Source organism: Cryptomeria japonica, chromosome 8 (assembly GCF_030272615.1).
Source record: "Cryptomeria japonica chromosome 8, Sugi_1.0, whole genome shotgun sequence".
NCBI lineage: Eukaryota > Viridiplantae > Streptophyta > Pinopsida > Cupressales > Cupressaceae > Cryptomeria > Cryptomeria japonica.
The window spans coordinates 709,591,400-709,663,488 of record NC_081412.1 but is presented as its reverse complement, the minus strand read 5'-3'; the positions used below and the strand labels follow the sequence as shown (position 1 = coordinate 709,663,488).

Genomic DNA, 72,089 nt, shown 5'->3' with positions numbered 1-72,089 from the left:
TAATGAATGAATTAATAAAATGTTTCAATTAAATTAATTAATAGAAGAATATGAAATGAATTAAATAATTTAATCTTTTCAAATTAACTATTTAATAGAAGAATAATTATTAAATAAATATAAAATATTTTTTTAATTGCTCATAGCCAATTTTCTATGTATACACATTCCATTAAATATCTTTGCCAATGAATGAGTGGAGGGGAGTCCATATTAGCTCTAGTGAGAGATTTTATCGTGGACCAAGACCTCATAAATTTTTAGAAGAATCAATCAACTACAAAACACTTTCAAAGTGTCTCCTTATCTTGTGGATCAAAATTTTACCTACCTGTGTTATAATGTCTTTGGTAGAATGTTTGTCAGCTACCTTTAAACCCCACACACTAAGCAACATATTAAGTCTAGAGAATGTTAGTCAATTTTGAGTGTTTAACACTTTTAAGCCTAGAAGTGTACTTTTAGTGTGACCACATACATTAAGCAACATATTAAGCCTAGAAAATGTCAGTCAACTCCGAGTGTTTAAGACTTTTAAGCCTAGAATTATATGCTTAGTGTGTGCGCTTTAAGTTGTTCCATGTTTGCCCACTCACTATTATGACCTGCACCAAGCCTTTATGGATTGCAATCTCTCATATTTGTCTACAAGAGAAACCTGTAATGAAAACTCATTTATCAACGCTCATTCCTACTCTGCATATATACAAATCTTCAAATCATTCTCGAAGACTGGGAGTGGATAAGCCATGTGGTTATACAAAATAAAAAGATAGGAGAAATCTGGGTATGTGTAGACTTTCATGAACTTAATAAAGCATGTATACATGACCCATTTATTACCCTTTTTATATAAGAAATCCTGAAACTAATTTCCTAGAAGGGAGATCTATTCTTTCACTAATGGGTTCTCTAGATATCATCAAGTAATGATATCATCTATTCTACACTACTTGAAGAAATATAGTAGGATGGGTCAAACCTGACTTCTCTATCCTTTTCTAATTAAGGGTACTCTCAAGATCAAATATCAATGTCTTCATTGCCCTTTGGTCAATATGACCTATTTCAGTATCTATGATCCATCAAACTTTACTCTCGTATTTTGAAAGAGATGCTTGTCCCTAATATAGGTACTTCATGGTAATGGAAGCCTTCTCTAGCTTAACCTCAACTTTGGTTTTCTTCTTGTTAATTTCTACAACTTCAACTTCCTCCTAAGACATCTGGTATACTTACAAGATCGATAAGCAGTGTAATGCCCCTCCCTTGGTTGGACTCAATTTAACCTTGATGGTTTTCATGTTGATTTCTATGATGTGATTATGTAATGTCATTTATACTCAATTAGTCAGATGTTTAATGAGATGAATTATATATGTGATGTTAGGATTCAGTCATTATATTTATCAATGTTTAGTTTCTCTAATATACACTATGTTTTATCTCCGATGTGCTTGGGTGAAAGGGAAAAGTGTCACACTGTTCTTTATGGGCAAGCTATGTCGCTTCCATTCCCTTTTCACAGTATGCGACTATATGATTTATATGTATATGTTTGACGGTTTGATTATGCAACTCCAGGTACTGAGCATCGACTCCACCTGAATCTTCAGGTCTGAGCGTGCTCTTCAACACAATGGTAAAGTGGAAATTGGAGATATCAGTCAGACCCTAAGCCTAACCTTCGTGTCAGATATCCTTGTGGTCGTAGTTAGTTTTGTATTTGTCGGTCATGTCCTTGTGTTTTCGTGTTATGTTAGTTGTAGTTTATCATCTTAGAGTTGCTTAATGTTTGATTAAATATTATTGCGAAAAAAATTGATTTTGTAATCAAATAGTACTTTAGTTTTCTTGATTAATTATTTAATTAATGAAATGCAATATTGTGCTAGATTAAAATTAAATTAATTAAATTAAACATTTAACTTGGTACTTTATTTTGTTTAAAGAAATTTTATTTTTTTTAAATAATTATTTGATATAATATCTGGGCCTCATAGCGAGGCGTTACATTTGGTATCAGAGCCCATCTTCAAACACTAGAATCTTTGGATAAGGTCGTGCCCTTAGTCTGGTTGGTCCTTTTGTCATATGCTTGTCCTTTTGGAGTATCCTTGGGATTTATGTTTAGGACCTTGTAAGTCTTGGGTGTTTTGCGCTCTATGTCTCCTTCCTGTTCTTTCTGAGGATCCTATTTGAGTATAATGTGTGTATTCACTTCTTGCTCTTACCTTCTTGATGATAGTGCTTGTTATTTGAGTGCATGTGGTTAAGATTGCATGGTAATAAAGATATGTAGTTAACTTAATATCCTGAGGTGTCTATGATACATTCTCTAACGCACTCAGGACATGCGATCTTGGGTGTTGTGTATCAATTACTCCCTATAGTGTGGCTGATATTGGTCACCTCATTTTGAGATTTTGTTTTGACTGTTTTTTCTTTGACTTGCTTATGTATTGTGTTTTGTGAAATTTGGGGCTAGTTTTTTTTTCTTTTGAAATTTCTTATGAAGGAATGACCAATAAATTCTCTCTCCTTTCCATTCAATTTGTGGCACTTGTCATGTATTTGGTGTTGTTGGTTGTTGGATTGCCGACATTTTTCTTTATTTAATGTTGAGCTTGACAGATTTGTTTCTTGGATTACTTTTTTGTTTTTGTTTTTGTTTTTGGTGGTCAATCTGAATGTTTGAATTAGTTGGCACTAGTTGTGTGTTAAGTGTTATTTCTATCATGTTCGTTGGAACCTCTAATACTGTGTTAAAGGAGAACACTGCAAAGATTGGATCTAGGCATGTTGGGTAATCAAATAATATTAATAGTAGATTAAGGAAATAAAAGTGTATTCTCTATGATGAAATTCATTTGTAACCATTTAGATCATAAGATATTATAGGAAGAAGTGTGCACTGGAGTAAGTAGATTGGGTTTTATGCTTGTGATAAATGTATGGTCTACAGATCAATTGTTTGACGTGTGTTGTTGGATGCTTGTGGACATGGATTCTATTTGAATTAAAATAGATTGTCGTATGAAATTATTTTTACTACCTCACTTAGATGGAGGTTGTATTGTGCTTTATGATCAATGTTTGGTGTTGATGTGATATGACATATGCACCGTGAACTCTCTTCCTCTTTCATGTGTATGTGTTATGGACCTTAGATGATAAATGATACATTAGTTATGATTGAATTGCAGAACTTAATGTGAAAGTATGTTATGTTTTCCCTTGTGTGTAGAAAGAAGTGTATGTGTAGAAGTTGAATTGGATATATATCTGTCATTTCAATGGTGCATAAAGGTGTTAAGAGAGTGTTCTCATCTTTGAAAACTGTAAGTTTGGATGTTTGAACATTATGATATCTCCACTTTTTGATAAGGAATTCAGAAGAGAATTTATGTTTTGCAAGAATACTTGTGGAATGAAGATTTTAGAATTACTTAAGTGTTATGACTTTAATGTGTTCTTGTGTTCCTATCTTAGCCTTGCGACTTCCAGGAGTAAGTCCAATCCTAGGGGGGGAGGATCTAATGCCCCTCCCTTGGTCAGACTCGATTTAACCTATTTTGTCTCTGGATGACCTTTGCTATAGATATATGCTTTAAGGATGTATGATATTTTTCATGTTGATGTCTATGATGTGATTATGTGATGTCATTTATACTCAGTTAGTCAGATGTTTAATGAGATGAATTATATATGTGATATTAGGATTTAGTCATTATATTTATCAATGTTTAGTTGCTCTGATATACATTGTGTTTTATCTCTGATGTGCTTGGGTGAAAGGGAAAAGCGTTGCACTGCTCTTTATGGGCAAGCTACATCGCTTCCATTCCCTTTTCATGATATGCGATTATATGATTTATATGTATATGTTCGACGGTTTTCTTATGTAGCTGCAGGTACTGAGCATTGACTCCACCTAAATCTTTAGGTCTGAGCGTGCTCTTCAACCTACTGGTAAAGTGGAAACTGGAGATATCAGTCAGACCCTAGGCATAACCTTCCTGTCAGATATCCTTGTGGTCATAGTTAGTTTTGTATTTGTCAGTCATGTCCTTGTGTTTTCATGTTATGTTAGTTGCAGTTTGTCATCTTAGAGTTGGTTAATGTTTGATTAAATATTATTGTGAAAAAGATTAATTTTATAATCAAATAGTACTTGATTTTTCTTGATTAATTATTTAATTAATGAAATGCAATATTGTGCTAGATTAAAATTAAATTAATTAAATTAAACATTTAACTTGGTACTTTATTTTGTTTAAAGAATTTTTTTTTTTTAAAATAATTATTTGATATAATCTTTGGGCCTCATAGCGGGGCGGTACAAGCAGAATTACAATCATCAAAACAATCCTTTAAAATTATCGATTTAATTAGATTTTACCTTCCCTAAGAGTTTGATTGGTTTCAATATTTTGGGTTCTTAAGAACTTTGGGGTTCAAGGTTCAAGGTTTTAGGAATCTAGTGGTCTACAAGGTTTAGTTCTTTCAATCACTCAGTGTCTGAAATATCAAAATGCTAAGTCTATTGTGCAAATCTCGGGGTTCAAGATTCAACACTATACAATTTGTGAGCTTTAGAAGTTTTTAAGTCTTTTTTATCCTTAAGGCTTGGGGTTCTGAAGAAGATCTTCTTTTAATTCATATGCATACCTTGAGAAGTGGGGTTTCAAAAGAGCTCAACTATGGCTTTTGTAGGGTATGACATTAAAAGATAAACCCTAGAAATGAATTCCTAGGTACGACGAGGCTAGGGTGTAACAAGACAATGTAAGGTTCAAATCCTCAATCAAGAATTCATGACCATTGAATTGAGGTCCCAAGATTTGAATCCTAGGAATCAACTTATTCCTAATATAAGAAACATGGGAAAACATACCCTAAGAAAAACAGAACAAGAAAAAAACCTAGAAATAGAAAGGAAATTGAAAGAACGAGAAAGGAAGAAAAGGAGAAAAAACCAACCTCTACAACATTCAAATAACAATGGGAAGAGAACACGAGACAATAAATCCACAAGGAAGAGCATATGAATTGAGCTAGGGTCGCACTAGAAATTGGTCATTAAGTCACTGGGTGACTCTGGATTCACATAGGCTCTCCAAATGCAAGGTAGGTTCAAAATGAGCTGGTGTCAAGATTTTATACCCCACCTTTAAGTGTCATTAATGCAGCTTCAAGAGACAAAGAATGAGGGGTCATAGAGTCTTGGGTTTTGGTGGCTACACAAGCACAATAGGAACCAAGTTTTGAGGAACCAAGTTCCTAGAATTATGAGGATCTTAAAGTCTAGGCATCCAAAAAACAATGCAAAGGCAAAGTGGGACTTTGGGGTTCGGGGAACCAAAAACTTCAGAAACTAAGTTCCTAGAATTCTTGAGATCCTGAAGTTCGAAATCTCGAATCTACACAAATAGAAAGGAAAACCAGGGTCTGATGATCCAAAGGAACCTTAGGGAGAACCTCTTAGATTTCTTTGGAGCTCAAAAGCCCGAAAGGAAACCAAAACAAAGGCAACAAAGGAAAGAAAGAAAAAAATAGGAAAATAAAGAAAAGAAAGAAAGGATTTGAACAAATTGACAATGGATGAATTACATGGATCCCTAGCCACTTTCGAGATGAGATTGGACATTGATTTTTTTTTACAAAAGAGACATATTTCAAGGCATCTAAGAAGGGAGATGAGTTAGATTTTGATGATGAGTCAAATACGAAAATTACTAATTTTTCCAGAATACTGCAAAGAGGTTCTAACAAGTACAAAGGTAAGTTACCTTTCAAAAGTTTTAGTTGTGGGAAAATATGACATTTTATGGTCGTGTCTCTACAAGGATTCCAATAGTGAAAGTGAAAAGAATAGGAGAAAGTATTTCAACAAAAAGAAGTTTAACAATAATCATAATTTTTTCCTTGTGAATGAGGATCTAGTGGATCATTTGATGAAGAAGATCAAAATACTACCCAAAATAGTGTGAGAAAGCCCTATTCATGGTGTTGGAGACATTGGATAACAAAACCTGAATTAAATTAGATGATGAAGAAGATGATGGTTATGTACTAAATGAGCTAGACTTTGCTCTGAGTTAAAATGACTAAAGAAGAGGTTACTTTGTGAAGTGAAAAATTCAAAAATTATCTTAGAAATTGGAAAATTAGAGAGAACAAGCTGAAAATTGAAATAGAAGAAGCAAAAATAATTGAAGATGTATTGACAAAAAAATGTGGAATAAAGAAAAGGACAATGGAAGCTAGAAGCAAAATTATTTGCATTAAGAAAAGATATTAACAAAGCAAATAATTAGTTAAAGATGAAGTTTGAGAAGAGTACAGACATACAAGATCAAATTATTGAATGTCAGAGATCATCACACATCAAAACCAGCATAGGCTTACTAAAAAAGAAAATATGGAATAAATACAACATTATAAAAAGAGTTATCAAAACTTGCATAAAAAAATCACAAGTCATTTGTTTAAAATATATTTAGAATCTACTATTAAAATATAAAAAATTATTAGTTCATATCACCTTCAAATTCTTTGTAGTTTATTTTCTATGGGTGAAATAAGGTAAAATTTTGGTTAAAATGATGATTTCAATATGCCACTTTGGTCAAAAAGTGGTACACTATTGTGGGATCGTCCATCTAATTCTATGTATAAATGTTATTTAATGGATATTATGAATGCTCATCCCTCCTCTATCTCAAGTCATATTTCCCTCTCTCCCTTTTCGCCTCTCCTCCTTTATTTATCATTATCTCTCTCCCATCCTCTCTATCTATATATCTCTTTGTACCCTCTCTATGTCTCATGATCTCCCTCTTCCTCTTGGCTCTCTTTATTATCTAGATATCTCTCTATCCTATCTATATCTCCCTCTATTATTGGGTCGTGTTAAAAATTTCATAGAAAAAGAACTTGATCAAAGATTATTTCTTTCTACTCTTTTTGCTATTGAAGTATTCCCCTTCCTTTGTATCTACTTTAGTCCTCTCTCTATTAAATTCATTTGCTTTTTTCCTCTCTTTCTACTCCCCTTTTGTAATTGCAATAGCTCTTATAACTTGATCTCATTAATATTGATGTGATTTGTCCCCAATCAAGTAAGGTGTTATATTTTGACACTTTTTCTCTTAAATCCATTAAGAAAATTTGTTAAATCCTTATAGCATAGAAGGATTGAGACCCTTTGACATTGACACAAGGGCGCTATTATAATTAGTCTACCCACCATAGCACGTTGACACTATTGGGCCAGTCTCATAATATGCAAAATAAAATATGACTCTTGGCACCCCTGCACTAAATTTAAATGAGGCATTTTGTAGCTCAATGCATTAATTTTTGAGATGGCCAAATAGTTTGAAGTTGAGAAAACTAAAATATGCTATTTTTTCAATGCCATCTAATAAAAGTCTAGGGATACATGGGGTTTCAATGGAATTTTATCAAATTATGTGGAACCATATTAAAGATGACTTTTACCTATTATATTTGGAGGCTTTGGAACAAGGTTCTTTATAGTCCAATATTGATAAAGCTTCTTTAAAAGGTAGAAATGAAGACACTATCTCTAGATGACACCCCTTTATGTTTCTTAACATTTCTTAACAGGTCTCTTATAAAATTATTGCCAAAACCATTATCGATGGGATCAAACCTATGGTGAAAGGGATAGTAAGACATGAACAAACTACTTTCCATGGAGGGATAATTTTGTTGAAATGTGGCGACTGATCAACAAAGTACTGTACACTCAGCACGTATCCTTGTGAGGGTTCGCGGGCGGGAGCCCCCGAGAAATTTTTTTTTTGGGTATTTTTTTTGTTGATGAAAACCGACATTGTAATAAAACCCTAAAAAGGCCGACTTTGTTTTTGCCCTAAAAACGCATGTTATAAGCGGCTGGGATGCTTAAGGCATTGTAAGGTTGATGTACTATTTTTGTTGGATAATAAGAAAGATTGGATGACTGTGTATGGTGGACGTAACCCATTCTGGGTGAACCACGTTAAATCTCTGTGTTATTTGTGTCCTGCTTTATTTCTTTATCTTTTGTATTTAAATCTGCATATAATTGTTAGTTCATATTTGCTTCGGATCTGCTTGAAACCCTAACAAATTTTCCTTAACAACCTTATCTTTACATGGAAAACTTCGGAATGGGCTCAACAATCAGGTCAAAATACTTTTCTAGTTAAGTTGGACTTTGATAAAGAATATTCAATAGAATGTGTTGGAGCTTTATCCTCAAAACCCTCTTCCTTTTGGCACTGGCTATGCAACATGGAATGTGCCCCTCTAGCCTCAGTCTAATATCTCTTCGCGAGAACCTATACATACACCTCGGGAAAGGAGATGCCCTGTGTTGCCCGTTTTCTCCGTCGTTGTGCGGGCTACTACTATGCTGTGAAAAGGAAGAGGGTTTTTTTATGTTTCTTTTTATTTGTTCATTTTTATATGAAGTTTTTTATATGTTTATATTATCATTTTATTTGTTTTATTTTATATGAATTTTTAAATATGTCTATATAATGTATTGTTTAATATTTTTTATAAATATTATATAGATTTTTTTTAATATGTATAATTTATTTATTTATTTATATATAATTTTTATTGTTATAATATTATTTATTTTATAGATTTATTAAATCATAATGCTTAAATTTTAAGCAAATCTAGAAAATAAATAATTTTAATATTTACTTAAACTTATAATATTACTATAATTTGGACTTGTATTTGGATAAAGAAGACATAGGCCATTGAGTTGGTAAAGCTATGAGCAAATTGGTCCGACTCAGAAAAAAATGCAGTCGTAGTAATGCAATAACATGTCGTGTTAGTAGCACATTGTTATAGGGATAGCATAACACATCGTGTTATCGTTATCGCTATCGCTCCTTCGCAATCAACTCTCTGCGTTGATCGAAGGCTTCTGCGAAATTGCGACAAGTGACAGGAGAAGCACATAACACACAGGTTATCGCTATCTCTACTTTGCAATCAACTCCCTGCGTTGACCAAAGGCAACTGTGAAACTGCGATAGGGGATGTAAATAACACGACGAGTTAGTTGCCCCGCCATCCTGTAGCAAAGAAGACTTAAGACAAAAGTCTCCGTAGGGTAATTTCCACTGTGACAGGTTAGTTGCCCCGCCATCCCGTAGCTAAGAAGACTTAAGACAAAAGTCTCTGCAGGGTAGTTTCCATCATGAAAAAACCGTAGCCCTGCCACCCGCAACAAGGACTAGGGAAAAATGATCCCACAGGATAATTAAAATGGAAGATTGGGTGCAATCCCGCCAGCCTGTAGCAAGGAAGTTTCCGTGAAAGCATATAACACGTGTGTTAGTAATATTATTTAGAATTTTAAAATTATTTATTTTAATATTATTTATTTTATAGATTTGTTTAAAATTTAAACATTAAAATTTAATAAATCTATTAAATAAATAATATTATAACAATAAAAAAAAATATAATTAGATAAAAAAAATTATACATATTAATAAAACAATAAAAAAAAACATATAAAAAAATTCTATATAATATTTATAAAATAATATTAAACAATACATTATATAGACATATTTAAAAATTCACATACAATAAAACAAATAAAATGATAATATAAACATATAAAAATAAAAAATAAAAACCCACACAGCGGGCCGATAAAACAGGCAACACGGGGCATCTCTTTTCCCAAGATGTATGTATATATTTAAAATTCAATTATGACAAAACTACCAACAATACAATAATTTTACCATTTACAATTAAAAAAATAAAAATTTACCATTTAGATAAAAACGAATTGCAATAAAAGGCAATCCAACCATTATAGATAGAGAAACCCTAAAATCCTGTCAGCTTCTGAAGAGCTACAATTTAGGGTTTCTGTATCGGCATGCATGTATTTTTCAGGTCGATAAATCCTTTATTAATGATATTGTCAACGCCTGTGTGTTGATCCAGAGCTTACGTTGTCATTTTTTATCAGCCACTACTTATAGAACCCTCTTTTGGTTAACCCTTTTTCCTACTCCTGAAAACAAGTTTTAATTGGCAAACAATATTTTCGTTTAAAAAGGCTTAAACAATCTTGTCTTGAGCTCAAGAATCTGGTAGCCCTAAAACTCGATATTTTAAATCGACTTTTGTTTAGTGTGAATAGATTGAAGCAGCAGCACTTGGGAGATTGGTTTTGGTTCATCCCATTTGGAAAAAAACAAATCCTGCTGCGGTAGGGATTTGTGAATTTTTCCTAAGGGTCCGCCCATTTTTTTCATCGGCGACACAATTTGTGCAGAATCTTGAGGTAAGTGACTTGCCATGGTTTCAGTGAGTTTTATTTGTTGGAATTTGTACGCATCTGGATATTTCTTTTGTTGGTTTTATTTTATTCTAAAACAATTCTGCTGTTATCTTTTAAATGAAGGCATTGCTTTTTCGAAAGGTTGTCGCACACGGTAAAACAATTTTCTAATGATTATTGAAAACAATTTCCTGATAAAGACATCAAATTTTTACAATTTATGAAGTTTCTTATGACTGTTTTTGGATTAGATTATGTGCTAATTTCAATGTTGATGTAAAAACTAGCACACAATCTAATTCAAAAAGAGTCGCAAGCAACTTTCAGGCAGTTGAAAGATTCATCACCTCATGCCTGAAAGCAAATTTTAACATGCAACCAATATATTCATGTTGAGCGTAAGAATCTAGTAGCCCTAATACCCCAATATTTTCATATTGATTTTTTTTGTTTACTGTGAATAGATTTTAAGCAGCCGTAGGGAGATTGGTTTTGATTAGTCTCTTTTTTTTAAAATTCTGCTGCGGTAGGGTTTCCTAATTTTTCCCTATTCTCTATGACACCTTTTTTGTTTTCGGCATTGTTGATAGCATGACACATTCAGTAATTTTTTTTTTTGGAATCTCTACACGATCAGATCATATTTTATTTCAACATCTAACCTGTCACAAACACAAGTAGAAAATATCATCAAATATTTTCTTTTGAACATACAACCTGTAATAAACACAAGTAGAAAATATCGTCAAATATTTTAAGATATGTTAAATGTGTCATCGATTGAAGGCTTGCTGCTTGCAGTCCAGGTAGCTTCAAATCATTCCAATCTACAGTATCAAAAGATAAAATAAAAAACAAGTATGTTTAAATAATGCATAATGTCAATAAAACTGACTTCAAGCTTTCATCTATAACTCTTATTAGCAAGTAACTCAGACAAAAATTGGTTATCTTGGCTACACTTTCCTTACCTTATTCCTAGGACCTGCTGAGGACCTCCATGATGCAGAGAAAAGCATCAAACCTCAAGGGCATAGTAGCGTAAGATGGGCCCCCTCCGTTTTCTCCATAGCTGTGATAGTTGAACAAGGCATCTTTAATGAAGCATGCAAATTACAGAAGCTACTGAAGGCTGACTGTGCAGGGGAGTCATGAGGAGAATCACCATGACCTCCAGCTTCTACTGCCTGGGTGAGGTGAGAGGGAGAATGCAAGCCAGCTATTATTATTGCTATTATTCATGGATTTCACTACCAACTAAATCTTGTAATTAAAGTTTTATCAGAGGCCTACTAAATTCCAACACCTACATATTGGATTATAGCCAAAGTCCGTATAATTGTAAAGGTGTTAATGTTTAACAGTGCCACATAATAACCAATGTGTCTGGTGTTGAAAGTGATTTATAATTGTTTTTTAATATATTATATATAATTATAATATTTGAATTACATAATTTTATCAAATAATGGATATATATATATATCTCTGATCTTTTAGACTCAGCTAAAAAGGAAACAAAAGAAAACACGAGCTAGTATTAGACGTAGGAAGATGCTGTGGAGTAGTGAGTCAATACAGGTTAAGAACCATATTAGAATGCCCAAAAAGGAAAACTAAAGCACATTAGCAGAAAAGTGTCTGTCCGAAGATCAGTGAAATAACAAGCCAGAGGTTAAGAGCAAGTGAAACAGTCAAACCAAAAGTTTGAATAACTGAAAACTACAGTACGAAGTGAGTCAAGTGTAGTTGTGTTGGAGCTGAACAGTTGTGAGAAGTGAGAACAATGGATATCGGAAGAAAAAAGCTTTGGATAAAAAATAGTAACGTCGAAGCAAAATATCACCTTACTTAAAGCATGTAAGTCACAATATCATTCAGAAAAACATGAATGAAGTGGGGAATTTAGAATTTTATGTTGTTATTATATAAAGCTGAGAATATGTACTCATGTGACTACCTGCTATATTCAAAGTCAAGAACAATACCCCCACTAGTCCTTTGGTCAAGATGGTTGATCATTAGGTATTGTGAATTGCATGTTATGTCAGTAAGCACAGTTTTAATAAAGCTGGGAATCAAGTATGAGTGAGCAACAAGAGAATGCATATAAGAAGTTTGAAGGGTGTTTGAGTGCACGAGTTTTGTCTTTCAAAGAAGTCACAGTTTTATACAGTTAGAGTTAAATTAGTTAATGTTTGCGGATATGATAAAAAATGCTTGAAATATCGAAGAACCACAACAACCTATAGATGTGTACAAAGTTATGATTCCCAAAACAGGTCAGATTTTTCAGAAATAAGTGGTAATAATTTAGTGTCCTCAAATGAACAAAGCTGACTTTTGGGACTTTATAAGGTACTTTCAGTTATAATAGAGAAATACTAGGGTATAAAGACCACAGGTTTTAAAAGGTAGCAAGAAGTTATTACATGTTAAGAACCATATTTGACTTTTCCAATAAATGAAACAAAGACACATTCACAGAGAAAACAACGGCTAGGAGATCAGCCAAGGCAGTAATAAAGATGTTAAGACCACGCCAAATGAAAGACACATGTATTACACAAAGAGTCGAGAAAAATCAAAAAGCAATAGCCAAAGAATTCTGGAAAGAGCCACATCAGAAAAAAATTTAGTTAACCGAAACTTGTATTAGATCTGAACGGTAGTGACAAGTGAGAACAATGAACATCAATGGAAACAAAGAAAGCAACATTTATGAATATATTGTGCATTGCACTGCATATATATAGGGTCTCAGAGCATGTGATAGAGAGCAATAATGCTATAATGATTTAGTAACATCACTAGCTGTGGATCCAGGATTACCTTTGGCTGCCTTGTATTAGTTGACTTTGAAAAACATCTGTGGATACAGGATTATCTTTGGCTACCTTGTAGTAGTTATGGAAAAAACCTGAAGTTAGGGTTAGCCATTTGAGATTTTCTGTATTATAACTATTCGTGGCAACCTTGTTATCTGAGGTTCTCAGTACAAGAAGTTTTCCTTGCCTGAAACGGTGTGCTCCAAAATTTTATCAAGTGCCATAGAAATTTTATGTTATCAGCGAAGGCAATAGAGCTTGAAAATGTTTTCATCAGCGTGTATGTTTTTGTTCCTTTCTTTTTAACGTGAACTTCTTGTACATTTTAGTTGATAAAAAAAACTTGAAATCGATTGCATAGTGCTCCACATCAAACATTTAATCCCGATCCTCATTTTGTAAATGTAATTAGTAAGTCTATGTTATAACTTATGATCATATGCTTTGACATTTGATTGTTGTTAAATTTGTTGGTTTTTCAAGCACAGCAATAAGATGGATAAAGCATTGTCAAATGAGCCCGAAGCTATGGCAATTGAACAAACAAATTCCGAGGGTACCTCAGGGAGGGCTAATATTCACAATGGAGCTTCGGACATCCCTCCCACAAAGCCGCAATTTGAACCGTTGACTGCTTATGAAAGATCTGGTGGGCGCCCCGAATTTCGGAAAGTGTCTGTTCCACCTCACCGTTTTACACCTCTGAAGAAAATTTGGATGGAGATTTACACTCCTATTTATGAGCAGATGAAGATTGACATTCGGATGAATATCAAGGTACCTTTCTTTGCCCATTTCCTTAAAAAAGTTCTTTCTACTTTATTGATTGCTTTCATGTAGCATTTCCTTCCATTGATATCCTTGATTCTGACTCAGGCCCGTAGAGTTGAATTAAAGACACGCCCAGACACCCCAGAAATCAGTAACCTGCAGAAATGTGCTGACTTTGTCCATGCTTATATGCTTGGTTTTGATGTACCTGATGCCATTGCACTTTTGAGGTTGGATGACCTTTATGTAGAATCCTTTGAGATTAAAGATGTTAAAACACTCCGTGGAGAGCATCTTTCTCGAGCAATCGGCAGGTTAACTGGGAAAGGTGGAAAGACAAAGTTTGCAATTGAGAATTCAACGAGGACTAGAATTGTGATTGCTGATTCAAGAATTCATATTTTGGGATCTTTCTTGAATATCAAAGTTGCTAGAGATGCTTTGTGCAGCCTTATTTTAGGATCTCCAGCAGGTAAGGTCTATTCAAAATTGAGAACGGTGACGGCAAGAATGGCAGAGAAGTTTTAGTAGCCCCTGCTATTGTCTTCTTCCAGTTTCTTTACCTATTTAACATAATTTTTGTTGAAGAGAGCATGTGCACATCTTCGGTATTTGGATGGTTTCACTGGTTTTATTTTTTGTTCTATGTAATTTTTATAAGCAAAGCATACAATTCAATTTTATTTTTTGGAACTAGTTATGCAATAGTTCCAGTAGATTTTGTCTCGTGAATGGATTTTCTCGGTGAAGGTGGGAAGGTGTTGCCAAGTCAGCTGAATCACTTTTAGAGATTATAGATAACTTGGCATATCAGAAGATAAAACATGCTTTGTATAGCACAGTACTTAAAGAAAATTGATGGTTATTGGAAATCAGTAATAGTATTTGATTAATTAGTAATAGCCATATTAAGATATCGTGGCAATCGAATAATATCATCCAAGTTTTTATGGGCTTAAAATGGGCAGAAGTACCACACTTTATTTTTATGTTTTTTTTTTGTACATAGATTATATTTGCGCTGTTGAATGATGGGATGCTAAAGTAGCCATACATTTTATTATTGTAAGCATTGGTTTGTGTTATATTTAATATAGCAGTGTTTTATCTCTAGAGGATTCTGGAACCTCATTTATTGTACTTGCCTACACATCTTTCAAAACCGCACATTTAAGGCTTAAACTGCTATACATCTATTTACAACTTACCAATTGCAACGAGTCTTTATGTCAACGAGACAAATGTTGTGAAGTTGTTTTTGTAACTATGCTTGCAAAAAACTGAATACAGTTGAAAATATAAATATAAATATTAAATAAATATAACTCCAGTAGGATTTCTCATTATTCCATGAACATGCCATTTTACATGCTGATAATAGGAGCATAATCACGTTGAGACTTAATCTTAATGAATTCGGGACTGAAAGAAGCCAGGAGGTTCAGGGTGCTATGGCTACAGTACACACTTATGTATTAAAGTTTGCTCTTGGTTATTTTTAGTTTCTATTTTTTTCAAGGTGTTTGGGAGTTGAAATGTGGTGTTCATCTTAAATTAAGAGCTGCTTAATGTGACGCACGATTAAAATACCCTTCCACCTTAAGCTTATTAGTGATTGGTGTGGCACTTCATAAGCATTTAAGATTTTTCTAGTGACTGGATTGTTAAACATTTGAATCTTGCAATTTTATGGTAGCAGATTACTTTGAAATCCATGTAGATTATGGGGTTTGGCTAGTATTAGTTCCCGATGGTAGTCAGGTTACTAAAATATTCATTGAATTTCAATATAGTATTTAAATTAATCAATTGAATATTAGAATTTTCCACATTATAAAAGTTCAGTATTATGTTGCTATGTTAATTGACAAAAGGATATTTGGGCTAAAGCACAAGACAGGAAAATGCTGGTCATAGAATATGTGGGTAAGAGGAAGCACGATGGCAGAGGTGAAGGTGAAGAGGAAGGTGAACAATAGATTTAACAAGAAATTTACGCCCCGGTGCAAGGAGAGGTGAATTCAGTTGTTTTCTTTGAAGATAATTTAAGATTGTCACATGCGATATTAATTTGTTCTGCAATCTAAATGATGGTCAAGGTTGAAAATGTTCTTAATCAATTTTTTATTATTATTCTTTACTAGCAAAAACTCTTAACAAATATTATTTTGAAAACATATTATAACATTTGAAACCTTTTCCCTCTTGTTGATAGCCAGCATTACTAATATAACTCTAGGTTTCAATAGGTTCGATATGTTAATCAATGATTTTATAACTAAACTATTTTGACTAAATTCTCAACTGAGAGTATTTGTCAAAATTTTCTGAACATACAAATACTTATTTACCAATTTATTGGCTAATTTATGTTAGCAATTCATTCCTCCTTTCATACAAAATAACTATATGGTAAAAGTAATGAATAAAATTGGAAAATTACTCCTCCACGGGGATAGGATAGGGGGGACTAAGTGGAGCCCTAGGATAGGGGGGACGAAGTGGAGCCCTACTTTTCTATACTAGAAGGGAGTGATGAATTTAAGATTCATCGGTCTCACCGGATGAATTGGGCCCTCTATCGGGGCGGCCCTTATCTTTCCCACATTGAATAGCTATGGCCAACACTTTGAAGGTAGATTAGGACGTTGCTTTGGTTAAGGGTGAACCAAGGAGAATGAGGGAAAGGGTCCATTATATATGAGTGTTGGTTAACAGATTTATCACCTAACTTTATATTTTCATGCTCACAAAGGTGACAAATGTAATCACAATTAAACCAGTCTCAAACAACTATCTACTGACTGATTCTCAACTTATTTTACAAGGTGGTAGCTACCTTCATAATATTTTCAACAAATAATGAACCATTTATAATTGCTTTTAACTAGAAAGCAAACTAAGGAAGTGCTTTAAACCAGAAAGCTTCAGAAAGGCATACATACAACATGAGTCATACTCTTTTTGAATTTTCCAATTCTTAAATAAACCAAAAATCACTACAGAAGTATCATTCATAGATAATACTTATGCAGTAACAAAGATATCTAATCATTCATTTTCTAATATCGATCATTCATCAATAAACCATCCAACACAAATAGAAGAAATTCATACACCACAACTCAAAGATCATAGATATCTGAAACCACCAATGCCTTTCTATATTGAAATTAATTGAAAATCAGAAATATATTTAATAAAATAAAAGTTTTTGCTCTAATGAGAAAATCAAAGTTTGCCCAAAAAGATCCTCAATTAAGTTCAAGTCCAACTATTTAAAGCTGAAATGTCCCCTTCCTAACCATAATCAACATATCAAGATCAGTCTATTAGCAAAGCTCCCATAGATTGACAAGGACGAGCAAAGTACACTGGATTGGTGATTTCTCCTATTTCAGAGGGCACTTTAGAGTAAATATGGGTGGAATTAGTCGACAGTATTGCTATCTCTAAGTCACCAGTCTAAAACAACATTAAACCCTAGAAAATCTCCTTCAAAGGCATACATGAGTCTAGAGAGAGAGTGAGGTGCGTCCTTGTCAAGTGTCCATGAGGAGAGAAAAAAAGCAAATTAAAAGAGATATTAAAGTTGATGCATATTACTTTATAATCTCTCCTTGGGTCACTTAAAACATATTAATAATATTAAGTTTCACCTTTCTTATGTACCTATTCCTATTGAGAGAGTGGATGGGGAAGAGAGATAAAAGGTTAGTATAAGTGTAGAAAACATATAACATAAAGTGTATGTCCTAAGTGGGACAATTATTATGAGGATAAAGTAACTATTATTTAATTCATTAATTCGATTGAGGTTTTAGGGTTCCAGCCCTAAATAGGGCAACTTGAGGAAAGGTTATTTAAAGGTCATTGGAGACTCATTTCTATTCATATTTTTGGATATCATTTCTCTTTCATGTCTCCTATGAGGAGCTTGGCAACCTTAGAGTTTTGAGAACTTTGGAGACGAAAACCTCCATTGTTTGCACATCTATGACTGTGAGAGACTAGCCAAGGGTGTGAGGAGAAGCTTCATTTTTAGAAGTTTCCTTTGGGCATCAAAGTTGGATAAGTTGTAGCAAACCTGAAGCCACCTATTTGCTTGTGTGGCCATATCATTTCAGGGTAGAGGGAGCTTAAGAAATACAATTTTCAGCACCATAGTTGTTGTGCTTGTCACCAACAACACTTTGTCTAAATGCTGAGTACCACACAACAATCTTTAGTGGTATTTGGAACAACAGTTTGAAGTTATTTGTGGATTGGCTGAGTGAGGTGCTTGTGTGCCTAGCCAACACACTCTTCTCCTTGTGCAAGGTCAATACTAATACAAACTTCTTTCTCATCAGTTCCTTATTGTCACACAATCATCCCAATACAACAAACAAGTTTTGGAAGGTTGCAGCAGTCTAAAGGTTATTTAAAGACATAAAAATTAGTCCATTAGCAAGCCATCCCATCCAAGAATTTGGAGCTCACAACTGTTGTTTGTAACTAGTTCAAAAATTAATTATAAAGCAAAAATCAAATTGCCCAAGGCAACATTTGAATTTTTGCTAAATAGGGTTGGGCCCGCCCTTACTTGTATCCACACCCAAAGGTAGCGTGGGCATTCAAACTAACACTGGCGCCAAATTCAATATAGGGCCGACCCTATATGATATAAGGTGGAAGCATTCAAATATATATATATATATATATATAATAGCGTGGGAAATCAAATTTGAAGTTGGCGCCAATTACTTATTGGGCCGACCCAATAAGCCAGAAAGCACCATATATATATGGTGTCATTTGGAGTGCATAAAATAAGTTTTTCAAGCAAATAATTCTGCTCCAAAAGATTGATGCGAACTCTACCTTTGCCCTATGGTGCGAAATTCTCCAGTCGCATAGTGTGAACCTTCTCAGCTATTATGTGCAATCAGTATATGAAGAATCTGAGCCAACTTGGTGTGAACTATCTCTGGTATTAGGAGCAATCCGTGTTTGAAGAATCTGATCCATTGTATGTGAAGAACTGATGTTATATAGACTAAAGGTGAATCCCATCATGGGCATAATCCTAGATGCAAATACCTCCATTAAAGAGTGCATACTTCATCATCAAAAGGTGCAGACCTGTGTACTTCATATTGATATTGAAGACAAGTTATCAAAGCTCTGAGACATCATATCAGACTTGGAGCAGATCTAAAGAAGAAGGTTGTTTATATCTGATTTGGTGCAGTCTTGGTCAAGCTTGTGTGTTGATCTAGTTATCAGATTAGAACAAACAGATTGTTGTTTGTTCATCATCATTAACATTAAAGGGATAAGTATTGTAATCTATCCAATTGGTGACAATCAGATCTGAGGATCATTCCTTGCTGGGTTTTCCTCCAAGAGGGAGGTTTCCCAGGGTAACTCGTGTTTTGTGTTATATTGTTTATGCATTTCATTTAGACTATGTTTGTTTAATTGTTCAACTAACCTTCATGTTAATATAAGTTGTCAAAGATACAATTCTGATTTTTGTTCTTACTGTTAATCTGAGACCTAAAATCCAACAACAACAAACCCCATCTCAAGGGGAAAGTACAGTTTATATATTCCATCATTAATGCCTTCAACAGACCATCATATGTTAGCGATTTGAAGAGGAAATGATTATATTTCTGATCTCTGAGTCTTTTTCTGAGTAAGCACCTCATTTTCTGAGTGTGCACCTTGGTTGTGTGCTACCTTTCAAGAATACTTTATCTATATCAAGCTACTGGGTATGTAGTTAGTGTTTCTAAGACTTCATTGGCTTTGTAAAAGCACTCATATCAAAGTGCTTAATGTACTCATCTTCAATAGAAATTTGATGCAAAGACAAGCTTGAATGCAATTTTCAATTTAGTTTTCAGTTTGCTTCATTGATGTAAAAGAAAGTATTTATCACACTCTTTCAAAACTTCAAAACAAATCATAGAAAACACATCTTTTGCAACTTTTGTCTAGCTCTAAAAGACCACCAAATAACAGGAGAACATAGTTTAATAAATTAAAACTCACAAGTAGGTTACTCAGTTTCAGATTTCAGTGTTCCACTAGGGGTGGGACATTACAAAAGCTTAAAAAGTAACGGTTTCTTGAAGACAACCGATATTTAAAACCAAGTATTTAAAAAGGCATATGGGGCTAATATCAAGAAAAGCAATAAAAACTACAAAATCACAATCGATGCTCCAACTTTAGAATGTTGGCCTCAAATAACCTCCACCTCTTGTCGATCACATGTTGCCTCTTGAGCTTTAATTCTTTGCCTATATTCTCGGTACCTGTTGATGACTATGGTAATGCTTATGTCCCCTGGTGTGGTTGTGACCTGCAACCTTGTCTTCCACTTAGAAAGTGATTTGTCTGTATCAACCAGGTTTATGTGTATGCCATCAATTTCAGCTTCAAAGGCTACTATGTAAGTTTGCAGATGTTCAAAAGAGGGCACGGGCATTTCCCACTACACGATGCAATAAATTTTGAAATCCCATCCCTAAAATGTATTCTTTTTAGTTTGGAGGGCAATTGAGACTTACCTCCTTTTTCGGATTTCAGTTTTTGCACTAGTCTCCATGAGTTCGGAAATATTCGTCACCGACAAGAACATACATTTCTTTGGAGGCTTCTTTCTCAGGGAGGCATAGAGCACAGGAAACACTTTTAGAGTTAATTTGTGTTGTGAGCAAGAAAATACACAAAACCATGTAAAGTCAAGTACATTCACAACAAGGTCATCAAATGAAATAAAATAAACTAGAGCAAATCAAACCAATTTTACTCCATTTGACGAAGGCCTTGTTGCTCCTTCTTTCTTCTCTAATTATGCCGGTATGTAGGTTCAATCCATTATGCATTCAAACGAAGCAAGGGAAAAAGTGTGATAGGAGAGAATACTTGAAGATATGAAAATGAAAGCAAAAGGTGTGAGAATAATCGCATATGTAAAGTGTTCAAAGTTGTTTGATAAGAGGAAAATGACTCGAATTTGTAGAGGAAGAAGATCAGAATGGACGGTTGCGATCGAAAAATAATCGACGACTCATGCTAGTCAGGAAGAAGAGTTCAGTGGAGGTAAATAGGAAACCTTCATTTTCGAACAAAAAGCAAAAAAAGAGAAACTTTCATAAATGAAAAGTGAAGTGAGGTGCTTTTTGGAAGGTGGAAGAGTTAAGTGAAGAAAGGAAATGAGGTGGAAATTAATAATTATAAATTATTTTCTCTCATTTCTAAATTAGCCAATTAAATAAATAAATCATTTAATTGTGAACTTAGGATAAGAGGAGTAAATGAATAAATTCATTTACCTAGGAAGAAATGTTAATAAAGATGACATGAATGAAATGAAGAAATTGATGAAATAATTATAAGATTCTAACCCCAATATTGAATTAGGCCCAAATTATGACTAAAATAAAATGACTGATTGGCAATATTGACAAATTGATGACAGATGACAAGGAAAAATGATAAAAAAGACCATAATCCAAAGGTGTTTTGATAAAACGAGGAAATTGATAATGATAATAACGACAAGATGATTGAACGCAATAGAGGCAAATGAGATGTCAAAATCATTAATTTTGACATTGCAATTGATTTAAATTGATACTGTTGTTTGACAAAAGACTAATGGGAATTAATTAAAGATAATTGAAAAGGATTTGATAAAAAGATTGAAGGGATTGATAATTAATGACTGATGAATTATCAATAAAGGTTGATTTCAGACCAAATGATCAAACGATAAAAGTGCCAATCATGATGATTTAGGGGCAAGTATGATTGAATAGTTTTGTTAGGGTTGGAAAGGAATCATATAGAATAGGAAGAATGACCCAATGTCCACACATGATGAAAATCAAATGTGACATGGAAGACATGTTAAAAAATAAGGTTTAGCGACACATGCATAAACCAATTTTTAGTGTCTACATGTGCAATGACCTTTCCATCCTCTTTTCAAATTTCTTGTGTTGTATCTTTTAGAACACACAACAATTAAATCGACACAGGGCACAACAAGTGGAAAACCAGCTGCATAGGCTAAACCACTTTGAAAGATTTTTTCTCACAACGGGGTTCTTTCTTTCTATTCAAGATATCGCAAGATCTCTCCCAAGTTCAATTGTTCAATCTCCGTGTCCTTCACTCTCTCCCAATGGCTTTGGATCCCACTCTACATGGGCTTGAACTAGATAGCTCACTTCATGAAAGCACAAGTGAACAATGAAAGTTGGTTCGAAAAACTTTTGCCACCTCGTCGATGTACCCATATGATGTGACATGCCTTTAATGTTGTATTTATTTCATTTCTTTGAAAATGGTTCCTTCATTTGCATGTCCCTGCTTACAAGGCAAATCAAGGTTAGTCCATACAACTGACCCAACACGTTGGTAGCGCCTCAAAATCTAAACAAGGCTTCACAAGTCGCTCGGTTGTGGAGAACACAAACTTCGAAACTCATGGTCGGGGTTTTCAGACTTTTGACAACCTCAGCGCAAGTGACCAAAACACAAGACAAAGAGAAAGGTCGAGCAATCAGGGGCTTTTGAAAATCTACAACTTCCACGACCACAATTAGAGAAAGTGAACAATGCACGACTAACTTCGAAATTACACAAGTATCGGGGGATTTTGCATTTTTCTTAGTTTTGGCAATATTTTTTCAACTCTGGTAAGAGATTTCACTTAGAAAACGACCTAATTGAACAAGTTTCAGTACATGAATAGAAAATGCAAAACAACTTTTTTGTTTGAATTTGATTTTTTTCTTTCTTTTTTATTTTTCTCTTTAATATGCAAGCACACACACATAAGAAATAAAAGACACAATTTTCCTATGGCTCATTTGGATATGTGACCCCTTTTGGTTGCAAGTGGGGAAGAGGATCTAAACAATTAAACATGCAAGTCACATTAACAACCATACTAAAGTGAGAGTATCAATCCTTGTAGCCATAAAGTACCATAAGAAAATATAGCCAAAATGGTTCAACTAGGTTCTACAAGCTCAACTAGGGGTATCCTCCATATACCACAAGCGTGCATTGAAGCTTGATTTCGTAGATGAAAGGGAACACTGAGAAATAGTTGGGAGGAAAAGGTAGCCCACTCTCCACTTTCACTTCTTTAAAGTATAAAGTTCTTAAAGGCTTAGCTCAAATTGATATGATTCCACTTTCAAAAGGCATGTCTTTCAATTGAACCACACTCTTTATACTCTATAAAAACACAAGATTTGAGGTCGTCCCCTAGAGTGATTACTTCACTAGGTAGGACCCCTAAAAAAGAAAATAAGATCACTTATTTTTTATCCTCAAGATCACCCTAAGACATGAGAGGACAACATATGCAAGTAGACCTTGGGGATTAAAATACTAGTTTTTTGTTTTTGTTTTTTTCCCCTCAAATCTAAATGTGCAAGGTTGATTTTAAGCCCCATTTTAGTGTGAGGAAGACACACCAATTAATGTAGTCTAAAACAAATAATGATTCTATGATAGGTAGCAAGGATATGATCACTTGAAAATGTAATTGCAAGGGTTTAGAACAAGTGCACTCAGATGCAATGCTTCCAAATATTCCTTCATCTAATTTGAAGAGCTCTTAGCTAGCTTTATTGACATTTAGGTTTTTGAAATTCATCACACACACAAGAGACAAAAAATGACAAAGGTACAAACCCTAGAAAAATGATGCTTAAATGAGGTTTTAGAGGGTTAGCTTCATATTGTTTTGCTAAGATTTGGCTAAAAATGTGAAAATTTGCAACTTTAGATTAAGAAAGATGACTCAACATAAACCTAGACTACATAAACCAGATACACCACTTTATTGATAAAATAAACCACTTTATCGACCAAATGTGCCACTCTATTGACCAAATATGCCAAAGTATTTAGAACCTCACCAAAAATGGCAAGATGCAACACTATTTAACCATATGTGACATGGGACTAACCAAAAGTGCAAATTTGACACGTGAATGAAATTAAATCCTTGCAAATGCGAGAAAATATATTATATATACTAAATGTGACCTTTGTTGACCTATATGAAATATAAGTCAGTTTGAATGTGTAAACATGACTTGCAACTTCAAAGAAACACACTTCTTGTGATTTTTTTTTGTAAAATTCAAGGATGTGGATCCCACAAGATGTGTCCAAATGTGATGGATGAAAATCAAAATAAAATAAAATAAAAACCATGCAATGCAAGATCTAAATTCATAAATGCACTCACTCAATAAAGCCTAAAATCTATGCACAAAATCAAATGATAAATAATAACAACACAACAAATACTATAAATTGCTCCATTGATATAAAATTTGAATGTGTTGATGTAGATTTACTTTTAGTTTTTAACATAACCTTGATATCAACATAATAAGATGAAATCTTGATGCCTGATAGATGAATGCTTGCTTGCTTGATAATGGCAGTGCTCATGAAAATGCTAGGATATGATCATAATAGTGTAGAAGTGCTAGGGGAAAAATGAACGAGTGAAGGTCTTGATTATATATCTCACATAACATTTGATCAATGGTGGAAATTGATTAGAAATATCAATAGATAAAAGAATTAAGAGAGGGTAGGACCTAAAATTAGCACATAGATTGGTGATGTGGAAAAATAAAGGAGTGTAATATATAGAGAATATAAATAAAACATTTTTTTTTTTGCATAAGGTGAGAAATTAAATAAACTATTTGAATCTATTCAATTTTGAGAATTTTCTATTTTTTTAATTTATAATTAAATGGGACTAAGGGGCTGCACCCATTTATATTGATATAGAAAAAAGTACATATGCATATCTTGGCATGCCTAGATTGAGTTCTTTTCCAAAATATCAAAAAACACTAAGCCATATTTGGCCTAACCCCCACATGAACAACACCACCTGACCCATACAAACTAATATGACCAAAACAACCAGAAGCTAAAAACCACAAAGTAGTAGTTTTAAGCAAAATATCTCAATATTTACAGAGGGAAAATGGAGAACAAAGACCAAAACATTAAAACACAACCTATACCAAACCAATCAACTCATAATGCAACAAACCAAACAAGAAACAAGACCTATGTCAATTACTGGCACGATGAGAATTCTATGCCACCATGCGGGCTATCATTACATAGTTCGAACTGCATTTTGAATGATCCTCCATACGCATGTTGAGAGAAGTCCTCTTCAAACCCCACCACCTCTTCCTTGATTTTGAAAGGAACCTAAGGTGTGTAAAACACTTCCTAACACTAATCCAATGTGCGAGATAGTTCAATTTTTTTTACAAATTTTTAACTATTACAAAATAAGAAACACATTCACAAGGAGATAATGAACATGCATAAAGATATGCAATAATGAACACAAGATATACCGTGGAGAAAACCCTTTTGGGAGAGAAACCTCCCACTCCAAAAGCACAATACTTTGTATTCCAATAAACAAATGGTTACAATACAATATTAACACTTAGCTTCTTCAACAGGAGTCTACAACTAACAACCACAATCTAGATTAATTATGGCAGCATAACACTTCACCTCCAAAACACAACATAAATAATACTCTCCAAGGCTACCTTATATAAAGAAATACAACCCAAGAGGTAGCTTCTAGATGAAGATACAAGATGGAGTTGTGCAAAACATTTGGCCCTATTTTTTTAGCCATCAAAAAGCATGTAAATTACACATGTATATCTTCAAATGACTCTCTATTCAAACCTCTTAATTTGGGCACCCAAAATTTACTATTTTGAGGTATGATAGATGCTCTTACACATCTTACAACTGCGATAACTTGCAACACTTACATATGTAAGAAAATCCATCATAACTGACTAGTATTTGTTGTTTCTCTTACAACCCATCATAACCCAACTTGGGCACCCACCTTCTCCATGCAAAAGTATCTCTTGCCATGTGTCCATTTTGTCATAGAATTTGTCATATGCTATCGTATGTGACACTTATCAAGTTCCTCAAAGTGGGATACCTACCTCCACATGTGTAACAAATGTATTATATTGTCATCACCAAGTAGGATGCTATCAAGCCTGTGAGTCCCACTAGATGACTAGACATTCGTAGGCAATTGATAAATTAAAATAATAAATGAATATAACAAAATCAATGTTAGGATTTGCAAACGTTGAGACACCTTAATCTCAACAGATTTCCACCCCAAATTCTTCCTCTTCCTTCTTTTCGCTTCTGTAACCCAACAATCCCTCTTCTTTGAGATAATTTTGGAGCCAACCCACTTTAGCATCTGACACCAGCTCAAGCATCTGTTTCAGAAAAAAAAAGAATGCTCCTTTCAATCACAACCTTCCTTTTGGGAAGAAGGGAAGGATGGGAGGAATGAATAATCGAGAACCTATCAACTGCTCGCCCACATTGTAGCACCACATAGTAGTCCTTCGGTAAGGGGACATCCACATTATATAGAACATCATCCAATTCTCCTATGAAGGAACTCTGAGTGAGTCTCTTATTGAAAATCCTTTCCATCTCCTTGGTCTCCTCAACATCAAGTAGAGGGACCAAAAACATAGCCGCAACATTCGTATTAACCCTGTAATGATGGTCAAATTTTAAAAATCTAACACCACTTTTGCAGCATGGATGGTCAAGCCATGATTAGTCTTGAAGATGCATTTCAATCTCTTCTCACTAACTTCGCCCATAAAAGACATTTGTCTTTTCTTTCCCATCAACCTAAGTGGGGTATCCATAGCTTCTACTTAGGAAATATCTCTTTGCTAAAATGAAATCTCAAGGCATATCAATTCATCGCTACTTACCACTCTTTAATGAATCCCATTTGTGATGTTGGACACCTCACGCAAATGCTTCTTGAGATCCTTCATGGCTTGGTAATGCCAAGTGCCTTTTTGAGTAGAGTCACCCTGTCGCCTGCACACGTGCCTAACAAAACACTCGAGGGATCAAAGCAGAGAATTTTGAACACCCGACCTTGTATGAGCAAGGCTCACAACTTTGTCATTGAGTTGTGGGGTCATTCCTTAATAATAATTTAATATTAATTATAATATAATTACTTTTTAAGTAGATTAATAAACAAATATGATATCTTTTGGCTTTACCTATATTCCTCTAAAGATATGTATACTAGTTTAATTAATATACCTATAAGAAGATGAAAAGAAATGAGGACATGAACCTTCCATTTTCCTTGGTTATGAGTTTTGTGTCCTAAATGCCAAGAATAGCCAAGCACAAAGGTACCCAAGGAACTCGAAACACCTCGCCTGCTCCACCTGAAACAATTTACTATGAGAAGCGTCATCGACCCACCAAGGAGCTTTCCGCTTCTCTGTCCTCCTTACTTTTAGAAACAACTGAACCATTAACGGAACAGTCAGTGGAACTAATTATACCTGCATTTAACTGTTCTATTTTCCTTAAAAAAAAAGCGACAACACAGATACTTCGACACCCAGACAATTCATCCTGCGAGGTTTAGATAGGATCAAGGCCATTTGAAATTACTTCTTTCATATCAAGACAATAAATTATTAAAGTAATGCATTTTCTAGGTAGATTGTCAAGGAAAAAAGCTTGTGCACATTTAACAATTTTCTCGTCCTTTTTGACTTAGATTGACTGGCAATACAGAATCCGGCATCCTTACTAATTCTTAATGTGCAAATTGTCTATGTGCGTACTACGCTGACAAGTGTAGAAGCTCAATAATGGGAGGGATAGGTGAAGGTGGTCCAATATCATTTGAATTGAATAATGGAGCCAACATACCTGCACTAGGACTGGGTACATGGCAGGCCGAACCAGGCGTTGTAGGAGAAGCTGTCAAAACTGCTATAGAGGTGTGTCATTGCTTACCCATTTCGTCAAGAATCCACAGCATATATCAATTAACAAAACCCACTTGATTCAAGTGGATTTTGTTCTCCTACTCTGTATGGGTTAAGGGCTTTTACGAACTGGGCACTGTTTTCTTATATTGCTCTGGATATCGTCATGAAGCGAGTTTTGTTTCTCATTCACTACGATTTAAGGGATTTCACGAAGGGGTCTTAATTTCCTCTTTTGAACAGCTTCAGGGATTTTCATAAATTGGGTATTGTCCTCTCCATTTATATATATCAGGACCGGCCTCATGAAATTCCTTAATAAGGCATAAGACCTACTGACAATCTTAAATGCAATGACTAATTTTATGCCACTTCCAACAATAAGTTAAACTTCATTGAGAGAATGTCATAAGCTTGCATGATCGAATTTTCTTCATATTGTAATTTTCTATTCGAAAAGTTTTATTTTAAGATCGACAAATTTTCAACTATTTTAAAGATCGACAGACTTGCAAAATTTCAACTTTTGTTTGAAACTGGTAGCTGTAGCTGAACCTCAGTATGGTATTGAAATGTGAGCTTGTCAAATTCGTATTGGAGAAGAGTAGATTGAACAAGGATCCACATAATTGGATTCAATGGCAGCCGGGAAGCCTGGTTTCGGTTGCCATCTCCAACAAGATGTGCGGGGAAGGGAACGTAGGTTAGGGATTTGAAAATTTACAAAACTTGCAACTTGATCAATTTTTTTGAATTCTAATTTTTCTATTGCTTATATGCCCTTAGATAGTATGGCTTTCTGACGCAAAGGATATTCGCAAAATGGAACGTGGATTGCTGCTTCTTACAAGTAGAAACTTTGGCATGACTTATAATTTAATGACAAAATATTGACAAGTCACAACCCTTCTAATACTTGTAGATGGACTTTTAAGGGCATGAAAGTCTTAAGCTTTGCTGTCTGCTATGATGCTATCGACCCGATAATATTTTGTTTCTGCTCTCAAACATCATAGCAGCAAGTATATCTTTATTATGATGGTTATGCATTTAAGCATTTAATATAAAATCAGAGGGTAGTTGTATCGAAAATTGATAATAGTTTATCAGGGAGGAGATGCACAAGTCCTGTATTCTTTCTGAACTTGGGAAAGATGGTTGTGTTCTTGGATGTGACTGGCTCGGTAAATCAGTTATTACTTTATCAGTTTGCCTTCATGCTATTAGCATGTGAATAATACAGTTTTATTTTAGGTCAAAGGTCTGAGCAACTATAATTGGCAATCACAAAGGAACAGGAAACTTCACAAGAAAACCTTGTATTCTGCATATGACCTGCAAATCTTTTTTTTTTTTCAAATTTTAGAATTGTTAGAAATACATTGGCAGTTAGCTTTACTGATGTCAATATTATGTAGTATGTCATACGTCATACTCATTGACAACTATTGCCAATAACAAGAAAGGTTATTTGTAGAAAAGATGGTTTGCTATTGGTTGGAAATGATGTTTTAGGGCAAAACGGATTTGCCTTGAGATAATCTAATAATGCAATGCTTCTAGAGAGAGTATTTCAGTCGAGACAGTAATATATCAATTTTTTACTCATTAGATGGGGTCAATTCTCATCTTTTTTGCATGTGGTTATTAAGCTTTCGAAGTTTGTATTATAAAATTTCAAAACGCTTTTCCACTGAAACAGGATAGCAATATTTTCAATATATGTAGCTGAAATTGAAAGAAAACAATCCTTAAGTAATTTTCATCAAGTCTAACACTATATCATCAGCTTTCTTATTTATACCACTGATTGGACCTTCTCATGAATGTAGATTGGATATAGACATCTTGACTGTGCTCCAGCATACGGTAATGAAAAGGAAGTAAGTTTCCTCATCTATTTCCAAAATGCTTTATCAGTTTTTAGGGTTGATATTTGATTGTGACGTTTAATTGCAGAAATGCTGAGTTATTTCATCATTTGACAACACTATTACTAATCACAATTCATCTTTATTTTTCATCTTTTGAGTCCTAGGAATGGAATTCAAGTTATACTTGCATATATGCTCCTAATTTCCTCTAAAACGCTGTGTTGTACAGGGAGAATAAAAAATCTCGCTTGTTTTAATTGTTTTAACTGTAAAGTTTACATGATTTGTCACATTAAAATTAAATTAAAATGAAATTGCTCTTTTCAAGTAGTAATCTTTAGAACAAATCGATGTAAACTAAGTAATGGAGGCAACATGGCTAAAAGTAAATTTGGACACTGCTTTCTCATAAGTTCGACAGAAAGATTGGACCTTCTCATGAATGTAGATTGGATATAGACATCTTGACTGTTCTCCAGCATACGGTAATGAAAAGGAAGTAAGTTTCCTCATCTATTTCCAAAATGCTCTATCAGTTTTTAGGGTTGATATTTGATTGCGAAGTTTAATTGAAGAAATGCCGAGTTATTTCATAATTTGACAACACTACTACTAATCACAATTCATCTTCATTTTTTATCTTTTGAGTCCTAGGAATGGAATTCAAGTTATACTTGCATAAATGCTCCTAATTTCCTCCAAAACGCTGTGTTGTACAGGGAGAATAAAAAATCTCGCTTGTTTTAATTGTTTTAACTGTAAAGTTTACATGATTTGTCACATTAAAATTAAATTAAAGTTAAATTGCTCTTTTCAAGTAGTAATCTTTAGAACAAATCGATGTAAACTAAGTAATGGAGGCAACATGGCTAAAAGTAAATGTGGACACTGCTTTCTCATAAGTTCGACAGAAAAATAACATAGTATAGCCAAACAATGTAAATTCCATAATCCATATTTCTTTTTGGCAAAATAAAGTTTGAAATTCAAAATCAATTTTCAATCAGTGTTTTCCTCAAACATTTCTTGATTCATTTCATTCAAATAAATATTCTCTTCTAAGTTCGCATTTAATTTTCTTCCCCAGTAATGTTTACTTCTGTAATTGCATTAGGTCTTCAATAATCTAGGGCAATTACAGAATGCAGTTGTCCCCTTACTCAAATTCCACATAGTTCTGAAGTTGTAGTTAATGATTGTCAGATCGGACTTGCACTTAAAGAAATATTTCAAGGGAATGTAGTGAAGCGTGAGGACTTATGGATTACCTCTAAACTCTGGTAAGTCAAAGAAACTCCTTTTTTGGAGCTGCGGTGCCTTAAGGTACAGTTTTTAACTCTTCATTGATTTTTTTGTGAGAATCATAGGTGGTAGAAAACTTGGCCTTTGTCTGTACAAAATATTTAGCTCTATCATTATCTTTTAGATCTAGTCCATGTGATATTAATATGCAATCTCTTCTTCAAATATTTTTTTGAACTTGTTTTTTCCTTTTGGTCCATGCTTGTATGTAGCTCATGTTCCATGCTACATGTATGCTGGTGTTATGGCATGCCTTACTGCAGAAAGGAGGACTTGAACTTGCCTGAAGCTCTTAGGAGTGTTTCCAATCTTAACATTGAGAAAAATTCACATGATACCGAAATTATCAATAGATGAGGTGGCTGATGAAACCCTGTGGTTAAAACAATTTTTTTGCTGCTATCGAATCATTAAATCAATGATCAAGGAGGATTGCAAATGTAGTTGATTTTTCACATTGTTGCGTTTTGTTCATAGAAGGCTGAGCTTTGAAGCTCCGTCATTTTAAAAACAAGTAAACATGTTTTGCAAAAATTAAGAAACTTCGATGTAAAATGCTTGGACAAATATCATTTGGTTATAAAAGTATTAACATACTTAGTGGTAAAAATTAGTAGACAAGGATCTCAATCTTGTCAATGGTAATTTTAACGTGATAGAAAAGCTTTTAAAAATAAATTCATCAAAAATCCACTGTTAAAACTGCATATTACTTATGAAATTGTGACATAGGAAACTTGGCATAGTGCAATAAATTGTAATTTTCATTTTTGTCTAGCATATGAAAAGTCACTTGCCATGTCAAACGAGATGAGCCCAAGTGATAAATATTTGGGGGTTTCATAGTGAAAACTAGGTCTGAATCCAAAAAATCAAAAGGTAACATGCTTTCCTCTTGATTTATGTGATCAAACAAATTTAAATGTGTTATTCAATGGTTTGAAATTTGAATAGCTTTTATTCCTCTATTTAATAATTCATGCGGAAAGACAAACAAAGGTTTTTGGAGCACATTCTACCATTTAGGACATTATTTGAAATGTGGTTGTCTTAGGAAGTTAGGTGGTATAAATAATTTCCTGCATCTCTTTTGTTTTAGGAACGGGGGATGTGCCAAAAACATCCTTGACTGCCACCAAACTGGAAGGTGCAATCTGTGTATATGATCTAAGATACAGAGGATGTTTCTTGGCATACTCAGTGGTTGGAGATACCCAAAATTTCAGGGGAATACCATAAATTTAACCCTTAGTTCCATATTGTTATTTTATGTTGGATTGCTAGTACTCAACATCTCTAATGTCCTTTGCATTCTTTTTATGCTTAGGATTGAAAATGCCTGTTGCCAGGTCAGATAAGAATGGAGAGCCTTTGAGTTTGCAGGAGGCAGCAGAGGCTTGATAAACATGTCTCTGAACAGGTTTAGGCATAGTAGTCATGATGGTGGAAGGGGTTGAAATGGATTGGATGGAGGGAGCAAAACGAAGCAGTTATGAGGAGGAAGGGGAAGGTTTCAGCTTGAACTAGAAGAGTTTGCAGAAATATGAGAAGAAAGTAATTTTCTAGTAATAAAGTAAGTGGCAGGTACCTTGTCGAAACTTTGTGGATCCTAAGGTGCAGACAGTTGACCTTCTTTGCCAGACTTTCATGCCAAAAGTTTGGACAGGTAGTTGCAGCTTCTCACTTTTGTTTGACATGGTCATAATTCCTTTTCTTTGCACTCCCAGAAAGACCTTCCTTTCGGATTTTGTGTTGCAGATACCTTTATCTTCAGATTTCTTCGCGAAAACAATGTGTCAATCTCAATTCACTTTTATTATACATACGAAGGAAAGTAGCAACTCTTTTAGTGATAAGGATCAGTTCTGTAAAGCACTCTAGGTGCTGACAAGAATGCAAAAGATCAAATTTGTAATATATCAAGTGAAAGGACATTTCTTGCATTATATCCCAGGGTTTGGACCTTAATGATAAATCCCTTCATAATGAGCCTTTGAATCAGTAGTTTGAAAAAAATGCCAGTTGCCAAAATCAAAATTTGATTTATAAGTCTTGTGAGGAAAGAAGCAAAAAGGTTATAGATTTATAGAGTTTTTCCTACCATTTTTTAGTTTGAATCAAGAAATGCTAAGTTAAATTTCCTTTTTGAGATGGCCATATTGCGCTCATGCTCCTTAGTCATCAGATCTCATTCATCAAAGGTGGAGTATTTCTAGGCACCTTTATCTCCTTGGATTTTGAGGTCCATGCTTTTGTGTTGTGTACCAATTAAATCTTCTGAGCTTCCTTCACTTTTAGTTACAAGAATTTAAACTTTTCAAAATTGGAAACAAGGCACACAGAGATAATTCTCTGCCCCTTTTTGCCATTTCATAATCCAATTAGTTCATTTAAAATGTTTAAGAAAAATGCCAACCACTAGATTTGAGCTACTTTATGCATGATCTTGGTCCAAAGACACTTTTGAAGCAAAGTACTATTTGAACATTCAAAAGTCATGCCCCTGCAACATTTGGCAGTTGTTATCGTTGTGGTTATGACTTCTGTTCTATTTAAGCTTGCTTTTTATAGAATAAGTGGAGGGAACTTTTATTTTGCTACATCTTTGTCCCTCTTTAGAAGCTTCAATGTCCAACCACATTGACACAACTTTATTGTCTCGTCTATTTCTTTTTACTTCCTACTCGAATTTGTCAGCCATGAGATTTAATCTATGTAGGATCAATGGTCCATGGACATTTTTTAAGATAAAAAGCCTCTCAGAGCTATGAAATTCAGCCACTTGGATCCTCACCATTTTTTATTTTTTGACCATTCCTCTCTATTGTTAGGTCCCAAAACAGCACTCCCAAATCCTAGAGCTTTTCTCCACTTTCAAGGCCAGGGGTTTGTCTTCAAGAAGGTGAATAGAGGCTCATGAAAAGACTTAGCATGATTTAAGGTTTCTAATTTCTAACATATGAGAGTGGGTAACCTCTCCTACTCTTCGGGATCAACTTGAACTCAGAAGAGTATTCCAAGAGGTATGCTTGAATAGGCATTCAAATCAAACAAAGTGAATATTTTATACAACTCACACCAGCCATACTCAGACATAAGCTTTACCCCAATAAATGTGACCAAGCTAAGTTTAACAGGCTGCAATAACCTCTATATAACTGATTTGAAAACTTTGCAGATGTATCTACAGATGATAACAGTAAAGTAATTCCTTAAGCTAATTTCTTTATAGATTCTTTAACAATTAGCAGAGTGCAAACATGCTGTAAATGAATCACCGATGATAGAACACTTTCATTTTACTCAAGATTTATCCCTGGATGTAATACCAAATCATAAACAACAATGTAAAATTCTATTTCTATTTCCTACATCACTGGTGAATGATTTTGATGATTTTAAATGGTTGGTGAAGGTCAAGGCCCCTACTTATTGGCATCTATTGGGCAATAGAGCTATATCCAACCCTGACAAGCTAAACACTATCAATAATAACAAAGGTATAATGCAAACTAAACACTTCTGCTTAATAATCCTTCTTTTAACTCGTTGATATTCATCCACAACAGGTAACAGAGCATTGCATATACCAAAAATCTAGTAGATTTAAATGCTGCAACATTTTGAAATAGCTATTATAGCTGCACTAGCAATACCTCTTACTGTGATGGAAGAAAGTTTCTAAAGGAGGGCCTATCATACCTCTTACTTCACAAACAGTCCAAAATATCAATGACCAGCAAATGAGACAATTTTTCACATATATAAGCTACAATAGCTACCTCTCTGCAACTTAGAGAGCAACTCTAATGGTGGATCAATTGTCAAATATTGAAACCTTAGACTATTTTGCATTCTGACCAACAAAACCCAAAAAAACAGCCTTTTGAATGAAAGAAGAACTTGAATATATAGATTGGTTGCTTGGGAAATCAGGTTGTAAAGCCAAAGACGTGTAGATTTGATTATATGGAGATCGAACATGCCCTAGTTGTTGTTGTCATAAGTGTTTTGTATTAGAATCGCCTTTTTGTGAATCACAAACATCTGGAATTATTCCTTGTACATTCGCCATACCTCTGCATATAGATGGCATGTGAAATCCTGTGCAGTGATATTGCCCAAAAATTATGCTTCAAGAGTGGTCTGGAGATGGCATGTTAATCGTCAAGCAAATCTGCATAGAGAATGAATTTTGGTCACCATTTAATTAAATATGGTAGTCACAGGGCCAAATCAGGTCATTAATGGAGCTCTAGGTCATCCAGGAAGGTAGGTAGGGTTTGCAGCAAAAAATGTGATAGTTTCAGATAGTCGGGGTTTGAAGGAAAGTCATATTGTATGCTAGGATGAGAGTGCTGGGGAATCGGGGTTGACATGGAGGTCATGCTAGAAGGGATGGGGAAAGGAGGAAGGTCGGCAAGAAAACTACTACAAAGGAAAAGCTTTTAGGAAGTTGGGATCTAGGTTTGGGACAAGGCTTAATTTGGTACTAAGTTTAGGAAGGCCGAAAGTTTGACTCTGATAAGTCGTATAGAGCAAATTGGCAGAATTTCAAACTTTTGGGGATGGAGGGAAAGAGGTACTCAGATAGGAGATGTCGAAAAGTTTGACTTCAAATGACTTCGAATTTTTTTGAGTAGAAGGGATCAAAGTTTGAGAAGCAGCGGAACAAGTACCCAAAGGAATGAATGGATAAGGAAATCTGAAAGTGCGGCTGACAAATGATGTCAACATGATGTTAGTAGGACTAAGCTTATTAAAGGAAGGTATTGACGATGAAGCAAGTCCGAAACTTCGACAAGGGACTTAGTGAGAAAAGGTGGGATGTTGGAATTTTGGGGAAAGCATGATTGTGATGACAATTCCGATAGGGGATGAAAGGATGAACTCCAACGTTCCAATAAAACCATAGTTAGGCAAATTTCCCAAAGACTTCAGTAGGGTTCAGATCTTCAGGGTTGGGAGAAACTAGCAAGCATGTAAGAGGAACCTCAAAACTCCAAAAGGATGACAAACACATAGAACACAAGGGAGAACACTGAAAATGGCCTTGACATAGGCTTTTCATGGATCTTTGTACCTTGTTGTTGATATGAGTTGAAGGTCCCAAATCTCTAAGGTTGGATAATATTCCAAGTGCCATGAGTGTCAAACTTGAGAAGAACATCCACAAAGCCTATATTCAAGTCCAACAACTGAGGAGTGAGGACCAATGAAATGGCTATCAAAAGGAAAAATATGGAGTACAAGCAATGACATTCCCAAAGTAGAAAGATGAAATAATATATAGATACTTAAAACAATACAGTTCAATCTTACGGATATCAATTCTTTGTGACTAGCAAAGGAAGGTAGGGACCAGCATTCCTTCACGGTATATTTAACCTCAATTCTTTGTCAAAGAACTTCAATCAATCAATACGATTATGTAGGGGCTATGTATTCTGGTATATTTTTAGTTGATAAAAAATGTAGCATGATGCATTGTAAAATATCTGCAAACCTGATATGAATGTAGAAAACCCGATGTATCAAATTTAACGGTCTTAGCCAGGAAGCAAAAGATTACAAAGCCAGCAATATACTATTAGTGAAGGGGTTGTTGCCGGTAATGAGGAAACCTGATATGAAGAGGGCCAGGTTTTATCCCTGGGAGACTTTGATGGAGGGGTTCTTCCTAGTCATGGTAGCTTAGCTGACGGAGACCTCTGACATAGATGAATGCTTACTCAGTATGTTGTAACCATCTACTTTAGGTCATAAATCCCAATATCTATTAAACTCAGTTGTATCCATATACAGAAACATCATATTATTAAAAATGGACTAGCCTCAATCATTTAGACAAGAAATAATGGAAAATACACAAATGTAAAGGGAGAACAAGAGGCGCATGGAAGTCAGCAATCTACAATATAAATGGTACTTGATAAGGTCATTCAGAGGCCAGATCACTTGGATGGACAACAATTTTAACACCTTTTCAGGTTGAGGCAAGAGACAATGCATGGGCATAGGAGAATACACTATCTTACAGAAGGTTCCTGACATTCTCAAGAAAGGTTATTTTTAAACTCACAAACCATCAAATTTATCCGGTTTACAAAATGAAAATTAAATGACTCTTGTTTAAAATCATGTATGTCAGTGATAATGTGAAGGAGTGATCTGAGATATAATTCAAGTACAGTATGCATGTTGAACAACGTTCTGCTAGGGATACCATGCCAAACAAAATCAAATTCAATGCCAATTATTCCCTGGGAACTCCTATAATCAACTTGATAGTTTCTAAATATGAAGTTGCAACGATCATGTCTTTTTCCATTGCTCAGAGCACAAAACAGGGTAGTGTTGATGTGTCTTTTATACACGATCAAACACAGAATACAATACCCAAAGGTACTGTTGTGCTTTGTACACACTCCCCGTCACCGACAGGGTCCCCCTTTTTGATTTCCGTCTCGCCCCCGGTGTGGGAAATTTTTGATTTTATTCGCAAGGGAGATGCAGCAATTAGAAATGTGAGTTGATGATCCTGCAAGAGAATAAGCCCGCCCACTTTCTTAGTCCTGAGGAGTTAGTGTCAAATGTCAAGCATGATCTCGTTCGTGAAGAGAAGGATGAATCATGAACCGTATGAAGAGATAGGGTGTTTTTAATTTAAATTGCAAGGCGAAGGGTGAGTGCAAAGAAGGAGAAAATGTCAGAAAGTCTCGTAATTTAATGTTCAAAATTCTCACAAAGGAGACTATTTCGGCTAAGTTGGCCGAATTGCAAAAGGAGATGTAAATTTGAAAATCGCCTAAGTCCCCCAGTTTGCAAAAATCGGCTAAGAGGGCAAATAAACTTTAACTCATATTTGCAAAAACCCTCTAGGCCGAAAACGCGAAATCGCGTGAAGATGCGTTTTTTTAAAATCACTTTAAAACATTGCGAAATGGCCTCTTGGGCCGAAAATGATAAAGAAAGGCGTTTAAGTTCGAAGTTTGCAAAAAGGCCTCAAAGGCCGAAAAACGAAAACGTGAAAAGTTCAAGAGAGAGGGCGTTTTAAATGCGAACTTTGCAAATGGGCCCTTTTGGTCGAAATGCCATAAGTCTCCTTCAAGTCATTTTTTAAAAAACATTGCATAATGCTCTTTTGTCCTGAAAACCCTTTTTAGGCCGAAATCGCAAAATAAAAGAGAGAAGGCGTTTTCATCAAGTTTGCGATAACCTTTCAAAGGCCGAAAACCCAAGAGAGGGCAGAGAAGGCGTTTAAGTTCAAACTTTGCAAAAAGGCCTCAAAGTCCGAAAACAATATCACGCATGTTAAGAGAAAGGCAAATCACTCAAATTTGCAAAAGGGCTTCAAAGGCCGAAAACCCAAGAAAGGTCGAAAACGTGAAAATTAAGAGAGGCGTTTTCATTAATTTGAAACCTTGCAAAAAGGCCTTTCAGGCCGAAGTCGAAAATACAAGAGAAAGGCGTTTAAGTTCAAGTTTGCGAAAACCCTCTTCAGGCCGAAATTGCATCAACAAGTAGTAAGGCGTTTTCATAAAGTTTAAAATTTGCAAAATACCCCCTTTGTGTGCCGAAAACGCGAAAACACGTGGAGAGGCGTTTAAACTTTAAGCTTTGCAAAAATAGCCTTTTAGGTTGAAGTTTGAAGAAATCGCACAAGAGAGAGGGCATTTTAACTACGGATTTTGCAAAGAGTTTTCCTGGCCGAAATCTCCAAGGTCGCGCGAGTTCTCCATAAAACCCTCTTTAGGCCCCTGTTTTTGCAAGATAGAGGGTGTTCAGATTGTAGAGTGGAGGGGGTCAGATCTGCAAACACCTTTTCTAGGCTGAGGTTCAAAGAGATCGCGGGGTTAACCCTTTATTCACCAAAGCGCCCAAAATTTCCAAAATCGCACAAACATCAGCATTTGGCCAAAAAACATTCTACATTGGGCAAGGCTTTTTCACCAGGTAAGTTCGGATTTCTCCTTTAAGTCATTAAATTTGTGCAAAATGGTCATGATAGTTAGACTAGGGTTAGAATGTAGGTGAAAGAGTGAAAACTTTGCGGGTTATGATTTAAGAAAATATCAACATAACATGTAACAACAACCAACTAGGAAAATCAGCCTTTAGACTAGAATTTCAGATAGAGAGAAATTTTGGAAAATTCAAGTCTAAACTAAAACACAAAACACTCTTTTCCAAGTGCATTTTCGAAAAGATCAGCAATTATCAAAACATTCAAGCATTGAGTCACAAGCCAGAACGTTTGCAACTTTCCGCCATTATCGATCAGAAGTAACATTTTGAAACCTGTTCCAAGTAGCAATGGTTAAGCAAAACCAACCTGACTTTCAGCTTCAAATTACATCTAGTTTCCAGATGATCAGGCTTTATTTATTGAAATGTCGTGCTTTTAACAATATGTTCAAATTCTGATTTCCTCGTTGCTTGTCAATTTTAATGCTATCACTGTCCTTTGTTTTGGCTAACCCATTTTTTGCTTGATCTCATCTCGTAATCTGTGTCTGGTTGCGCAGGATAGATGCCTAAATCGGCGGCTGAGTCCTCAAAAGCACCTAGCGTAACTGGAACGTCCCGGATTTCCAAAGTTGACATTCCCCGCAAGGTCGAAAAAATGAAGTATTAGTACCAAGGGGGACGAGTTAGGGAATTGAAGGTCCAGAGTGTATGGGAGAACATACGAGACACGAACCTGGGCCATATTGATATCCAGGATTTCAGGAACAGAGTGTACTCTCCAAACACCTATGGCAGGCCCAGACGGATGATGGAGAGTGGCATTGCTCAAGCAACTGGTTTTCCTCCGACTGTGCAGAATTATGAATTAGTGGTTGAGGCTGCTAAACATTATCAACCGAAAACCAGATTAGTGGTGCTAGAGGGGATGGTACTAGCCGAATTCACGCCTGAAGCCCTTGGGGGAAGCATTTGATATCCCATTTCTAGGTAATCTCATTGCTACAACTATTGATGAGGCGTAGGTCGCTTATGACATGAATCCTGCTAAGTGCAAAACATTGATAAATGAAAAATGGTACAAAGAAAGAAGACCTCCAAGCATTAGAATCAGTAAAAAGACCCCTAGAAGCGATTTTCACAACGAGTATGGTGATATGGTTACCTTACTCAGTCGGGTCATGGGACTTCCTCAATCTAATCTTTTTGAGGAATGGATGTTCTACTTCACTGAGTAGGTCTTCGCTGGGAAGTCTAAGTTCGATTGGGCTCAGATCATTAGCGACAATATCCACACAGTTGGTTGAGCTTGAAGAAAAAAAGTACTTTGCCATGACTTCCTACTTGGTCTACATGTTTTCCCGACACCAATCGTTGATGGGGTTAATTAAGAAATGTGAGATCGAGAATGGGCCGAATTAGGTGAAGGTGTACGAATGCTACCCTCAACTGCATTATTATGACATTGCCCAAAGAGAAAAGAATAACATCGCATATGCAATTGGTCAGTTTGAGCGTCTTAATGATGCCTTTACAATGCGCCTGGTTAGATTAATGCAAGGAGGATTGCATATAAGGCTCTCAGAGAAGGCTATCACTCTAATCCGGAAATACGGTGCGTGGTTCATCGAGTTTCCCAGGTTCACTTACATCAGAATAGCAGGCTTTGAGGGAACACCATTCTGGCTTCCGCGCTATCCATAAGATAAAATAGTCCTCATGGAGGTAGCAAGACAAGCACACTCAGTAGGTAGTCTACTCAGAGATAAGAAGCAATCCAGGTTCACCTTCCCCATGATTTTGGGTACTCTTGATGCTCACTTCAAAAATTCGGTGCAAGTTGAAGGGTCATTTGCTGAATTGGCATCCTATGGCTTACAGGAACATTTCCCTAGGAAATGCTTTGATCATGATAATTTGGCAAAAAGAGCCTACGACAAGCACTACAGGGCCAAGGCGTCGATAGAGGACTATTGGAGCAATTGTTCTGATGACTTTGAGGTCCGTCGACGTGAATATTCTAGGTTGAGTGTTCAACAAATGCGGCTTTATGAGTACCGCCAGGTCCCAGATCAGGTGACGAACTATGGAAATTGCTTGCAAGTCCGAGAATTTGAAGTAGTCAAGAACCTCTTGCCAAGCATTGATTGGACTCAGGACCTGTTGACGTGTATTTTGTACACGATCATACACAGAATAAAATACCCAAAGGCATCTTATCCTCTCTTGAATAAAGTCGCTAACTGCTGAAGATTCGCAAAAAGGATCAGTTAGGATGACTCCAATGTTCTTTTGGTAGGGTCTTTACGTGTGGATAAGCACCAGTGGTCGTTGTGATTTGCTGTGTCCTCAAGGGGCCTTACGTTACCGAAGATTTTACTAAACTTAAAGAAGCTTTTCAAAAAATATCAAAAGGATAGGGTTTGCAAGAGATCTAATCTAGTCTAACCCTAAGAATGACTCAATGTGGACAAGACTTGGCAAGATTCTACCAACTTCAATTTTGCCATAAAATAACAACTCAATTGAAATTGATGCGATCTTCTAAGGTAACAAATGATTTTTTAATACATCAAAGATCAAAGACACTACCACGAAGGTACATATCCAAGATACAACAATGATTGAAGGTTAAGTGATTCAAGTATTCTCCAGTTGACCACGCAAGGCGTTCCTACAATCAGCAAGAAGCTAGTGGTTTGGAAAGCGAATCCTACCAAAGATCAAGTCCAACACTTTGTCCTTCGTTGAGACGCTTCAAAACGTCCTTGCCTTCATGTATCCTGACTTGGAGTGGTTTATACTTTGAGTGAAAGGCAAGATAACCATCATTTCACCCTGGTCCCTGGCTGAGGGACAGGAGCGAATTTTCATGTGCAAGCTCAATTACACTTTGCCAACCCCAAAATTCATCTTCAACGATCTTGTTGTGCATCCCTTCATTCATCCATGGCTTGGAATTCATTCTAACTTGGCAAGAAATTGACCTAAGGCAAAAATCGCTCTGGTCCCTGACTGAGGGACAGGAGCGCCTAGGTCAATTTGAGTCTCCTATTGATGTCTTGTAATCTTCAATTTGTATTCAACGGGTTCATTTCATCCTCCTTTCTTGCTTCAAACTCAAAACTTGCTCAATCTTCACCCAAATTTTGCCCTATGAGGAATTTCGCTCTGGTCCCTAGGAGAGGGACAGGAGCTACAGTGAATTTCGCCCTGGTCCCTGACTGAGGGACAGGAGCGAACTTTGCATTTTTGGTCCGTTTTCCTTCACGAAGGCACTTCAAGTTATATTCAATTGATAAAACATATCTCCTTTGATCTCTTCAAATTGTCAAGTTGTTCAAATCCTGCAAGGACAAGGCAATGTTTGATTTTGAGCTCCGGTCCTTCACCGAGGGACAGGAGCGATTTTTACTCCTGGCACATTTCCATGCTTGTGAAATTCTTCAAATTATATTCAACGGAAAGATCATCCCTCCCTTCATCACTTCCACTCGAAAGATCATCCTGATCCTGCAGGGACAGTAAGACTTTTGAAAACGAGCTCCGGTCCTTCACTGAGGGACAGGAGCGATTTTGCTCCTACAGGCCAAAATATCATGATTTCGGGATTACAATCACTTCACAAGGCAAAAACAAGACCTTTCCAATGCCCGGGATCAAATATCAAAATTTTCAAAATTTGGTCAAAATCACTCAATTGAACAAAATTTGCAATTTCATCATTCACACTTAGACAAATTTAGACTCTTCATTCAAAATTCCAATTAAAAATAGACCAACTCACTTAGACTCTGGCAAATTCACTTTATTCAAAATTGCATCCTACGAAAGGAAGCTTGAAAAACTCTCAAGATAGACTGGACTCTGGCCTAAAAACGTCAAAACGGGAACCCTAAGGCTTGACCCTTAAATCCAGACAACTGACAAACTACCAAAACCCTAAAAAGAAGAGAAAAAGAACAGGCAAAACGAGCAAAAAGAAGGGGGCTCCCATTTGCATGGGGCGATGTGTGAAATGGTCACAACAGGACCCAATCACAGATTTTGAGGCAGTTATGGAAGCTCCAACAAGGTACACCGATTACTAGTTATCCCAACAAATTGAGAGATTGACCCAGGAAGGGACCCAATTCACATACAATCTAATGGGTAGTCTCGATTCCCAGTCTTCAGAGGATGAAGGAATCTCAAGCGCGCCAAAGGAAGAGGTTGAGAAACCTGAAAAGAAGAGAAAGAAAGCAAGGGCCAATAGAGGGACTCGAACATCAAAAAGAACAAGGAGAGAAAAGATCCCCATCAGGAGGCCAGAGGTTACTTCATCATCTAGGGACCCCAGTTCAGAGAAAGATGTGGTTGAACTTGATTACATACCCGCTCCACCTTCACAAAGTGATCTTGCTGCATTCGAGGTAAATAATCCTCAAACACATAATGAGCAAGAAGCAGAGGTAAGGGTCATTGGCTCTGATGAACCTAGGAATCAGGTTGAAGAGGGAGAGATTGCACTTGAACAGGGGACTGGTAAGCATGAGCTCACGCAGGAAAGCAGGCGTGAGTTGCAATTGAATAGCGACAACAAGGATGACACCACCGTTGAGGGAGAGCAGAAAGGGGATGAGACTCAAGAATCCAACCAAACTGAAGAGCAACCATTACAAGAGGATACCCGACAGTTGTTTAGTGAGGTAGGAGAGAACTCAGCCATGAGTAAGGGATTAGATACTGCATCCGTTTCTTCTATGCCCGATCAATTACAAGTAGGCAGTGAGTTTGCTGAAGCCTCCAAAGAACGGAGTGGGAATCTAGCAATTACATTTGGATAGACCATCCCTTAGGACTGGCTAATTGCTCGTGCGCAGTGGAAAGAAGCTATCAAGCCACCAATTAACCTGGAGTATATCTTCTCTCGAATAGGAGAAATAAAATCCAAAAGGCAAGAAAAAGCCAAAGTCTTACTCCAGGATCACTAAAGACGAGCAAAGGAACCACACGATTCATATTGCCACCCCACCTGCATACAAACCAGCAGATCAGATTGCATTGGCTAATTACAATGTTGCGACCATCCCAATAGGGCGGGCCACCAAAGAGCAGGAGAAGGAAGAATTCAGAGATGTCGTGCAGAATATGCTCAGACAGCTCGACAAAATGACCGTTGAGAGAGATATGTATCGAGCTCGTGCTAAGCAAGCCGAAGGGTACATTGATCACCTGTTGAAACCACTGCAGCATGCCTTTGAATCCCATGTTCCCCCATTGGCACTGGCACAAAGGACTACAACTGAATTTGAAGGAGTGTGTGACATTGCCAAGGCCGTCAGGGAATGGGTCCAGAGCATTAAAAAGAAAGTAAAGAAGATTATTAGTGATGTATTCGAAGTAGCAGTCGGAATACACGTAGCACAGATCAAAATGATGGAGGTGCAAAAGGAGTACGCCAAAACCCAGGAGGTGGTTGCCTTAGCTCAACCACTCATGAGGGCCCTTTTCTGGACTCACGCTTGGATTCCGGCAATCCAGTCTATCCTGAATCCCCATAATATTAATACTTTGAAGGAGTGGTACTGGATTGTTTGCATGAAGGTGGACATGGCGGGTACTGTTAAGAGGATTCAAGAGGAATGTGAGATGGACCTATCCCATATTGAAAATGGCGGTGAAGATGTTCACAAGGCATTGGTCATTGGCTGGACGGATACCATGAAGGATGCGGATGTATTGTCATGATGGGATGCCAGGTTGAGGCCTGATAAAAGTGCATACTTTGTGGAGGACATAGAGTGCATCAACAAGCTGCATTAAGACATAATGCGCTTCGAGGATCAGCAATCGGATTGGCGCGAGCGACTAGGGATAGTCGACTCCAATCTTGAAGGAACAAAGTTCAAAATGCGCATTCCTCCTTTTCCCCCTACTGAGGAATTGTTTCCCATTTGTATAAAATTCCAAGAGTACGTTCGGGAGGAACGTGCAGCACACCGGGACATTTGGGAAGGTTACCTGCATGAAGAGGACGAATTTGTGGAGAAAAAGTCCATCAAGGGGAAGGAAAAAGTGCTTTCCTAAAAGTATATGTTTCTTTTAAATCTTAAGTGCACTTTTTCAAACATAAAGTTTCTTTCCCAACTGCCAAAGTTATTGTAAATTTTGAGCTCCGTGCAAGTGCACTTTTTGGAGCAGCTTTATGTTTGGTAGTTATTAGTTACTTTTTGGTTGGTGTTGATATTTTGCTTCCCATTTATGGGTATGGGCAACTTTATTTAGGGGATGAATCTGGCCCACTTGTCTAAGTTTAATCTTGGCCATCCATCCATTTTGAGAACTCTATATAAAGGAGTTAGTTTCTCCTTTATTTCAGGCAGAAAGTTAAAGATTGTTGCAAAAACTCTGGCAAAATATATACAGATTTTAATGGATGTTAAAGCTGTGTCTTTTTTACTGTGAGTGCATGGTCCTCTTCTCCACCTCTTTTAAATTTCTGCAACTGGATTTACTTTTCAAACAATTTGTTTATACATGTATTTGATGGAAATCTTGGTTCATACCATTAGGAAATAATTGATTATTATTCCCTCTGCATGGTTAGTCTGAGCCCAATTTCATGCTAAGTTCGGTTGTTAAATTTGAATGAATGGGTGTAAGAGTCCAACATTTGTATTCAGCAGCTTGAAAATTCAAAGTTCCTAGATGATTGCACTGGTTTTGTACCTAGTTGTGCTAGTTAGCTGACAAAGTAATTTCTGGTTATTTTAAGATTTTTGTCTATGTGTTTGAATATGCTGTCTTAGTTAAGTTAGCTAGCTGTTCTTATTACTCTCTATCCTTATCCCCCCTTTTTCCCCTTTTTTAAAAGAAACCCCCAAGTCAAGCTGAAGTAGCATCATGTTAAAAGCAAATCAGATGAAATAAGATTGTAAGATTTTAGAGAACCTATGCGAAACCAATTCCGCTTGACCGCAAGTCCCCTTTGTGTTTCTAGCAAAACACATCAACTGCTGAGCTATCCTACAGTCAAGACCTGACAACCGAAACCTTGAGGTCATCCCCCATTGATCAATTTAAAACAGCATTAGGGATTTCCTTATCTCAAGAGAGGATATGATACTTAGCATTCTATTCTGCGTTGGCCGGATGAAGTTGTAGTTCTGTGATTTTAGCCACGTCAACAGGTACCTTATCCTCTCTTGAACAAAGTTTCCCCAAATGTTGAAGATTTCGCCTAAGGATCAATCAAGGCAACTCCAAGGTTCTGGCATGTAGGTTCTCTACGTGTGGATAAGCACCAGTGTTCATTATGTTTGCTATTTCATCAAGGGGCCTTACGTACTTTCTATAAAAGTTGGTTCTTGCAACTACTTTACCAATGAGGAACTGGATTTTCCTAATACTAACCAATGTTTCAAAAAAAGGACAAAAGATAAGGGATTAGAGAGGGCTATGCTAAACTAAGCCTATGAATGACTAAATGAAGAGCAATCTTAGTGAAACTCTACCAATCTCAGTATTGCCATAGAACAACTCTACTGGAATCGGTGCAATCTTCTAAGGGAATTCAAAGATTTTCAAATCATTAATGAACATAGATACTATCAATAGGATACATATCAATATTCAAGTAATGATTGAACCCTAAACAATTTCAATATCTCCAGTTGACCACACAGGGCACACTTACAATCAGTAAGAGGCTAGTGGTTTGGACTATGAGCTTCACTAAAATATCAAGCACAACATTTATCACTCAATCTAACTCTAACATCTAAATACTATCTTCAATAAAAGCGATTCAAGAAGATAAACAACCATGTAAGAAGCCACAAAGATTGCAATAAAACACCATAACTTCAATGTTTCATTAATCTCATAGCAAAATATAACAACAATTGCTCAACTTTCTCTCTTCACCAAATTTGTATTCTCTATGAATAACTACTACTTTTCTTCTGCTAATAACCTTATTAACCTTACAAATGAAATGAGTGAGAGCTTATATAGCATTCTCAAATACAATGAATGACCTAGATTTAAAGAAGATCAAAGGCTAAGATTTTGACACCTAAACCCTAATTAGGGTTTGTTACACAAATAGCCCTATTTAGATAAGCATTATCATAACATAGCCAATAGAAATTGGCACGAATAACGTGGAAGCATCCTCCAATAGGGATTGAATCGCCACATCATTTCATAACAACTTTTCATCTAGAATTTTGTACCCTTTTCCTTGTTCCTTTCTTCCATATTCAATGAATCTGGACGTAATACCTTCAAACTCTGCAATGGGAATCTCAGGCAAGTGCTTCATTCGTTCCTCCAAGTGAAGGACCTCATCAAAGGCCGCAAGAAGAGTCATCTCCCATCCATGCTCTAGCTCTTTTGTTTTTTCAATCAGGAACATAGTAGTATACATCTGATCTCACTGCTCTTCTGTGATTATGCTATCTTCTCTACAAAAGATGACCTTGATCCTTGACACAGTCAAAGGAGGGAGTGTGAGATTTTGCCAAGATCAAGGGCACAATGAAAAGTATAAAAGAGAGACAAAAGAATGACAAGAACAAACTGTATTCTCATCAATATACAAATGATCAACTAGATTAACCAATACAATGAATATGAGCCTGCTTATATAGGCAAGGTCATATGGATATACGAGCACACAATCATGACATTTGGCTCAATGAGAAACAAGGGTAGGTAGGAGAAGTAATATAATATTCCACAAGAGGTGGATGACCCACTGAATGTGGAGTGTAACAGCAAGATAAGACCACAAAAGGTGGAATTTCTCCTACAAGCTATATCCCTATGTGCACACTTCCCTAAGTGTCTCATATCCAAACTACGAAGAGATGCATTATCCTAAGTTAACTTAAGTAAAGTGTAATAATATTTATGATGAATATTTATTTACACCAACACCCCCCCTTAAGTGCAACTTAGGGGAATGAAGACTCAAGCCAACAATGCAAGATGGGTCCCGGCTACTAGGCCATGATAGGTAACCATGTACAATATGCAAATGCAAGTAAAACTATACGATGCAATCTCTCACAAATGGAGAAAGGGAGAAAACTCAGTGGGAAAAAACTCCCCCCCAAAAGAGAGATGAATTTACAAAAGACTCTCAAAGAAGAAGGACAAAACCTCAAAGAGGAAAAAGTCCCCCCCCCATAATAGAGGAAGGAGAAGTCAGCTGACCCCCCCTAATGAGACATCCCGCACCCCCAAGAGAGTTTGCAACTGCTGGAACTTACTCTCGGTGAAAGGTTTGGTAAAGATGTCAGCAACCTGCTCCGCTGTAGGACAATACGACAAATCAATGACTTGCTCCTGAATCAACTCTTAGATGTAGTGCATATGGATCTCGATGTGATTGGTCTACTGATACTGGACCGGGTTCTTCGAGATTGCAATAGCACTCTGATTGTCGCAATGTAGAACTGTCGGCCGTGGAATGGTGAACCCAAACTCTGTGAGAATCTGCTGAAGCCAAATGGTCTCAATCGCTGCGTTAATAGCTCCTCGATACTCAGCCTCAATCGAAGAGAGAGCAATAGCATGCTTCTTCTTGCTCTGCCAACAAATGGGGCCTGAACCAAGGTGAAAACTGTAACCTGAAGTGGATTTACGATCATCAAGATCACTAGCCCAATCGGAGTCTATGTAACCAACCAAGCAAAGTCCTGTGCCTGTTGCATAGTGAATTCCATAGTGATGAGTACCCTGGATGTAATGCATCATGCGTTTGGCGGCTTTCCAATGAAGCTCATGTGGTTCCTGCATGAAGCAGGAAACCATTCCAACTGCAAATGAAATATCAGGGCGTGTGTGAGTCAAGTAGATGAGACTACCCACAAGCTAATGATACAATGTGGCATCAACTGGTGGAGAAGAACACTAAGCCTCAAGCTTGACTCCTGAAAGAAAGGGAGTCAGGGCAGGCTTACAATCAGCCATATGAAAGCATGCAAGGAGATCAAGAGCATACTTGGGTTGTGAAAGAGTGATCCCGGAAGATGACTGTGAAATCTCTATCTCGAGAAAGTAGTGCAAAAGACCCAAGTCAGTCATAGAAAATCTGTCATGCAAAGCAAATTTGACCCTGCTAATGATGGATGCGGTGCTCCCTGTAATGATCAAATCATCAACATAGAGCACAAGTATCAAGTGAGAGTCATCCTGTCGCAAAATGTAGACATTCAGATCGGATTAACACTTGGTGAACCCTACTGAGAGAAGAAAGGAATCCATCTTGGCGTACCAAGCCCTGGGGGCTTGCTTAAGGCCATAGAGAGATTTCCGTAGTCTACAAACCAAGGAAGAATCCTGGATGAAACCCTGTGGCTGCTCCATATAAATCTCCTCATCAAGATCACCATGAAGAAAAACACTCTTCACATCCATCTGATGTACAACCCAACCATGAGCTGCGGCAATAGCAAGTGTCAAGCGAATGGAGTTCATCTTGGCTATAGGCGCAAAGGTCTCAGTATAGTCAACACCTGGCACCTGAGAGAAACCTTTCTCAACAAGCCAAACCTTATACTTATCCACACTACCATCCGCTGCAAACTTGGTCCGATAGATCCACTTACATCGAACCATCTTTCTTCCCTTAGGGAGAGGGACTAACTCCCATGTGTTGTTCCTCATCAAGGAACTATACTCTTCCTCCATAGCGTGGTCCCACTTAGGAACCCCTGATGCTTCCCAAAATGTCTGCGGATCGGAAGTGGTAGCAATGAATGCATGTGGAAGATTATGATGCTGTGATCGAGTCCTCCGTGTATCTGAAGGATCCCCAACAAGAGAACCCGCGGACTCAAGTGTCTGTCGAGCCCAACGAGGTCTAGATGGAGGTGGAGAATGAGGCTCCTCAACTGCAAGTGGACCTTGCGGAGGTGTAACCTTGCGAGTCGAAGTCGAAGGAGTCTCATCATCGGAATCAGTAGCATCACTATCCACAAAGGAGGAAGGTGGAGGAGGTAGAGAGGCCAAGCTAGGAGAGCTTTCCTCAAAATGAACACTTCTCTCAATGAACACCTCATGTGTCTCAGGATCCATCAATCTATATGCCTTAACACCCTCAAGATATCCAACAAATATACAAGGCCTACTCTGAGGTTCCAATGCCTTGCGTTTCTGCGGATGTATGCGAGCCCATGCTGGACACCCAAAGACTCTGAAATGTCTCACAATCGGTTTCCTACCAGCTCAAGCCTCAAAAGGAGTAATACCTTGCAAAGCTTTGTGAGGAACCCGATTCTGGATGTGTGTGGCACAATTGATAGCCTTTGCCCAAAAGGCGGGATCAAGAGAACGTGCATGTATCATACAGCTAGCCATTTCCTTGAGAGTTCTATTCTTGCGCTCTGCAACTCCGTTCTGCTGTGGAGTGTATGCAACAGAATGCTGAAGATCAATCCCCTCAAATGTACAAAAATCCTCAAGTCTTTTGTTCACATATTCCCTTCCATTATCTGTGCGGAGAATCTTGACCACTTTCTCGGATTGCTTCTCCACACGAGTCTTGAAGTCCTGAAATTTGTCAAATACTTCACTCTTATGAATAAGAAAGTAGACCCAAGTGAAGCGGGAGTAGTCATCAATGAAGGTGAGGACATAGCGGGCCTTACTAAATGAAGGTGCTGGAAATGGACCGGCTACATCGCTGTGAACAAGTTGAAGAACTTCCAAAGCTCTCCAAGATTTCCCCTTATCAAACTTCTCCTCGGTATGCTTGCCCATGGAACAACCTGAACATACACCCTCTGAAAAACTGATTTGAGGTAGACCTGTGACCATGTCGTTAGTGTTGAGCTGCTGAAGATAGCGGTAGTTGAGGTGACCAAACCGCTCATGCCATAGCTTACTTTCTGAATTTGAATGAGTAAGCAAGGCCCTAGAAGGAGAACTTGGCACAAAGTGGGAGAATGAATAAAGCCTTGAGTTGTCATTGACTTGTCCCACTGCTACCAAGGCATCATCATCAAGTTCCTTTACCACAACTGAATTAGGTGTAAACTCAATCTTTTTCCCATTCCCATAGTGAGTGATTTGATAGATAGAGAGAAGGTTGGTAGACAAGTTAGGAACATAAAGAACATTCTCAAATGTTCCATCATCCATGCCAACTGAACGTTTCCCTTCAACCTCAACTTGTGTATCATCACCTATGTAAATGTGAGGTACCTTAGATGGCTCCAATGAGGAAAACTGCTTTTTTGTAGAACCCATGTGATAAGAGGCACCCGAGTCAAGTATCGACTGCTGTGAAGAACCTGTTGTAGCCACAAATGCTTGCCCTTTTCCCTTAGACTGTGAGGAGGAGGAAGGAGATGAATCCTTCTTTGTGTAGGCGGATGGCAAGTTGATGTTGTTTTTCTTAAGAAGATTTGTCAACTCATCAACTTGCTTGGTGTGGCATCGATGCTCATCATGACCATACTTCTTGCAATATGCACAAGTTGGTTTATCCTTCTTAGTTTGAGTCCCCTTCTTGGAAGAGGATGAAAAATTGCCTTGTGATGGAAAGGATGATTGCCCTTTTTCCTGCTGTGGCTTTGACTTAGGTTGCTTCTTGTTGTTGTTAGAATCTTTGCCTTGACTCCCTTGATTAGCCACCAAAGCCTTGGAGTTTGAAGACTTGAGAAGCCCCATGTTCAACAACTTAGATTGTTCCAATAGCAACATTTCTGTGAAAGCATCAAATGAAGGCATAATGTAGGAACTCCCCACTGTCAATTGATGAGTTTGGAAGCTTGAAACAAATGCTGCATATTCTGGTGCAAGCTTGTCCAACAAGTTGAATATCAACTGAGCATCTTTTTTGTCAATTCCACAATCCTTAAGCTTTGCTCTTAGCTCATATGCTTTGGTGACATAATCTTGGATTGTATTAAAACTCTTGGGATCCAAGTTGGTGAGCTCATTGTCAATCTTGTAACCTCTGATTTCATCAACTTGACCATACAATTTCTGAAAGATATCCCAATCCTCTTTGATTGTAGTACACTTCTCAATGTGAAAAATGAGGTCATTTGAGACATACTTACGCAAAGTTTCAAGAGCCATGCAATTTTTAGTGAGCCATTCTAACTGAGCATTAGGATCAGCCTTAGGATCAGGTGTTGTTGCTATTGTTCCATCTATGTAATGCGTGAGACCTTTTTCCATTAATTTGCTCCATACTTTAATATTCTATGATGCATAATTATGTGGAGTTAAAGGTGGAAAAATATGAGGACTCATTGCAACAAAAATGAAAGAGCACAAGGAAAGAGAGGCAGAATCACACAAGACACCCCTCCAAATTCACTCAATCAAAGACCCCCCCCCCGAAAAAAAATGATGATTTGACACTTTATACTTAGTGCGTGTACAATGGGCCACTTGCAAAAATTGGCAAAGTGGACTTTTGATTTCAACTTTACAACTGCCTTAATAAGGCCAAAGGAGACTCAAGCTAAGAATGCAAGAGTTCTAAACTAAGATCCAAGCAAATTACAAGTACCAAATAGGCCAAAAAAGACCAATATTTGAAAGTACAATATCCACTCAAAATCTTTGAAAATTGATCATAGATTATGAAAGTAGACGAAAAAATATGCACTTTAAAAAAAAACGGGTCTTGAAAAAGAGGTCGTATGAGCTCAAACGAAGCCTTTGAAGTTGCAAAATTGAGGATTTGACAGGTACAGCTGAGAGAATCCGAAAATTCTGAAAAACCCGTGCACCAAAATCAGAAAATAACCACACCACTGCGAAGAGCACGAAAAACTAGCCCAAATAAAAAAAAAATGCACTTAAAAAGGAGCAAACATTGAGCAAGTTATGAGCCTCCAAAGTTGACCCCAAAATCCAAATTGCTCAACGGAGAGGGGTCTAAAATTTTCAAAAAATGTTGACGTCAGCAAAACACTGTGCTAAATGTGACGGCCATTTGACCGTCAAAATGGCAGTCGCACCTCTGGACTAGGCTGAATGGGTAGAAGGTACGGACCCCTCAATTGTTTTTTGAAGAAATCCGAAAATTCCGTACCGTAACGCCTGAATTGGGCAAAAAATTTCTCCAACACCCAAAATTCGAATTTCACCAAAATAGGTCGAGTTTATACTCGATTTTTATGGAAACGGCCTCTCGGACGCAATGGTGAGGTCAAAAACGCTCTAAGATGCCTCCAAATTGCGCAGAACCTCAGATCCGAAAATAGAAACCTTCCAAAATGTCTCCCAAAACCAATCAATGAAGCCCCAATAGCTCTGATACCATGTGAGATTTTGCCAAGATCAAGGGCACAATGAAAAGTATAAAAGAGAGACAAAAGAATGACAAGAACAAACTATATTCTTATCAATATACAAATGATCAACTGGATTAACCAATACAATGTATATGAGCCTGCTTATATAGGCAAGGCCATATGGATATACGAGCACACAATCATGACATGTGGCTCAATGAGAAACAAGGGTAGGTAAGAAATACTAAGGGTAGGTAGGAGAAATAATATAATATTCCACAAGAGGTGGATGACCCACCGAATGTGGAGTGTAACAGCAAGATAAGACCACAAAAGGTGGAATTTCTCCTACAAGCTATATCCCTATGTGCACACTTCCCTAAGTGTCTCATATTCAAATTACGAAGAGATGCATTATCCTAAGTTAACTTAAGTAAAGTGTAATAATATTCATGATGAATATTTATTTATACCAACAGGGAGATCCAATGAAGGACAATCCAACCTTGTAGCTATACACATAAACCATGCAAAACATATTGGTAACCGGTAACAAGATGCCAGAAACAACAGGAAGAACAACTGGTAACAACACAAAACAGATAACCGATAAACAACATGAATGAATCTTATTACAATTTGAAGAGTGATACATGCCACATGCTAGATCGCAATTTAGGATACAAACAATGCTTACAATGCAGTTACAAGATCCGCAAATCATCCTTAGATTAAATCGGCTTCCGGTAATAGTGTACCGGTTCTATCCTAATCCGGACCTCAGCCTTCCGGCTTCAGAATCCTGCCGGATCTACATCTTCGCTCAGTCTCAAGGCTTTGTTTTCAATCTTCTAATTCTCTGTTGTGACTTCTGTCTTCAAATGATTCGCAAACCTCCATATATATACCGCCCACAAATAATTACAACTTAAACAAGTCGGCCCAAAAGACCAATCGGTTCATGAAACGTGTAACGGTAATAGGTCGGCTCAAGAACAAATCCAAAACATAAAACGATGCACCGACTTCCGAGAATACCGACCAAAACCCCAAAGCAACACCTCAAATGATCCGCAAGTCACGAAGATCAACCGCAACCCGAAATCATCTTCACTCAACACACTGCAAGCTAACCGGTAAGAACACACCAACCGGGATAATACCAGAATCTGCATACTACCGGAAACAAAGCCAAAAGCTATGAAACTCAAACATGATAACGACCATGAACACAAGGGAATAAACCCAAAACCACAATGCTAAACACTCAAACATGAAGAAATGCCATGCTCTCAAACAATTCCACTAAAAACTGCTCAACTGGTAAGAACTAGACCGGTGCTCTTGCATCAAACTCTCGGGGTTAATTGAAAAGTGAGTCCCATCACTTGCTCTGGTTCAACGATCGGTGAGTAGGTACTTGCAACTGCCTCAGGGGATTCGACGATCTAACCACAGCTTTCGATTGCCTCTCCACGACGATCTACCGGTCCAAACTATAGCATGCCTCAATCGGCGATCTGTTCAAGTCTCCACCCACTAATTGTCTCAAGCTCAAGCTCTAGGATCAGCAGTCTACTTGCAAACCTTGCTCTGCCTCACATTCGGCGATCTGAACAAGTCCACAAGTTGCCTCAATATTCTCTCCAACCAACCGGTGCATAAACAACACTCTGTCCAACAATAGGTTCACGAACCAGCTCTGATACCATTTGACGCAGTCAAAGGAGGGCAATCCAATGAAGGACAACCCAACCGTGCAGCTAAACACATAAACCATGCAAAACATACTGGTAACCGGTAACAAGATGCCAGAAACAACAGGAAGAACAATCAGTAACAACACAAAATAGATAACCGGTAAACAACATGAATGAATCTTATTACAATCTGAAGAGTGATACATGCCACATGCTGGATCGCAGTCCAGAATACAAACAATGCTTACAATGCAGTTACAAGATCTGTAGATCATCCTCAGATCAAATCGGCTTCCGATAACAGTCTACCGGTTCTATCCTAATCCGGACCTCATCTTTCTGGCTTCAGTCCTACCGGATCTACATCTTTGCTCAGTTTCAAGGCTTTGTCTTCAATCTTCTAACTTCTCTGTTGTGACTTCTGTCTTCAAATGATTCACAAACCTCCATATATATACTACCCACAAATAATTACAACTTAAACAAGTCAGCCCAAAAGACCAACCGGTTCATGAAATGTGTAACAGTAACATGTCAGCTCAAGAACAAATCCAAAACATAAAATGATGCATCGACTTCTGGGAATACCAGCCAAGACCCCAAAGCAACACCTCAAACGATTCGCAAGTCACAGAGATCAACCACAACCTAAAATCATCTTCACTCAACACATTGCAAGCTAACTGGTAAGAACACACCAACCGGGATAATACCGAAATTTGCATACTACCGGAAACAAAGCCAAAAGCTATGAAACTCAAACATGATAACGACCATGAACACAAGGGAATAAACCCAAAACCACAATGCTAAACACTCAAACATGAAAAAATGCCATGCTCTCAAACAATTCCATTGAAAACTGCTCAACTGGTAAGAACTAGACCGGTGCTCCTACATCAATCCTGTCCTCCAACTCTTGGATATCCACATCTGTTTCAATCTCTATCCTTCTATCAAGGATTGCACATAGTACATCAAACACCTTATCTGAATAGGATGGATAGTGTCCTCAACTCGGCTGCACCTACTATTGATGTCCTTGAATAGAACCTCCTTCATTTGGAGCAAGGTTGACCATTGTAGGAGATTACGAGTTCCACCATCAACTATCTTTTCTTGTGCTAAAACCTATCTTGATGTCTTCCTTACCACTTGCAATACTGGGATGGTAATATCTCTAGTGTGAGTGAATGCATCGACAGTTACCAGTAGATTATGAATGATCTCAAGGACTTGGATGGCCCTATGGACTGTTTTTCATCATTCTTCCGACAAATTCCTTGGCTACCATGTAGGATCTATCAATCCATGTATCCATGAATTGAGCTGAGTTCTTCATCTTTTCTTCTTGATTTATTGACTCGAGAGGGAGTGCCTGCAAGGGTGAGACTACTGGATCCTGTCGCCCTAATGGCTCATTAAGCTGGCTAAAATAATTCCTCCAAGCATTAATCTCCCTTTCCATCTTTTTTATTCTTTTCTATCTCCTCTTTTAGCTTCTCATTGATTGCCCTCACCGAATCAGTCGCATCTTCCATGGCTTGCTCGGAGGTAAGTGGACCAAGATCAAATGTCTCCAAATCGTATTCTTCTGCCATGATCTCATCATCATACTTGTCCACCACTGGTGTAGCTATCTGTATCTTTGTGGAGCCTGTATCATCTCTGATCACCTTAGATATCTTTGTAGCTTTCTTCTTTTCAATCCCCTCTTGAGACTTGCTTAGAAGACTTTCCAAATCAAATACTTGCTCCTCTTCTTCAATTACGTGTAAGCCTTTCTCTAAGCCAATCTGGAATGGAAGATTTTCCTTCTTTTACTTGCACTTCCTTAGGCAATGGCCGCTCACCTCTAAAAGGAGATGTCGCTTCATCATCATTTCTTTCTTCTTGCTGATCATTATCACAAACTTGGAGAGGAAGAGATTGACTTGATGATTGTTGAAGTGTCTTTCCTTTGTCTTGTTTATCATTTTGTACTGTTGACTCCATAGACTCATCTATCTCATACACTTTCTCTCTTTGATCCTCTCCTTGACTTATCTACTTTTCATGTCTAGAAGAAGTACTAGAGTGATGATCAGGATTCACCTTTTGTTTCTTCTTGGATGATTCTCTCTTTTTCAGGTCCCTCCTTTCTCTTCGACCCCTTAGAATGAGAAGTGTTCTCACTTGCACTCGCCTCCCCTTCTTCCGTTCTTGTTTCTAGGCTGAATGTCATAGCTATGTTTTGTTCCTTCAACTTTTGATGCTGGACATCCACCCATTTGCGAGTATAACTCAAGACTGGATCCATCAATGTTCTCAAGTCCGCGACCTCTTGCTCATCGCAATCGATCTTCACTTCTTTGTCTTCTTTCTCATAGGAAGATTGAAGATATCGGCCACTGTCTTGTGCCTGATCTGCTACTCTATAGATCTTACATTTCCTAATGAGATCGAGGGATAATCGAGAGTGCATCTTTCTTTGTACCTCTACATTATCCTGAACATTCATCTAGAAGTCTTCTACTTGAAATACATGCTTGTACTTCTTCCTGATTGTTTCTTCCATATGACCACTAGGATCAAAATTATCTCTTGAAGCAAAAGATGTGAATGAGTAGAGAGATAGCTCCTTTTCTGCATCTTCAGCTGCTTGAGAATTAGGACAAACTTCAATTGAATTTCCAAGTGAAATAGGTATAGGGATACCATTCCCATGCTTATGTCTTGATGCCTTAGCACAAGCTGCCAACTGTCTAGTCACTTAAAGTAGTACTACTCTATCCGTAGGATACCTTGGCAACATATAAGGAGGTGAAGGACATCCATGAATTCTAATGTAGGTGAATTTAGGAAATTGAATGAACCACGCACCATGTTTCTTCACGAGCTCTTGTGCTTCTGGAGACAATCGTTGGTGAATTCCTCCTTGTAGTGTCTTGGTGATATGCATTGTGAAAGTATGGTTGAGTAGCTTGTAGTAATTCTTAGGTGGATGATGCAATTGGCCATAAGAATCACATACTCTTATCTCTCTAGGCCCTTTCCCAAAAACTCCTCTGTGTGGTAGTCCCGCATACTCAAAACATCTGGCTAGAGAATTAATAACACATGAGCTCATGTGGAATGACTTAGTAGGGACTAACCTCCTCAACTGCACATCTAGGTTGTTACTGATAATCCTGGCCCAATTGAACATCCCTTTCCCTTGAACGATCACTTGTATAAAGAAGAACATCCACTTGTCGAAATAGAATGCTTGAGAGGCACCTATAATTCGATTAAGCATGGTTATCAAGTCTCTAAATTCTTCTTGGAAATCAATTCTGTGAGGGGTATTAGGTATCTTATTTAGGCGAGGCCTACTCTTGACCAACCAATTCTTATTGACGAAATTTAGACAAGTATCAGGATCATCTTCATAGATAGACTTGCCTCCTTCTAGCCTCTTGTAGATCATATCCCTCTACTCTGGAAGATGAAAAGCTTCACTTATAGCTCCCTCTGAGAGATAGGCGAGGATAGTCCCATCTTTGGCCACAATTGTCCTTGAATGCAAATCATAGTGCTTGGCACATTCGATCATTAGCTCATGACATCTGACTGCGGGAGGGAAACCTGCCGCCTTGATGATTCCACTCTCAATTATCTTCTTGGCTATGGGTGATGGCTTGCCGATGTAGGGTGCTTCTCGAAACTTCTTCACATTGAAGTGTCCTAAGTTGGTGTCTCCAATATTGCTCCACTTGGACGTGATCCTCGTCTCCAAGTCGTCACTCCTTTGATCTTCCTTTTTAGCAGTTGACCAAGTGTATGTGCGTTAGCCTAGCTCTACATGGTCCTGAGGGCTAACAAAGGGTTTAAGGGGATCCTGGAGTGTTTTGGCCTAGTCATTTTCAGTTTGGGCCAAAACGGAGTTGATTTACTTAGTTTCAGGCATACTTACTATTTTTAGTAAGTCAACATGACACAACGGAGGCTAGTTTTGGTGATTGGATTCGATACTCCTCGGCGAGAGCTTTCCGACGAGCTCACTCGCGCTATTCGGAGTCCGATTGCTAATATATTTTAATGCCTGAAGTGTTATTAAAGTAACATTTAATTTAATTGTAAAATATTAAACTGTTACTTTAATATTTATTTTATGGGGATGTGTGCAAATCAAAGGGGCACCCAAGGGAGACATAAGTGAATATTTTAATATGTTTTATATTGCACATCTTTTATCCCACATTGCTCAAGTGAGTTGGGTCGACCCTTGGAGAAAGAATAAAAGGAAGCTTTTGTGGCTTCATTCAGCATGTTGAATATGAGAAGAAATTAATGTGTGAGTTGCAGATCCGTTCTTGGCATTAGGGGACGTCTATCGTCTCTTGTGACATTCTAGACGTCATTCCTTTGGGGTTTGGCATTTGGAATCCATTGCTATCAGCTTCAATTAGCAGGCAGATTGGGTGCATCTCCAGCTACAGGCAGATTTGGTGTTTTTGCTCATACCTTCTTCACTTCTTGTCCAATGCTTATGCCATTCTGAAGGGATGATTTTATGAAGATATTGGACTGATTTAAGACTAATTAATACTGTAGCAGCACTGTAGCGCAGCACTATTCACGTTACTGTAGCATGACACTATTCACGCCAATGTAGCGCGGCACTATTCACGTTATTGTAGCACGACACTATTCATGTTACTGTAGCACAAGATGGGAAGTCATTGTTGGAACATTATGTCAAAAATGGTGGAGTATTTAGTGAGTTGAAAAATCTGCTATGTATTTGATTTTATTAATTTTGGAAATAATATCATATCAGCAGTAGTTCAATCTTCATGTTGCATATTATTGTAATTTCCTTCTAGTTCATGTTATGTGATTTCAAATCTATGCAAAGACTTAAAAACAAACAAACATTTCATTTCCGAAGCCATAAGGGGGTTAAACATTAAACGGAAAAATAAGGAGTTGGATGCAAACTGTTTGACTAAATTCCTATCAGCAGTTGGTTTAGTTTTTGGGCATTCTAGGGTGTCCATTATAGGCCTTGCCGAGTAGAGGATCCGCTTGCCCTGGGGTTTGCCATTTATCACCTATATAGATACCTTAAGTTAGGGTTTTAAAGGGATAGGTCACAAAAATGATTAAATCAAGACCTAAAAAAAAGCAGCTATGCCTATACTATGAACTTCAATTTGAAAATGAAAATGATAAGCCTTTAAAATTATGAATTTTCAAATTGATATCACATATGAATCAAGCTAAATCATGAAGACCTAACTTTACAAAAATAATCTTTATTGAACTAAATCAGATCTTCATTCAAATTCCTTAAATAAATCAGATTGCACATACCTTAACCTTGATTTTAAAGATAGCAACCTGAGAAGATGGATAAATAGTGAGTGGCTGCTGAATTCACCTCCCTTCCCAGCGATGCTTTCACAAGATAGCTGTCTTAGACCTGCATCTCAAACATGTTAGAGCCTTCTTAGGAGAATCGACATTCTCTTAATTCACCCTCTTAAATCTGAATTTTATACCCATTGTTCCTTGAATTCGTACATTTGGAGAATTAGGTGGAGGTTTGAAGATTATTAAATTTGCATTGACCTGCCCTATGAAGCTCTGAAATTCGCCTACAAATCAGCTGCTAAAATTCGTCTCCTGAAGATTATAAGCTTCCTTCTTAGGGTCTGCAATGAAATCTGCTGATGAAGTTTCGCCTCCCAAGTCTGCTTTTTAAAATTCGCTCTAAGGAAGAATTTGCTTGAATGAATGATGAGTGATCAAGGATCAACTCTCCTTTATAGGCGCCTTCACCTCTCCCTTAAAAAGCCGGCTTTGTTATACATAAAAAATTATTATTGCACCTTCTCCAAGCTGGCCGACTTTGTTCATTATTAATATTTAAAATTTTGAATCTAGCAAGTGTTTACTTTAGGCGAATTTGCTTCCTTAGTTGCTCAAAATAGGTTTGATTAGCGATTTGAGTGAGGAATAAAGTGTTTTGAGGAAATTCGCTCTTGTACCTTTGAAAGGGACGAGAGCGAACTAGGGGAATGAGGCTTGGACAAGCATTAAAACACTTTGACATCACCTTCATCCATGTTGTTCTACCCTTGAGGCTTACTAGGAAGGCATCTTGGAGGTCTCCTTGCGCAAATTTTGATGTTCAAAGGCAACTACAAGAAAACTTGTTTGTGTATCCTTGGAAGGACAAGGCCTATTGAGGAAATTTCGCTCTGGACCCTTTGAGAGGGTCAGGAGCGAAATTTTCCTATGCTCAATTCATTTTCCATTTCCTTCATTTAGCCTTAGATTTGTCTTCAATTTTGTTCAAAATGATATTCTTTCAATTCTTTAGGCGAAGTATGAAGTCTTTCAAAGAAGTTCGCTTTGGTACCCTTAGAAGGACATGACCTATTGAGAGAATTTCGCTCTGTACCCTTTGGAAGGGTCAGGAGCGAAATAGTTATTTGCACTCAACCTTTCATCATTTCCTTCAACTTTGCTCTTAGGCCTGGCTTCTTGGTCTTCCCTCCTTCTCTATCAAGCCCATTTGCCCTTAAAGTGATGTCCATTCAATGTTTTTGGCAAGAAATTAGGCTATTCTAAGGATTTCACTCTGGACCCTTTGGAAGGGTCAAGAGCTTAGATGAATTTTGCCCTAGACCCTTTGAGAGGGTCAAGAGCGAATTTGCTCTTTTAGATTCAAATCCTTCACTTTCTCACCCTTCGATTGCTTCCAAGGCATGATATCATCTGAGTTAAGGCTAGAAGGCATAACATTAGTCCAAATTTGAAGCAAAAGGGAGGATCCTATGAAAATTCGCCTTGGGCCCTTTGAGAGGGCCAGGAGCGATTTTTGTCATTTAGCCTCAATTCATCATTGCCTTCACTTCAATTCACTTCTTAAGGCAACTATACATCAATCCTCCCTCAATCATGCCTGAGGAACAAAAACTTTGATTAAAACAAGGAACAAATATGTGTTTTAGGAGAATTCACTCTAGACCCTTTGAGAGGGTCAGGAGCGAAATTCTTCCTAGGCTCAACTCATCCTTTCTTTGCCTTGAATTTAACTTATCACACCTCCTCTTATCATGATCAAGTCAACTCGCCATCAATTTAGCTTAAAATAAGGTTCTTTTAGTGCATTAGGCGAAATAGAGAGTCCATCTAAGGATTTCGCTCTGGACCCTTTGGAAGGGTTAGGAGCTTAGATGAATTTCGCCCTGGACCCTTTGGGAGGGTCAGGAGGGAATTTTTCTTTTCTAGATTCAATTAACACTCAACTTGCCTTGGACTTGTCTTTTCACCCTTACCTTATCAAGATCAAGTCAATTCGCCTTCAAAAACTCTTGCGAATGAATTAGTTCAAAGGTTTGAGCAAAGTATAATGCTTTATGAAGAAATTTGCTCTGGACACTTTGGAAGGGTCAGGAGCAAATTTGCTCTTCTAGGCTCAATTCACATCCCTTTTCACTTAGGTTTGTTTTAGACTTGACTTTTGAATCTTTTCCTTGGCATGCATGACCACCATTCAATGTCTCTAGTGAAGAATTAGGTCTTTTGAAGGATTTCGCTCTGGACCCTCTGGAAGGGTCAAGAGCGAAATTTAGGGATTAGTCTTGGACATCAATCGAACACTCAAACTTCATCCTTATTCACATTGCTCTCACCCTATGACATGCTAACAAATCACCTTAAAGGGGCGTCTAGTTCAAAATGATGGATCAAAAGGGTATCTTAACAATTTCGCTTAGGTACCTTTGGAAGGTACATGATGTCAAGAGAAATTTTGCTCTGGACCCTTTGGGAGGGTTAGGAGCGAAATTCTGCTTTTTGGCTCAAATTCCTCATCCAATATTGTTGCAACTCATTCCAATGGCATGGATCGATCATTCTTCATTCAATTGAAGCCTGGAAGCAAGGGTTATAGCCCAAGTTAGGACCAAGAGAGGTTCTTAGGAGAATTCGCTATGGACCCTTTGGAAGGGTCAAGAGCGAAATTCTTCTTTAAGCTCAAATTCTCTCTCAAATTTTCAAATCTATCTCTCACAATTACATTCCTCCAAACTTGCCCTTGCTAGTCTTCGTCATTCGTGCCCACACTTCGATTACTTGCTTCATCGCATCAACTCAGACTCCACAGGATACCCTTGACAAAACTTTGGCTTAGCCACTTCACAACTTGAGCCATACCCCTGAGTCATCTAGACTCAAACTCTCAAGACTTCCTCATTCTCCGACTTTCTAAGGCAAGGTCTTGTTAAAATTCACATCAGGATTCTAGGCATAGAACAATGACTTCCCCAAGCTTAGGCCAGACTTGGCCCTAAAAAGAACCCTAGGACTTACCTAACCTAGGCCATCACTAACTCACTCAAAACACCTAACACGCAGAGAAAAGCCAAGCAAAGAGAAAGCAAGACCCCAAAAGAGAGGGGTACCCATTTTGATGGGGCGATGTGTGATATGGTCACAACAGGTAGTATTTAGCAACTGCTGCAGTTTACTAAAACTATAATACTATTCCCAAAAGCCTTTTGTACATTTTTGGTAGGAAGTATTTGTTTCATGATATGAAGTAATTTAATTCTTTATTGTTGTTGCCTGTGCTAAGCTAGGACCTGAACCATATCTCTGTCCTGGGAGATTTGCAGTTGGATTCAAAGATTTGTCTATCTTAAATCATAAATGAATAAAATCTGCTTGTATCTAGAAGCTTCTACTTTCTTCAAAACTTGCAAAATTATTCAATGAAATTTTATGGGAGTGAAACAATACTTCCATTTTAAACAATTTAAGCATGTAAGCCTCCATATGAAATATTTCTTCGAAAGAGTAATTTTGTTTCATTACTGTCTCTAAGGTGCACTGAGTATGATCCCGAGGACGTTCCTCAAGCTTTGGATAGAACATTGCAGGATCTACAGCTTGACTACGTGGATCTGTATCTTGTCTGTGTGCTTCTACTTTCTTCATTTTCAATAGAAATATTTTGTTGCCATGCAGTAGCTCATTAGTTGCCTAACAAAATTAAAACTCTCTTGGTTTGCACTAGATACATGGGCCAGCCAGGCTCAAAAAGGGGACCAAGGGATTCATTCCCAAAAATTTTGCTCCGCTTGATATTCCTAGCACTTGGAAGGCCATGGAGAAGCTGCTTGATACTGGAAAGGCTCGTTCCATTGGTGTGAGCAATTTTTCTGTGAAGAAGTTGAAGGATTTACTTATATATGCAAGAATGATACCAGCTGTAAATCAGGTTGAATGCCATCCTGTTTGGCAGCAACATTATCTCCATTCGTTTTGCAAGTCCAAGGGGATTCACATCTCTGTGAGTTACTTGTCGCCTAAATTTCATACTTTGCAATGAATGAAATTTTGTTTGATTTTATTACATTACAATGATCTCTGCAGGCACATTCTCCACTGGGTTCTCCAGGCACCCCAGGGATTAAAGTAAAGGTTCTTGAGCACCCTGTACTCAATGAGGTAGCTGAAAAAATGGGCAAGACACCTGCCCAGGTTGCCCTTCGCTGGGGCATACAAACTGGTTATAGTGTGCTTCCAAAAAGCACCTTTGAGCATGAACTGAGAGAAAATTTTAAAGTACTAAAGTGGTCAATCCCCACAGAATTATTGGAGCACTTTTCTCAAATTGAACAAGTAAATAGATTTATCCTCCTCCTCATGTATCAGTTTTATATGCACAACCCCCATGCCCCCCTTTCTTCCCTGACACCTTCTTTCCCCCAACACACACAGAGTACGTGCACACAGATACTCACACACACATTTTTAGGTTACTGTCCAGATCTAGTTGCAAGTGGGACTGAAGCCCATAATCAGCAGGCTGTAGCCTGAATGTGTCTTTAGAAAGATCCATCCTGGTTCTTGCCTATGACAACAGACCTGCTAACTAATTGAGCTAATGCAAATCATACATATATGCATATGATGCGTACTATGCAACTTAAATGGAGTAGAAGATGAATGATATTAAGCATCTAAGTACATAGAAGTTACAATTATAACAAGTTTCATGGAATTTCAAATAAAGACACAATAAAACAAGAGTTGGATAATTTATTTTGGAACTTGCTAGTTATAGAAACAATCTTTGAAACAAGTAACACATTGATAGATCTACACACCACTTTGGCCTAAAGCATGTGACTTCAATCTAATAATTTCTTCCTTCTATTTTTACAGATGAGGTTGGTTCGTTCTGAATATTTAGTCCACGAGACAGGCAGCCCTTATAAGAGTGTGGAAGAAATTTGGGACGGAGAAATTTGACATGGTTCATATTCTAGTTTGAGTAGAAACATGGAACAGGTTCGACTAAAGAATTTAATCACAAGTCTGTAAACCATAGAAAATGTCAGTCCCATTTTGTTAAGCTGTCTTGAATTAAACATGTATTCTGCTGAAAAATATGTTCTGCTCAAATATTATATTTTTTATTAAATGCATTATTATTATTACCATTATTTTTTATTATAATTATTTTGTTTATTTCTGTAATAATTGGAAACATAAATTATATATTACAATTTTATTTTGATCAGCAACAGCTGAAGCGGAAATTTTATTAAATTTATATAAGATTACAAAATGCTGCCTATACAACTGATCTGAGGAAGTCTGAGAAAATCAACTATCCCCATGGATACCAATAGTATAAACCCCACTATTCTCGAGTTTCTGTATATTAACAGCACGGCAATATACCAAGATCCATGCATAAACTGGCTAAAAAACAAACCCTGAGTATCAGGCATCACCTCCAGACAGACCATCAAGCTTGGGCCCCAAGTTCTTTTTCTTCTTCTGCACCAAGAGGCTTTGATCCACAAACTCACATTCGCCTTGAGGAGGAAGGCGTTTCTCAACATCATGGGATTCCAAGGCTGACTCCTCACCCAAACCACGAACTGCTTGCTTTTTCTTTGAGGGCCTGCAAGGTTCCTTAGGTGTCTCACCCCCCATCAAATCTTTTGAATCCTCAACCTCAGTGGACCACAACTCATACCCTTTTTCTATGATGTACTCCTTCCACCAATCACCACCTTAAGACGCTTTCTGTCCAAGCCATTTCTAAAGAAATTCAATGTTCCTTGCAATGCTAGGTTTTCTGGCTTCGAACGCTGCCATATCCCTCACTATGAGAATAGGGCGCTTAAATTTCTGCTCCCTTCTCTCATCAATGTCCCTCAGTCCGCTCATAACATGATAGTCCACCAGGAATGAGACCATCAGATTGTCGTCCACATTTCCAACCACCAAATTCAAATCACCCAAAAAATCTTTGTGAAAGACCCCTCAGCAAAGTTGTGAGCTTCGACTCACCCATAACAAATAGGATCGACACAAATGCCACTGAGATATCATAGTTAACCCGATAACGGTAGTCAGACCTAATCAATTCCTCCTTGAGGATCTGCTTGACAGCCTAAATCACCAAATCATCTTCTGAAGTGAGAATTTCAGTCCACCTTTTGTGTTTAATTTCTCCTAGAAAGGACATTTGATGCTTCTTTGAAGTAAGACACAGGGTGGATTCCATGCTGAAGAGCTATACAGAAATGCTTGTCACCTCAATTAGGAAGCTTGATACCACTATTTCATTAAATTCAATCCGCCCTACTTCAAGCCAAAAATCAAGGCGCATGCCCAAAAACCACAGAGATAGTTGTCAACTCATGATAACTTCACTCGTGGGAAAATATGATGCGATTTAGCGGCCACACATACAAACAAGCCTCAACTAAGTACCATTGAAGATTAAACCCTGATTGATAAAATGCCCGATGTGATAGTCACATCATGACCCAAAGATGTCATGATGTGAAAGCAAGGAAGAAGCGTTGACAGTAGACCCATCACACCCCATGTGATACCATTTCAACATCTTGCAAAGGTGGCATTATGAGATGGAGTAATACCCAATTCAGAGGGGTCCACATTCTCCCCGTCAACACCCCCAATTTGCTATTTTGTCAGCTAGATAATTGGCTTCATGATAAATATGATTTATCGTGAAGTCTTGAATGGATTCCAAAATTTCAGGGCCCGATCTAGAAGACTTTTTAACTTTAGTTAGGGATAGATATGGTTCTCAACGCGTTGGCTACGATCGTTGTCCTTCGACTAGGCCATATATCTCTACATAGTTGTTGGTAGCATGTCCCAAGCAAACTACTTTCTTTGCAACAATTTTGCCTTCTCATGAGTGGATGTTGCATCCTGCTCCTGCCCTACCAGGATTTCTTCAGGAAGCTCCATCAAAGTTGATCTTATGTCATCCTAATTTGGGTAAAGTCCAAACATAGTTCCTTCTTTTTTCTTGAGTTCCTTTACACCTATTATCAAAAAAGGGGGAATCCTTAGGCCAAGCCAATTCTTGCACATTTGATTATCCCATTTAGAAAACATACAGTCTTAAAGTTATTTATTTTAAATTTCTACCATTCACCTTCAACAATGGTGACCTCAATTTTAATCAGGAACTTGTCCAGTGCCAACTCCTTGTCTTTGAATATTCTATAGTTTCTTTCTTTCCATAGCTCCCACAAAATAAGGGAAGGACTACAAATCCATAGATTTCCAAACAAGCTAGACTTCATTAAGCTCGACCAATTTCTAATTTATTGAAGGATGTCTGAAGGTAGAGAAATAGACCATCCCAACTTGTTGATCAACCACATCCAATGGGATTCAGTAAAGGGGCCGGTGATAAGAAGATGTCTTGAGCTCTCTTCGTCCATTTTGCATAAGACACATCTTGACGGTCCCTCAAAACCAAGTTTCTTGAAGTGCTCTGCAGTCAAGATTCTTCCTTGGATATCTACCCAAGAGAAGACTCCAGCCTTGGGCAAGCATTGTTTGTCCCAACATAGCTTAATGGGAAGGCTATCCTTGACTAGAATAGGCTCTTTGTATATTGGCTGAAAATTGTCCTTGGAATTAGATTGGCCAGTCTTAGAGTTGACCCAAATTAGTTTGTCAGTACCATTTTGAAATGCTAAGGTTCTCCTTTATAGTATATCCTTTAGTTTGACCCAATCACAGATATCCTTCCATTTCCAACCTAAACTGATTGAGACTCATTCAATTCTACATAATTTCTGAGATGATTGCCCCATCTTTGAATGAAGATGTCCTTAAAGGGTTGACTATCCATAAGTTTATCTATAGGGGGTTGTCCCCCCCCAAGAGTCTTCCCAAAAGAGGGCAAACCAACCATCAAAGATGTCCCATGAAAGATGTTTAAGTAGAAGATTTCTACTATTCAAGATGAAATTCCATATTCTAGAACATTTTGGGGGATTAGAGGATCTGAATTTTACTTCTCTGTTATCTGAGTCTAGATATTTTGATTGAAATACCTTCACCCATTTTAGGTGTGGATGTGTGTATAATTTCCAGGCTAGCTTCACTCCAAGAGCTTGATTTTGCCACATCAAATTCCTAATCCCTACGCCACCATCATGTTTAGACTTGCAAATCTTATCCCAATAAATCATTGCAATTTTCTTCTTTTTTGCAACCCCCTACCAGTAAAACCTCCTCATGATTTGAATGATTTTCTTATTAGCCCCAACAGAAAGGGCAAGGCAGGACAAAAGATAAATCAACATAGCTGATAAGATTGTCTTAATCATCACCAATCTCCCAACCCATGAGAGCCACTTGCCCTTCCATGATGACAACGTTTTTTCCATTTTTTCTTTCAGAGGGTCCCATAATTTAGATGTGCGAATCCCCTTATCAATAGGGATACCCAAATAGGTGCAAGGAAGCTTACCAATTTTGAAGCTCAACCTGTTGGCAATATCCCTTTCCTTTATTAGATCCAAGTTGAAGAAGAAGATTTAGACTTGTCATTGCTCACAGCTTGCCCTGAAGCCGTCTCATACAATTTGAGAATTTTCTTGAACTCTAGAGCCTCTTTCTTAATGCCAGTGCTTAACAATAGAGTATCATACATTTCCATAGAAAGCATTAATCCACTTTATCATAGGTTTTCTTGATGTCTAGTTTAATGAACATATTAGGCGTTTTTTTGGCTCTATATGGAGTGTATCGGCTCTTGTGCAATAATGACCCCATCCAAGATTGATCGATTAGGAACAAAACCAGTTTTCTCGTCAAAGATGATGGAAGGCAAGAGCATTTTAAGTCTATTGGCCATAATTTTAGCTAATAAGTTATATAACATATTGCAGAGAGAGATAGGGCAAAAATCTTCCCATTTTGATGCATTTTCTTTTTTTGGTATTAGAGCTATGAAAGTGTTATTGATCTCTTTGAGAAACCTTCCAGCATGTTGGGCAGCAACCAAGGCCTCCACCACATTATTGCCCACAATGTCGTAGCATCTTTTGAAGAATCCAATCGGGAACCCATCCGAACTAGGCGCCTTCTCAACTTGGAATTGGGTTAAAGCACATTCTACTTCTTCTTTAGTTATTCTTGCATTGAGCATCTGATTTTGCTCATCATTGATCAATCGAGGGATATTTTGGAGAAGGCATCTTGGGCTGATTAATCAATCCCCTCCCAATTATTTAGCACCCCTTTAAAATACTCAACAATACTTTCTACTATCAATATTGGGTCTTCTATGATAGTGTCATCTTCTCTGCATATTTTGGTTATTTTGTTTATTGCCCTTCGTTGCCTAACTGAATTATGGAAAAACTTGGATTTTTTGTCACCTTCATCCAGCCAAAAATCCCTATAGATTTCTGCTTCTAGAAAACTTCTTCCTTAAGCAACATATCCATGAAATTCATGAAGATGTTTTTCCAAGACAAAGCTTTCCTGATCTATCCCCACACTGAGAACTTGCTCATTCAATGATGCCATATCAACTTCAATCCGATGCTTTTCTACAAAAAAATCTTTGAACAGCTCCCTGTTCCATTCTAAAAGATTTTTTATGTGGGTGGCTTTGAGGTTGGAAACCAAGTAGAAAAACTTAGACCTCGAAAATTGTTCCTCATTCCACCATTGTTGAATCAGAGTGAAGAAGTCTTTGTGTCTCATCCACATGGACTCAAATTTGAATCGGCAACTCTGTGGCTTTTTGTCACCGATTATCTCAAAAAGAATGGGGTAATGATCTAATCCTAACCAAGGCTGAACTGAAGCTTTGAGGTCAAATGAGAAAGATGTCAAATCTCATTTGATGAAGAATCTATCCAATTTTTCAGCAATATAACTAAACCTTGGTCTTCTATTGTTCTAGGTGAATAATCCTTTTCCTGTTTCAATTTCCATCAGGTTGTTTCTGCTTACTCAGTCCTTGAAATCAACTTGAGATTGACCGGCTAGTTGAGATCCACCTCTCTTCTCAGATGGGTGTAGAATGGCATTGAAGTCACCACCCAGAATGATATGGGATTTTGGAAAACTTGGCAACAAGTGGTCAATTTCTAACCAGACTATAGGATTTTGCCAAGATCAAGGGCACAATGAAAAGCATAAAAAGAGAGACAATATAATGACAAGAATTAACTGTATTTTCATCAATATGCAAATGATCAACTGGATTAACCCATACAACGAATATAGGCTTGCTTATATAGGCAAGGCCATATGGATGTACAAGCACACAATCATGACATGTGGCTCAATGAGAAACAAGGGTAGGTAAGAAATACTAGGGGTAGGTAGGAGAAATAATATAATATTCCACAAGAGGTGGATGACCCACCGAATGTGGAGTGTAACAACAAAACAAGACCACAAAAGGTGGAATTTCTCCTACAAGCTCTATCCCTATGTGCATACTTCCCTAAGTTTCTCAAATCCAAACTACAAAGAGATGCATTATCCTAAGTTAACTTAAGTAAAGTGTAATAATATCCATAATGAATATTTATTTACACCAACACCCCCCCTTAAGTGCAACTTAGGGGGATGAAGACTCAAGTCAACAATGCAAGATGGGTCCTGACTACTAGGCCATGATAGGTACCCATGTACAAAATGCAAGCAAAACTATGCAATGCAATCTCTCACAAACGGAGAAAGGGAGAAAACCCAGTGGGAAAACACTCCCCCCAAAAGAGAGATGAATGTACAAAAGACTCTCAAAGAAGAAGGACAAAACCTCAAAGAGGAAAAAGTCCCCCCTATAAGAGAGGAAGGAGAAGTCAGCTGACCCCCCCTAATGACACATCCCACACCCCCAAGAGAGCTCGCAACTGCTGGAAGTTACTCTTCATGAAAGGTTTGGTGAATATGTCTGCAACCTGCTTTGTTGTAGAACAATACTGCAAATCAATGACCTGCTCCTGAATCAACTTTCAGATATAGTGCATATGAATCTCGATGTGTTTGGTCCGCTAGTGTTGGACCGGGTTCATCGAGATTGCAATAGCACTCTGATTGTCGCAATGTAGAACTGTCGGTCGTGGAGTGTCACCCAAACTCTATGAGAATCTGCTGAAGCCAAATGGTCTCAGTTGCTGCGTTAACAACGCCTCGATACTCAGCCTCAGTCGAAGAGAGAGCAATAGCATGTTGCTTCTTGCTCTGCCAACAAATGGGGCCTAAACCAAGGTGAAAACTGTAACCTGAAGTAGACTTATGATCATCAAGATCGCCAGCCCAATCGGAGTCTATGTAACCAACCAAGCAATGTCTTGTGCTTGCTGCATACTAAATCCCATAGTGATGTGTACCCTGGATGTAATGAAGGATGTGTTTGGCGGCTTTCCAATGAAGCTCACGTGGTTCTTGCATGAAGCGGGAAACCATGCTAACTGCAAATGAAATATCAGGTCGTGCATGAGTCAAGTAGATGAGACTACCCACAAGCTGACAATACAAAGTGGCATCAACTGGTGGAGAAGAACACTGAGCCTCAAGTTTGACTCCTGAAAGAAAGGGAGTCAATGCAGGCTTACAATCAGCCATATGAAAACGTGCAAGTAGATCAAGAGCATACTTGGGCTACGATGGTGTAATCCCGGAAGAGGACTGTGAGATCTCTATCCCGAGAAAGTAGTGCAAAAGACCCAAATCAGTCATAGCAAATCTGTCATGCAAAGAAAATTTGACCCTGCTAATGATGGATGCGGTACTCCCTGTAATGATCAAATAATCAACATAGAGCACACGTATCAAGTGAGAGTCATCCTGTCGCAAAATGTAGAA

The 72,089-nt window shown here is 37.4% G+C and overlaps 2 protein-coding genes across 4 annotated transcripts; both read left to right on the top strand.

Annotated features, from left to right (window-relative positions):
- The first annotated feature begins 9,867 nt into the window (after window positions 1-9,867).
- LOC131071286 (uncharacterized) lies at window positions 9,868-14,860 on the top strand. 2 transcript variants are annotated; one of them, XM_058007072.2, is made up of 3 exons: window positions 9,868-10,348; window positions 13,662-13,950; window positions 14,050-14,860. In XM_058007072.2, the coding sequence occupies exons 2-3, from the start codon at window positions 13,669-13,671 to the stop codon at window positions 14,470-14,472; spliced, it is 705 nt and encodes a 234-aa protein (XP_057863055.1). In that variant the 5' UTR covers window positions 9,868-10,348; window positions 13,662-13,668; the 3' UTR covers window positions 14,473-14,860. The 2 variants fall into 2 exon arrangements, with proteins under 2 accessions (XP_057863055.1, XP_057863056.1); XM_058007073.2 differs by having other exon boundaries at window positions 13,657-13,950.
- A 12,440-nt stretch (window positions 14,861-27,300) lies between these two features.
- LOC131071287 (NADPH-dependent aldo-keto reductase, chloroplastic) lies at window positions 27,301-65,410 on the top strand. 2 transcript variants are annotated; one of them, XM_058007075.2, is made up of 8 exons: window positions 27,301-27,475; window positions 27,617-27,842; window positions 29,663-29,713; window positions 30,908-30,984; window positions 63,784-63,871; window positions 63,976-64,251; window positions 64,335-64,583; window positions 65,130-65,410. In XM_058007075.2, exons 2-8 carry the CDS (start codon window positions 27,711-27,713, stop codon window positions 65,214-65,216), a joined length of 960 nt encoding a protein of 319 aa, XP_057863058.1. In that variant the 5' UTR covers window positions 27,301-27,475; window positions 27,617-27,710; the 3' UTR covers window positions 65,217-65,410. The 2 variants fall into 2 exon arrangements, with proteins under 2 accessions (XP_057863058.1, XP_057863057.1); XM_058007074.2 differs by having other exon boundaries at window positions 27,302-27,842.
- Window positions 65,411-72,089: the final 6,679 nt, after the last annotated feature.

Excerpts from the sequence above, each read along its gene's own strand:
- LOC131071287 (XM_058007075.2), top strand. The coding sequence starts at position 27,711 with ATGGGAGGGATAGGTGAAGGTGGTCCAATATCATTTGAATTGAATAAT. Across the intron at positions 29,714-30,907 it reads CATACGGTAATGAAAAGGAA|ATCGGACTTGCACTTAAAGA; the intron begins GTAAGTTTCCTC and ends AATGATTGTCAG. Across the intron at positions 30,985-63,783 it reads TGGATTACCTCTAAACTCTG|GTGCACTGAGTATGATCCCG; the intron begins GTAAGTCAAAGA and ends ACTGTCTCTAAG.
- LOC131071286 (XM_058007072.2), top strand. The coding sequence starts at position 13,669 with ATGGATAAAGCATTGTCAAATGAGCCCGAAGCTATGGCAATTGAACAA. Across the intron at positions 13,951-14,049 it reads ACATTCGGATGAATATCAAG|GCCCGTAGAGTTGAATTAAA; the intron begins GTACCTTTCTTT and ends ATTCTGACTCAG.